This window comes from Nomascus leucogenys, chromosome 2 (genome assembly GCF_006542625.1).
Source record: "Nomascus leucogenys isolate Asia chromosome 2, Asia_NLE_v1, whole genome shotgun sequence".
NCBI lineage: Eukaryota > Metazoa > Chordata > Mammalia > Primates > Hylobatidae > Nomascus > Nomascus leucogenys.
In genome coordinates this window covers 123,610,552-123,682,640 of record NC_044382.1, presented here as the reverse complement: position 1 = coordinate 123,682,640, position 72,089 = coordinate 123,610,552, and the positions used below count along the sequence as shown (strand labels likewise).

At 38.7% G+C, this 72,089-nt stretch overlaps 1 long non-coding RNA gene across 1 annotated transcript; it reads left to right on the top strand.

Moving 5' to 3' along the window:
• Window positions 1-31,462: 31,462 nt before the first annotated feature.
• On the top strand, window positions 31,463-61,611 carry LOC105739420. The gene is made up of 5 exons (XR_001115332.2): window positions 31,463-31,638; window positions 39,194-39,325; window positions 40,126-40,269; window positions 57,500-57,560; window positions 61,445-61,611. It is a non-coding gene; the product is annotated as an uncharacterized LOC105739420 (long non-coding RNA).
• Window positions 61,612-72,089: the final 10,478 nt, after the last annotated feature.

Below are 72,089 nucleotides of genomic sequence, written 5' to 3'. Positions count from 1 at the left end.
GGTGAAATAACTCATAAGTCAATAGTTATTGTTCCTATTTATGAATTCCCATACTGAGGGAACATTTTTACCAATTTGGATAAAATTCTTGTCGAAATAGAAGTGAGAGATTTTGTTCGAATACAGTGTCTATGGCAATGACAAATATCGTGGGATCTTCCTTAGACCTTCTTCCTGACTACTCCATAGAACTAGTGCTTTTTCTGGCATAGTAAAAATTTCTCCAGTGCTCTTCTAAACTCCTACTCTGTCAAGCTTTATAAATGTTTGTGTGCCAAGGGAAGCTAGATAGTTTGATTTCCTCTCCTGGCCTACCATGAGATGCCTTGATTTTCACCAATGGGGTTATTCTTTAAGACTTTAGATCTTGTTACGAAAGACACTTTTGTGTATCAGTTAGTGAACATATGAGTCTAAGTTTGGTCTGCTGCTTAGGAGTGGAGGAAATGTGAAAATGGGGCATCACAAGGGGACGGGGTGTGTAGTGATGAACAAGAGGGGCTTATGGCAGAATCCGAGCTCTGTTATTGACTATCATAAATAGGTTACTTAAACTTGATAAGTCTCCTCTTCCTCTAAAATGACAAGTACTTAATTGAGGTAATATGATAATTTAATGAGATGGTTTGTATGAAAGTAATAAGCATATAGTAAAGTGATCAATAATTAGCTATTCCTATTATATTTTGACTGAGAGCCACACAATGAAAAGAGGAAGAAGGTTTAAGAGCTTGCGTGCTGTCCAGCATGGTATGAAGAGGGAGGGTGCACAGGAAGGAGAATTTTAAAAGTGGTGATAATAGAAGGCTATACACAAACTTTCCTAAACTCATCATCTCTCAAAGGGCTAATTCAAGGGGTTGATATCTTGTGCTAATGCATTCTACAAGAATATCATACATGGTCGGGTTTGGTGGCTCACACCTGTAATCTTAGCGCTTTGGGAGGCTGAGACGGGCAGATCACTTGAGTCCAGGAGTTTGAGACCAGCCTGGGCAACATGGTAAAATCCTGTCTCTACAAAAAAGACAAAAATTAGCTGGGTGTGGTGGCATATGCTTGTAGTCCCAGTCACTTGTGGGGCTGAGGTGGGAGGATTGCTTGAGCCAGAGAAGTTGAGGCTGCAGTGAGTCATGATTACACCACTGAACTCCAGCCTGGGTACTGATATGATTTGGCTGTGTCCCCACCCAAATTCATCTTAAATTGCAGCTCCCCTAATTCCCACGTGTTGTGGGAGGGGAGCCAGTGGGAGACAGTTAAATCATGGAGGCAGTTCCCCCATACTGTTCTCATGGTAGTGAATAAGTATCACAAGATCTGATGGTTTTATAAGGGGTTTCCCCTTTTTGCTTGGCTCTCATTCTTTCTTGTGTGCTGCCATGTAACACATGCCTTTTGAATTCCACCATGATTATGAGGCCTTCCCAGCCACATGGAACTGTGAGTCCATTAAACCTCTTTTTCTTTATAAATTACCCAGTCTCAGGTATGTCTTTATCAGCAGCGTGAAAATGGACTAATACAGTAAATTGCTACTGGTAGAGTGGGGTGCTGCAGAAAAGATACCCAAAAATACTGAAATGACTTTGGAATTTGGTGATAGGCAGAGGTTGGAACAGTTTGGAGGGCTCAGAAGAAGACAGGAAATGTGGGAAAGTTTGGGACTTCCTAGAGATTTGTTGAATGGCTTTGACCAAAATGCTGATAATGATATTGTCAATGAAATCCAGGCTGAGGTGGTCTCAGATGGAGATGAGGAACTTGTTGGGAACTGGAGTAAAGGTGACTCTTGTTATGTTTTAGCAAAGAGACTGGCGGCATTTTGCCCCTGCACTAGAGATTTGTGAAACTTCTAACTTGAGGGAGATAATTTAGAGAATCTGGTGGAAGAAATTTCTAAGCAGCAAAGCATTCAAGAGGTGACTTGGATGTTGTTAAAAGCATTCAGTTTTAAAAGGTAAACAAAGCATAAAAGTTCATAAATTTGCAACCTGATGATGTGATAGAAAATAAAAACCCATTTTCTGAGGAGAAACTCAAGCCGGCTGCAGAAATTTGCATAAGTAACAAGGAGCCAAATGTTAATTGTCAAGATAATGGGGAAAATGTCTCCAGGGCATGTCAGAGACCTTTGCAGTAGCCCCTCCCATCATGCCTGGAGGCTTAGGAGGAAAAAGTGGTTTTGTGGGCTAGACCCAGGGCCTCCCTGCTGTGTACATCCTAGAGACTTGGTGTCCTGTGTCCCAGCTGCTCCAGCCATGGCTAAAAGGGGCCAAGGTACAGCTCCAGTTGTGGCTTCAGAGGGTGCAGGTCCCAACCCTTGGCAGCTTCCACATGGTGTTGAGCCTGCAGTTGCACAGAAGTCAAGAACTGAGGTTTGGAAACCTCCACTTAGATTTCAGAGGATGTATGGAAACATCTGTATGTTCAGAGAGATATTTGCTGTGGGGGTGGTACCCTCATGGAGAACCTCTGCCAGGGCAATGTGGAAGGGAAATGTGGGGTTGAAGCCCCCACACAGAGTCCTCACTGGAGCACTGCCTAGTGGAGCTGTGAGAAGAGGGTCACAGTCTTCCAGACCCTAGATTGGTAGATCCACTGACATCTTGCACTGTGCACTTTGAAAAGCCACAGATACTCAACACCAGACTATGGAAGCATCAGGGAGGGAGGCTGTAGCCTGCAAAGCCAGAGGGTCAGAGCTGCCCAAGACCATGGGAACCTACCCCTTGCATCATCGTGACCTGGATGTGAGACATAGAGTCAAAGGAGATCATTTTGGAGCTTTAAGATTTGGTTGCCCTGCTGGATTTTGGACTTATATGGGGCCTTTAGCCCCTTCATTTTGGCCAATTTCTCCCATTTGGGATGCGTGTATTTATCCAATGCCTGTACCCCCATTGTATCTAGGAAGTAGCTGGCTTGGTTTTGATATTACAGGCTCATAGGCAGGAGGAACTTGCCTTGTCTCAGATGAGACTTTTGACTATGGACTTCTGAGTTAATGCTGAAATGAGTTAAGAAATTGGGGGACTGTTGGGAAGGCATGATCAGTTTCAAAATGTAAGGACATGAGATTTGGGCAGGGCCAGGGGCAGAATGATATGGTTTGGCTGTGTCCCCACCCAATCTCATCTTGAATTATTATAGCTCCCATAATTCCCACATGTTGTGGGAGGGACCTGGTGTGAGATAATTGAATCGTGGGGGCAGTTTCCTCTATACTATTCTCATGGTAGTGAATAAGTCTCATGAGATCTGATAGTTTTATAAGAGGAAACCCCTTTCCCTTGGCTCTCATTCTTTCTTGCCTGCTGCCATGTACAACGAGCCTTTCTCCTTCTGCCATGATTGTGAGGCCTCCCCAGCCATGTGGAACTGTGAGTCTATTAAACCTATTTTTCTTTATAAATTACCCAGTCTTGGGTATGTGTTTATCAGCAGCATGAAAAAGGACTAATACAGTGACATAGTAAAACTCTGTCTGATTAAAAAAAAAAGATACCTATTCTCCATCAAATTTGTTTTAATTTGAATTGAAATTTTTTTCAATCAGGATTCAGATGCTTTTAATATACTTTGTGTAATAGAATGTGGTTGGCAGGATAATGGCCCATCAGATGTAGACATTCTAATTCCCAGAATCCTTGAGTATGTTAACTTACACAGCAAAAGGACTTTGCATACATAATAAAGATTATGAATCTTGATATGAGATTATTCTGTATATATGGGTAAGTTTCATGTAACCATGTAAGCCCTTAAAAGTAGAAGAGGAAGGTAGAGAGTTAGAGCGATGTGGGAGAACAAGAAAGAGGGGAGATTCAATGTTTGAGAGGTACTTAATCCTTGATTGCTGGCTTTGAAGATGGAGGAAGAGCCAGGATCCAAGGAATGCAGTGAACTCTATAACCTGGGAAAGGCCCTCAGCTGACACTCAGCGAGGGTATGGAAACCTCAGCCCTATAGCTATAAAGAGCTGAATGCTACCAACCACTTGTATGGACAAGAAAATGGATTGTCCCTTAGAGTCTCCAGAAAGAAATGCAGACCTGCTGAACCCTTGATCAGCCCAATGAGACCCAGTTGGACTTTGGACATAGAAAACTATGAGATATTAAATGTTTGTTGTTTGAACTACTACATTAGTGGTAATTTATACTGAGAGCAATATAAAACCTATAAACACAGGTAAAGACAAAAACTTCATTGAATTTCATTCATTTATTACTCATTTATTCATTTTCCAAACATTTATTAATCAGCTTTAATGAAGCAGGCTCTGAACGAGTGCTGGTAAGAAAAGCATGAGTAAGACCCAGTCCAAGCTCTCAACATGTTTATAGAAAGTCTGTGGAAAATATGAGAAAAAGTTCTCAGATTCCCTAAACAACATGTTCTACCTTAATTCCCCAAACAACCCAAACTCTTGAGTATAATTTCAAAACAGTTAGTCACAGGGAGGTGTGTAATGTTTTGCAAACCTATTGGTGTGGATTTAGCACGGGCAAATTAAACAGAACTAATGGTTTTTCACCTCAGTCTGTGTGCCATGGAGTCATGGCTTAGCTGCTCTTCATTGTGGGGCTTTGGCCAGTTAATAAACACCCACATAACACTGCTGTTGCTCAGTGACACAGCGACATCCTCCTCCTTCACAAGAGGAACCTGCAGAGGGTTGCCTAGGTTGCCTAAGAATCATCTGGAAGGATTATTAAAACACAGATTCCTGGGCCCCACCCCTGGAGTTTCTGATTTAGCAGCTCTAGGTTAGAGTCTGAGATTCTGCATTTCTCCCAGAAGCTCCCAGATAATGCCTCCTGCCCATGGGCCACACTTATATGTCTTGTAGATTGCTCCTTGTTTATTGATAAATATGGCTCATGGAGCCAAAATGGTCAGAAGTAGAGAAACTTCAAAAAACACGTAGCATATCTGCCAGTTGATGCCGTACTTTGAATACCTAAGCCCTGATAGTTTTCCACCTGGTCCTTCCCATTTTTCTTCTGAGATGAGACTCTCCTCCTGTTCTATTATAACCTGAAATGCACTGCAATTTGCTGCAAACTCAGACTGCTGAGAAGGGAGAAGAGGGAGGAGTTAGGGGTTTCTCCCTAGACCTTATGTCCAAACAAAGGGGCTTGATGTCTTTGCCATCATAAACATCATCCTCACTGATAAATTTTTTTAAAAAATTGAAATCCCTACTTCTGCAACTCAGCGTGAGGCCAGAGTGCATGTCCTGCTGAGGGGAAGCCAAGTGGTTACACAATGTGCCCTGTGGAACTGAGGGCATCACACGGCATTGCAGCCTTTCCCCATCCCAACCTCCCATCACTGAACTCTGCTGTCCTTTATTTCCTTCACCATCATCCGTCCATGAACTTTTTAAGATCAAAGGGCACATTAGAATGTATTGGAACAAACAACTGCAAATTATTTACTGCCCAGTCTTCTGACATGGTCCTTCTGGTGATCTTTGATCTATGATTGGCTATCAACCTCAGTACAATGATTCCAGGCAATAACCTTGAATTCCTAAATTGAGTTCTTACATGTGTCACATTGCTTCAATTGGCTATATGGATTCTGGTTCCTCTTTCTAAGATTCAAAAAGGTAAAATGGATAGCTGGGCATGATAGCTCATGCCTATAATCCCAGTTACTCAGGGTGAGGTAGGAGGATCACTTGAGCCCAGGAGTTCAAAGATGCATTGAGCTATGATAACGCCACTCCATTACTGTCTGGGTGACAGAACAAGACCCCTACCATAAAAACAAATAAATAAAGTAAATAAGATATAAATAAGAAAAGAAAGGTAAAATGGGATTTAGGTCTATTGTTTAGAAAAATCCAATTGAAATTTAAAGATATCTTTATCATTTGAAAGAGCAGAATACCGTAAATTAAAACCTTGTCGAGTACTTCTTGCTTGATTAAAGGAAAAATCATCTACATAGTATAAGTCGGTTTTTTGCTTAGATACTTTTCCTAAACAAAAGATCTTTCTATAGCTATGGGAAAATGGTTTATCTCCAGATGGCTGTGGTAATGGTAATTCCTTTGTGCTAGGTCTCTGCTAAAAGAAAAAACACTTGTTTGGAATATGGAACGTTACACGTCTGTAAATCCCTTTTCTTTTAACAAGAACAAAAAACTGTGATTGCTTTTATTTGCTAAAGATTATTTAGTTTTGTTTTTCTCTGAAGAAGAGATTTTTAACTTTCTTTATGCCATGAACCTCTGTAGAACTTTGGTGATGCCTACAGACCCCTTCTAAGAATAATGTTTTAAATATATTTTTAAAACACCATAGCCTGTGATGGGATTAAAGGAAGAAAATAGCATAGAGAGGACTGCAAAGAAAAACAATAATTTACAAACACAGTTACCTGACTATAAGCCAATTTTAAAATCTATGTACTTTTAATGCACTAATTTAGATCTACCAGCAAGCCTACTATCTACTATAACTTCAAAGCAGTGAGAAGCAGAAACAGTATTTTGAGATATCTGCAACTATAATGAATATGAATATATCTGTGATCTCTATTGGAGATAGAAACACAGTTGTCTATTGCTCTGGATTGCTGTTTACATTGTTAATTGAGGGAAATCCTGAATTTCAGATAGAGGTTAGTGAAAATAACAATACAATTATTCCCACCCAGGTCTGGGGACTCCCTGAATTCTATAGACCTCCTTAGGTATCCTACAGCATCCCTAACTTTAATGTCTTCTTTCCCTCTGAGCTTCTGTTTATGAATGCTAAATGTTAATGAATCCAAGAAAAGGATTCCTATGAATCAGCCAGTCTTTGGCAAATGGAGGCTGTCATCCTTTCGTGGGGACATCATCCTTTTGTGGGGAACACTTCTAGGCTTCCCATGGAATTCCAGAAAAAATAATGATCAAAGCCTCTGAACCTCATGAAGTTTTTGTTTATTTGTTTAGAGACAAGGCCTTGCTCTGTCACCCAGGCTGGAGTGCAGTGGCATGATCATAGCTCACTGTAGTCTCAAACTCCTGGGCTGAAGTGATCCTCCGGCCTCAGCCTCCTGAGTAGTTGGGACTACAGGCATGAACCGCCACACCCAGCTAGCTTATGGAGTTGTAATTATTCAATTAACATACTGATCTATGGTCTTTGAAACATAAACGACTCTGAAATACATATATAGTACTTGTGAAGGAAAAAAAGGTAGGTTTTTTTCCCCTCCCAACTCCCAATCTCGTGCCCATAAGGAAATCACTGTTGACAATGCATTTATGCATGCTGCTTCAATAATAGTCACTGTTTAGCACCACTAGCTCACCCTTGAATTATTTCCTGCGCAAAGCCAAGAACCCTCCTGGTCTAAGACTCCACTTTGGGGCTCTCTTGCCCTCTATTAGCCCCATGAGATCAAGTTAATGGATTTGGTCCTTAAGTGGCTTTAGTGAACTTTCCATAGGGAAGATTTATTTTCTATTGGCACAGACTGTACTCCTAACCTTAGCCAACTGCTATGCAAATTCATTTCTATATCAGTGATGGTTCTCCAATGAAATAAAAACCAATAGAATAGAATAGATAGATAGATAGATAGATAGAAATATGACATAGATATAGATGTAGATATAAAGGAGTTTATCTTAAAAAATTGATTCATGCAATTGTTAGGCCTGGCAAGTCTGAAATTTGTAGGGCTAACAAAGCAAGCAGGCTAGAAACAGTTGATACATGTAGTCTTGACTCCAAAATTTGTAGGGCAGGCCAGCAGACTTGAAACTCAGGCAAGAGTTCAGGAGTTGGTGCTGTGGTCTTGAGGCAGAATTCCTTTTCTTGGGAAACCTCAGTTTTTTTCTCTTAATGCCTTCAACAGATTAAAGAGGCCCAGCCACATGATCCAGGGTAATCTCCTTTACGTAAAGTCAAATAGATCTTAACCACATCTGCCAAATACCTTCACAGCAACACTTAGATTACTGTTTGATTAAATAACTGGGTACTATAGCCAAGCAAAATTGACATATAAAATTAACTATCAGTGTTCCCTTGCTAAAAAAAAAAAGCAGAACAAAACTGAATAGGGTATATTGATAAATGCTAAAACAGAGCACTTTTTCCTTGTTGGAAAAAACAGCATGCACTCCTAATAAAAGTGGTCAATTTTTTTTTTTTTTTTTTTTTTTTGAGACGGAGTCTCGCTCTGTCGCCCAGGCTGGAGTGCAGTGGCGCAATCTCGGCTCACTGCAAGCTCCGCCTCCTGGGTTGACGCCATTCTCCTTCCTCAGCCTCTCGGAGTAGCTGGGACTACAGGCGCCCGCCACCACGCCCGGCTAATTTTTTGTATTTTTAGTAGAGACGGGGTTTCACCGTGGTCTCGATCTCCTGACTTCGTGATCTGCCCGCCTCGGCCTCCCAAATTGCTGGGATTACAAGCGTGAGCCACCGCACCCGGCCATAAGTGGTCAATATTTTAAGATGCAATTTATAAACAAAATGTGCTGCTAATGGTAAAGTCTCATTAATATCAACACTTTAATAATGCAGTTGAGTGTAGATAACCAGAGGCACGAATCACATTTCTGGTGATCTAATTTTATGCAAAATATACGTTTGGAGAGGCACGTAATAAATGTTGCTGATTGAGTTACTGTTCGTATTAGCTCGAAGAATGTTAGCTTTGGACAGGATTGCAGCAATCAACAGTCCAGCGACGTCGGTATGAAATGGTTCCTGAGGATAGAAAACCTAAATCTAATATGCCCATTTTAAAGAAAACAATAATTATACTCAAATCAGTTATTTTAACCCTAGTTAATTCTGGTTTTATTAATGTTAGCTTACGTGTCTCCTTCCATGAGGTTGACCACTTCCGGATGAAAGAACTGTGAAAGGTCAAACTCATCTCATGAAGTCTGAAAGGTCCCGGGTCTCTTTGTAATAAAGATACCAGCTTTGTTAGGCAAGTCTGGATCCACAAATCTACTTTTCCGTGGCGTAGAATAGTCAACAGTTCTTTGCTGAAGAACATTGAAATTTTTGGAGATTTTTTTGAAATTTTTTCCGGAACTTCTGATCTGTGGTTTATAGCAGGTACTTTTAAGCAAGTGTAAAGGAAAGGAGAAACCATCTATTGATGACAAAACTGAATAACTCTAGTTAATTTGTTATATTAGCCAGAATTACTGGAATAAGGAGAAATGGAATCCTCTATTAATATATGTGATTTATAAGCATCCTGAAGATATAAGAATATATTTATAATAATAACATTTCATCTGCATGCAATTAACCTGGAGAGGATTAAGTTTCTCGTTTTGATTTTGAGAGGGGTTTGTCTCTATACTGTGAGACTGATAGCAGGATGGCTCTCATAATTTTGTAGAATATACACATATTCTTATTTGTAGCATTATTCATTTAATAAAGTTTGGAACAAATCTTTTGTGTCTCAGAAGACTCCTGGGAAACCCCAAAGATAGTTTAGACAAAATAATATCTTAGAATTTTTATTATGAAGTATTTGGAACCTATATTTAGGAAAAGCAATATCAAAAATAATTATCAAAGAAACTTTTTATAGCATTAATACATAAACAGGTCATTGATGTCTAAAGATGAAACAATGATCTTAGCTATAAAAATAATCATAAATAACATTTAAATTAAGCACAGCAGTAGCTAATAATTTATAGAATTTTAACTTCTTTTATTTCTTATTAGAAATAAAAGATTTTGGTCAGAAAGGAACTGAAAGTCAGTTGCAGTGGTGCACACCTGTAATGCCAGCTACTCATGAGGCTGAGGTGGGGGGTATCACTTGAGCCCAGGAGTTCGAGTCCCACTTGGGAAACACAGCGAGAAGCCCTCTCTTAAAAAAAAAAAAAATTAATTAAAAAAATCAAGAAATCTACACAAAACCACAAAGATTTAGGAGCTTCTCACGAAGTTCTCTTCGATGAGTTAAGGAAGTCTGCTCTGCAAAACAGCCACCAAATAAGAAAACATGATTGTTTGTCGTTGCTTTTTTTAAAAGAGCTGATTGAATATTCAAAGACCATTTCCCACCTAATTGTTAGTTTTTCTTTGATTATTCCTAAGGTTGTTAGTTTGACAATTCTAATATAACACTATATCTATGTTTAAACATACACCAATAAGTGTGATAAAATTTTTAAAGCTTTAAATTTCAGTTTTCAGATATATTAGCTGTATCATTTAATTTACATGACTATAAATGTACTATATCAATTGTATTATCATGATTGGCACTTTTCAAAGATAAAATACACATTACTTGTTTGTACTACTTTTGTGATTTCTAGCTTTATAAATTTTAATATTTTAGAATGTGTCCAGATAACCAAAGATTTTAGATAACCAAAGTTTATGTATAATTTACTATTAGTCCAAGTTTCAGGGATCTTAGGAATTATATTTAAGTTGTAACAGTACAGATTAAGATGATTTCTGTTGGTAATAAAATTTAGACAGATGGCATTTAACAGTTTTCAGAAAATGTAATAATTAGGTCAACTTTTTTTTGCAGTAGTGTTTGGAGTTTACAAGATACAACCCTTTTAAAGGATAACAATTATTATCATTTAATTTAGTTAAATATATTTGTTTACATTTTTGTGACATCAAATACTTTGTGGAGATAACTTATCTGACCCATTTGACTATCAAGAAATTTATAGAGTTAATTAGATGTTTTTCAGGAGTAACCAAAACCAAAGTCTTACAGAAAAGAGAATATATATTTTAACTTATTTCACATTATAATAAAAACTGGCAAGAAACCGTATAGTTTTAATTGCTTTATTGAGATATAATTCACACACCATACAGTCTGCCCACTTAAAGTGTACAATTCAATGGGTTTAGTGTGTTTACCGATGTGTGTAACCATCACCACAGTCAATTTCAGAATGTTTCCTCACCTCAGAAAGAAACCCCGTGCCTTTTAGCTATCACTCCCCTACTGCTCATCCTCCGCAGACCTAAACAACCAGTAATTTACTTAGAGAACTATGGATTTTCCTATTCTGGACATTTCATGTAAATAGAATCTTGTAATATGTAGTCTTTTGTGACTGGCTTATTTCAGTCCACATGACATTTTCAAGATTCATCCATATTGTACCTTGTATTATTATATCATTCCTTTTTATGCTGAATAATATTCCATTGTATGGATATGTAATGTTTTGTTTATCCATTCATCAACTGATGGGTACTTGTGTTGTTTCCCGTTTTTTGCTATTATGAATAATGCTGCAATGAATATTCATGCATATGTTTTTGTGTGGACACATTTTGACTTCTCTTGTGCATATGCCTAGGAGTGATATTGCTCGGTCATAAGATAACTCTATGTTTAACTATTTGTGGACATGCCAAACTGTTTTCCAAAGTGCCTGCACAATTTTATATTAAATCCAATTGAAGAAATGAAAAATAAGCAAAGTAAGCAAATAATAAGTGTCATGGAGAAAAACATAAAGAAACATACAAAGCTAGGCCATATTTAAGGGTTAAAATGTTAAACGAAGTGAGAAGGCCACTTTATCTATGAGTCAAATTTTATATATATATATATATATATATATATATATATATATATAGTCTCACTTTAAGAACAAACAAAAAACAATGAGATTAGTAGTTTTATTAACATAAGGGTACATAGATTCACAAAAGTTAGACAACTTACCCAAGATTAAATGACAGGTAAATGGCGAAGCTGGAATTTGAATCCAGATTGCTCTGACTTCAAAGTTCACCATACCAAATTTTTTCACGATACTACATTTTTATAAGTGTAAATTTTGCTAGAGTTAGAGTTCATTCTTTACAATGCAAACACAATTATGAATTAAAAAGTTACAGATATGTTATAAATACATGTGGCAGAAAATAAGCATTCTTTTCTACTATCTCTGAGCACCTCTCCTGAAGCAGAACATTGTATATTACAATGAGGGAATTCCTGCATTGTTATGTTTCCAGTTTTGTGTTTTTTTAAAAAAAGAACTTCCTTATTTTAATGACACATCATCCAGCCAGGTTTAATACTTTAGAATCCTGCCCTGCTTTTTCTATTCCCTGGGCAATTATTCCTTTATGAACTAGACATAACCTGATGAAGAAAAACTTATTTTTATGGGTTTCGTATAGAAATTTTCCTTTAAAATTAGCTAAGTGGATTCCTAATCTGTACGTACTACTGAACTCTCTCTTTGAAAGAATCCCTCTTAGCACTGTGAATTCATTTAAGAAAATAAAACCACTGATTCAGTGTAATAAATGGAGTCATAAAAGGATACTGCCTGTGAGGATGTGGTGCCACTATAATTTACTACCGCTCATGAATGTGCAATTTGCAGTTCCATTAGTTGTCTTTATTTTCTCAGCACTCTTCATAATTGCTTTAATGGTGGAAGCAACTAAGCCTTTAACTTAATCTCCATCATCTGACTCTCCCTTAAGTCTAATCTCTGTAATATTTACATTTCGATATCCAGTGAGTACTTTATCCATTAAAATTAATCCTGAAAGCCTATGATAATGGGCAAGAGGTCTCATTTCAGTGAGCAGATTTGTGAGTATCCCTCAAAATTCCACATCCAGTGAGTACTGTGTGGAATATCTGCTGGCCCTCATTCGACCTGGAGCTCTCCAAATTCCTATCTACAAAACATTATGAAGTTACAGTCCCATTGTGTACATACTTACTTGTGAAGTTTATAATGCTCTGTTATACTACTACAGCACAAAATTATAAAACATGCACAAAATAGCAAAGAAAAGAGAATCATTTAAAATGAAATAAACATTGTAAATGACTTTTAAATGTGTATTATTTACAGTATCTTTGCTATAACTAAAAGCTTATCATTAATCACATTTAAAACAGGATGATATAATGGAATAGGCTCCTTTTTTCCTTTGTTTTGTTTTGTTTTTCTTTTGAGATGAAGTTTTGCTCTTGTCGCCCAGGCTGGAGTGCTGTGGCGGAATCTCAGCTCACTGCAATCTCTGCCTCCCAGGTTCAAGCGATTCTCCTGCCTCAGCCTCCTGAGTAACTGAGATTACAGGCACCCACTACCGTGCCTAGCTAATTTTTGTATTTTTAGTAGAGACAGGATTTCACCTTGTTGGCCAAACTGGTCTCAAACTCTGGATCTCAGGTCATCCAACCCGCCTTGGCCTCCCAAAGTGCTGGGATTATAGGCATGAGCCACCATGCTCAGCCAGCTCCTTTTCTTTTTTAACCTTGGTTCAGTATATTGTGATGTAGCAGCACTAGATTCGGTTTGACATTTGATCTTAATGGCTGTCATAGCAGAAAAAAAAGTTATATTAAAAAGTGCTATCTTAGTCTGTTCAACATAGGAATTTTGGTGAGTACTCACACATCTAGTTTATAGGATTCTACCCCTGGTCCCCCCAAATTTATGTCCTTCTCACATGCAAAATACATTCATTCCATCTCAGTAGCCTCAAAAGTGTTAACTCATTACAGCATCAACCTTAAAGTCTAAACTCCAAAGTCTCATCTAAATATCATCTAAATCTGATATGGGTGGCACTTGAGGTATAATTTATCCTGAGGCAAAATTTCTCTTCAGTTGTGAGCCTATGAAATCAAATATGTTATATGCTTTCATAATATACTGACTGGACAGGTATAGGATGGACATATCTATTCTAAAATGGAGAAATAGGAAAGAAGCAAGGGAGAATAGGTTTCAAAGAAATCCAAAACTTAAGAAGGTACACTTCATTAAACCTCAAAGTTTCAGAATAATCCTCTTTGGTTTGATGCCCTGCCTTCCTATCCTACTAAAATATCATCCCCACAGTTTGGAGAAATTGCCCTGAAGTAGCTCTCTGCTGGAACGTCACGGTTCCACTGACCTGGGGTCCTGTGCTCATGGCTCAGCACCCCACAGCTCTTGGTGGCCCCATTCTTTGAAACCTAGGTGGAAACAGCCGTGTTGCCTGGGCCCATGTACTTTGGCCTGTGATGGAAATGGCCACCCCTGATGATCTCTGAAATATCCTTGGGGTTATATTTCCACTGTCTTGACGAATAGCACATGACTTCTGTTAAGATGGTTGATCCACATTAATCTTATCAGGTGGTCATTTGGCCACATCCTTCGTGTTGTCTTCCAAACACACTTTCTCATTTTTGCAATATAAATAGGCTGGGAATTTTCTAGATCTTTAAGTCTTGCTTCCTTTTTGCTTAACAATTCCATCTTTAAGTCATTCCTCTCTTCTCATGTTTTACTAAGCAATTTGGAGGAGCCAAGCCATACCTTCAACACGTTACTTAGAAATCCCCTCAGCTAAATAGCCAATGTCATTGCTCACAAATTTTACCTTCTACAAAACACTAGAACACAAACACAAGTTAACCAAGTTATTTGCCAATTTAAAACAAAGATTGACTTTTCTCCATTGTGCAATAATAGGTTTCTCATTTCCAGCTAAGACCCATCAGAATGGCCTTTATTGTTTTTCTACCACCATTCAGTTTATGATTAATTATTTTCTAAGAAGACAGAAGCTTTCTCTATAGCTCTTTTTATTCTTAATCCTCACCAGAATCACTTTTAAAATATTGTTCATGACTGTCTAAGCTTTTTTTCTAGCATACACCCCAAAACTCTTCCAATCTCTGCTCATTACCCAGTTTCAAACCTGCTTTCACATTTTAAAGTATTTTTTATAGCAGGCCAGGCACAGTGGCTCACACCTGTAAACCCAGCTCTTCGGGAGGTCAAGGCAGGTGGATTAGTTGAAGCCAGGAGTTTGAGACCAGTCTGGCCAACATGGTGAAACACTGTCTCTACTAAAAATACAAAAATTAGCTAGGCGTGGTGGCACGTGCCTGTATTCCCACCTACTTGGGAGGCTGAGCCATGAGAATTGCTTGAACCTGGGACGTGGAGGTTGTAGTGAGCCAAGCTCATACCACTGCACCCCAGGCTGAGCAACAGAGCAAGACTGTCTAAAAAATATATATGTATTTGTTATAGCAGCACCCTCACTTATTGGTACCAATTTTCTGTCTTAGTCTATGCAGGCGGGTGTAACAGAATACCATAGACAGAATAGCTTTAAAAAGCAAATATTTATTTCTCTCAGTTCTGGAGGCTGGGAAGTCCAAGGTCAAGGCACTGAGTCTTTTTCAATGCCTGGTGAGGGCCTGCTTCCTGTTTCAAAAACAACCTTCTTCTCACTGTGTTCTCACAAGGCAGGAAGAAGTGGAGAGAGTTCTTTGGGGTCACTTTTATAGGGGCACTAATAAAAGTATCCTTTTATGAGGGCTCCACCCTCATGACCTAATCAACTCCCAAAGCCCCCACCTCCTAATACCATCACATTGAGGATAAGAATTTCAACATAGGAGTTCTGGAAAGATACAAACATTCACTCTATAGTGCAGTAGTGAGATCTCAGCTTACTGCAACCTCCACCTCTCTTGTTCAAGCAATTCTCGTGCCTCAGTCTCCTGAGTAGCTGGGATTACTGCCATGTGCCACTATGCCCAGCTAATTTTTGTATTTTTCGTAGAGGCAGGGTTTCACTATGTTGGCCAGGCTGGTCTTGAACTTCTGACCTCAAGAGACCCAACTGCCTCTGTCTCCCAAAGTGCTGGGATTAGAGGTGTGAGCCACTGTGCCCTGCAGGAAATAATGAAACTCATTTTAAATCATAAAACTATTTTTTAAATTTCGTGCTTGTTTTTCTTGCCTTGAAATTGAGCTATTAAATAGCCAGTTGTTCTTGCAAACTAATTAAAAGATGCTATATTGTAAACAGTCTATTTCCAACTTTTTAAGTGTATAAATATGCAGTTTTTATAAGTAATGTTTTACTTCCAGTAACAAAAATAATTTTTAAACATTTACTTTTAGATGCTTCTGTAGCATGATTGAGCTGTTATTTTCTCCCTCACTATGAAATTACTACCTTTACCTTGAAGCAAGAGGCTGTGTGTCTCTCTTTTATAAAATATTTGCCAGATGGCATACTACTGCCAACTAATTTGTCCTCACTGAAGAGGTGAGAAGATTTGTAAACTTTGCTTTTTGATCTTATTTTTATGTATGATTCCTATTTCAATAAATGTGCTTTTGCCATAAGGTGAAAGTTTGTGTGACAAAAAAGGTTTTTATGGTCACTCCCCATCATTTCCACATAATCCACTCAACTGAGTTTGCAGAAAATGCTCTAGGTTGCAATACATGGAAAACAAGTGAACGAATAAAAGCATCACTGCCAATCTCCCACTCTGCCTTCTTTCCTATATTAGTCTTGTTTCTCCAGAGGAACAAAAATAATGGGATGTGTGTGTATGTAAATATATATATGTAGAGGCAGAGAGAGAGATTTCTTTTAAGGAATTGGCTTATAAGATTGTGAGGGTTGGTAAGTCCAAGTTTTGCAGTATAGACAGCAGGCTGAAGACTCAGAGAAGAGTGGATATAGAGGTATTGACTTCAAAGGCAGTCTAGAGGTAAAATTCCTTCTTCCCTCTCAGTGTTTTTCCCTAAAGGCCTTCAGTCTATTGGATGAGGCTCACCCACATATGGAGGGTAATCTGCTTTACTCAGAGCCTACTGGTTAAAATGTTAATCACATCTACAAAATAACCTCCCAGCAACATTTAGACTGATGTTTGAGCAAACATCTGGGCACCATAGACTAGTCAAGTTGACACATGAAAATAACCTTCACATTCTCTTACTGCAGTAGGCCATCCTGAGAACCCCTGGAATACATCCACTGAAGTTTGTAGATTTGTGTGGGTTGGCTTACCAGATCCTTAATGATTCAGCAGTCTGTGGGGCAACTCTCAACAAGGTGTACCTGAATTAGTTTGATGGAACAGCTCAGTGAGTGGAAAAACAATTATTTTCTAGGCACCTGTTGTAGGCCCTGAGACCACAGTAATGAACAAAACAGATGAGGTTTCACAGAACTTACTTTCTATCAAGTAGAATTAAAAACAAACAAACAAAAACAACAACAACCACCACAAAAAATGATATTCACAAAACAAAATCAACTATGTACCATGGAAAAGGAAGAAACTAATTAGGAAAGAAGGTTGCTGTTGATCCAGGTCTTGAAAAACAAACTATTAACAAATGAATGTGGGGAAAGTGTTGTTTGAAGTAAAAACCAGAGACTTAATAAGTGCTGCTGAAGTAAGTTTTAAGAAACAAAGCATCTAAAAATATTTCTTCTTGCAGTTAATTTTTAGGAATTCATTATGACTTTCCCTTTTATTCTGAGCACTTTATATTCTCAATGTCTTTGTATTCTACAAGTATTTTATTTTTAAAAAGATATCAACAGAATTTCTAATGTAAAACTTCTTGTCAGAAGCTCTGGATTTAGAGCCAGCAAATAGCATAGGATAATTTGAAATTGTTAAGGCCTGGAAAACAATGAGGAAAAATATTCAAGCATTTTCTGACATTAAATTAAAACTGCAAAATTATTTTACACTCTGGAAATGATGGTAGTGTTAATGTGAATACTTTTTCTATATCAAGAATTTCCCAAATGAGCTAGTATCTCCATTTTAAAAACGTATTAACAGATGCCTTAACGATCTTTTTTCTGTTCTCCCTATTAAAGAACTTGTGTCTACCAACTCATATCTACAACCACCTTGAACGAATAAATTCTCTGACCTAATGGCTTCTGTAAAAAAGTCCTACTGCTTCCCTGAGTAACACTTTTTCCCTATCAGCTTCTCAGAATAGCTAGATAATGAATAATTGGAATGAGAATTATCTTAGAAAAAAATCCAACACAGACAAATTAAGGAGTATAGCCAGAAGGAAGACAGGAAATAAAAGTAAATATTACGGGCTTCAGTATTACAGGCTCTTTTATATTGAGTGTTGAGAACATAGTCAGTATGCAGTTCAGCATTTGGTTTTAGTTCTGCCACAGTTTGCATTCAGTTAAAAATAGATGTGGTGGCTGTCGATAACTTTCCCTGAGAGATTAATGTGACAAGATTCACATCCAAAGTACCAACCCATCTCAACACAATGTATTTTAATATTGTCAGACTCTTCAAACATTGTATCTAGTACTTCAGAACTTGTTAGTAACCCAACGACATACAAAATGAGACCTTTTTGCATTTTCATAGGACTTTAGCAACTCTTGCCTCACTCTGTGTTTAAAATTATTTGTGTAAGTGACAGACATTTTTGGTTTGTTCTAATTATATCACTGAAACCAAATGTTCTCACTCAAGGTCAGATCAGCCCATAAAGGAAGCTGCAGTTATCAAATCACCAAAAGACAAAATGTTAGATAGAAAAGGGACAGGGCTGAGGCGAAATCCCAGAGTGCCCAGCTCTTAGTCCTGGGCTACTTGACATTTTTGTCTTGATTATACCAGTTTATCCCACTTTCCCCATGCTCTTCTACAAGTAAATACTGTGTAAGCTTAGGATGGCAGGAACTTTGGAACTTTGGGCCCTTTTGCTAGTGCCCTCTTTTGTAAGTGGTCTGCCTTTTTCTTTTGAGTCTACCTTGTCAGACCTTATGCACTTGAGAAAAATTGTATGCTTGGAGAATTCCCAAATTTGTGAAATAAACAACACCCTCTTAACCCATGGATCAAAGAAGAAATGACAAAGAAAATTAGAAAATATTGTTAGATACACTAAAACAAAAACAAAACACACCAAAACTTATGGAATTCAGTGAAAGCAGTTCAAAGGGGGAAATTTATACCTATAAATGCTTACGTCAAGAAACAGGAAAGAGCTCAAATCCAAAACTAAATTTTATAATTTGATGAACTACAAAATAAAGAAGAAGAACGAAGTAAACCCAAAGCTAGCAGAAAGAAGGAAATAATAAAGATTTGATTAGAGGTAAGTAAAATTGAGAATATAAAAGCAATAGAGGAAATCAATAAAACCAAAAGTTTCATGAAAATATCAACAAAAATGACAAACCTTTAGCTAGATGGGCTAAGGAAAAAAGAGAGATGACTCATATTAGTAAAATTAAAGACAAAAGTGGGGACATTACTACTGAGTCTACAGAAATAAAAAAGATTATAGGAGAGTACTGTGAATAATTGGATGTCACAAGTTGGATAACCAAGATAAAATGGACAAATTCCTAGAAACACAAAAGCTACGAAGACTAAGTGATGGAGAAATAGAAAATCTCAATAGATCTATAACTTGTAAAAAGATTGAATCAGTAACAAAAATCTTGTAATAAAGTCCTGGAGCTGATGGTTTCACTGGTGAATTTTACCAAACATTTACGAAGAACTATTACCAATTCCAAAACTTTTCCAAAAGATTGGAGAAGAGGAAACACTTTCTTTTTTTTTTTAATTGAAGTTGCTGAAATCTGATTTTTTTAGAGGGAGCATTTTCTACATTCTAAAGAGGCCAGCATTATCCTAGATACCAAAGCCAGATAAGGACATTACAAGAAAACTACAGACCAGTGTCTCTGATACACACAGATGCATAGGTCCTCAAGAAAATACCAGCAAACTGAATTCAGTAGCATATTAAAAGGATTACACATAATGACTGTTCCCTTCAAAACCCAGGTTGAAGTTTAATTTCCAATGTGGCAGTATTGAGAAGTAAGGCCTTTAAGAGGTGATTAGATCATGAGGGTTCTGCTCTAATGAATGGATGAATACATTCTTGGAATAATAGATGTATGGGATATCATTAGAGGGAAACTGATGGCTTTACAAGAAAAAGAAGAGAGGCCTGAGCTAGCACATTAACATATTAGCAAGCTTAGCTCTCTCACTGTGTAATACTCTGCACTGCCTCCAGACTCTGTAGGGTTCCCACCAGCCAGAAGACTCTCACCAGATGTGCCCGCTTGACTTTGGACTTCTCCACCTCGATAACTGTAAAACATAAATTCCTTTTTTTATAAATTACCAAATTTCAGCTATTTTGTTATAAGCAAAAAGAAAAAACAGACTAAGATAATGCCAAGCAGGACTGATTCCTGGAATGCAAGAATGATTCAACATATAAAAATCTATCAACATAATATACTGTTAACAGAATAAAGGATGAAAAATATATGATCATCTCAATTGATGCAGAAAAGGCATTTGACAAAATTCACCATAGTTTCATGATTTAAAAAACACTCAAAATACTAGAAATGGAAGGAAACTACTTCAACATAATAAATACCTTATGTGAAAAGCCCACAGCAATCATCATTCTCAATGGTGAAAGACTGAAAATTTCTTCTTTAACATTAGGATGCCTGCTTTCACCACTTCTATTCAACATAATACTGGAAGTTCTAGGCAGAACAATTAGGCAGGAAAAAAAAGGCACCCAAGTTGTAAAGGAAGAAGTAACAATATCTCTGTTCACAGATGATACAATCTTATATATGTATACAATTATAAAGATTTCACACAAAAATTAAAACTAATAAATGAATTTTATAAAGTCACAGGATACAGAATCAACACACAAAAATCAGTTGGATTTCTATATACTAACAGTGAACAATCTGGAAGGGAAATTACAAAACCAATTCTGTTTACAATAGAATCAATAAGAATAAAATACTTAGGAGTTAACCAAGGAAGTGAAAGACTTGTACAACAAAAACTACAAGGCATTGCTGAAACTAATGAAGACAGATAAATGAAAACACACCTCATGTTCATAAATCGGAAGACTTAATATTAAGGTATCAATACTACCCAAAGTGATTCAATGCAATTTCTATCCAAATCCCAATGACACTTTTTGCAGAATATTAAAACCTATCCTAAAATTTATATCGAATCCCCAGAGACCCTGAATAGTCAAAACAATCTTGAAAAAAAAGAACAAAACTGGAGGACTCATACTTCCTGATTTTAAAATTTACTACAAAGCTACAATAATCAAAAGTGTGATATGGGCATAAAGACAGACAAATGGAATAGAATATAGGAAGCCCAGAAATAAACCCTTGCATATATGGTCAAATGATTTTTGTTAATAGTGTGAGACCATTCGCTGGGGAAAGACAGTCTTTTCAACAAATGGTGCTGAAAAAAGTAGATATCCACATGTGAAAGAATAAAGGTAGATCTTTACCTACGACCATGGACAAAAATTAACTTAAAATAGATTAAAGACCTAAATTTAGGAGCTAAGACTATAAAATTCTTAGAAGAAAACATGAGGCAAAAGCTACAGAACATTGGATTTGGCAATACTTTCTTGGATATGACAACAAAGGCACAGGAAACAAAAAAGTAGGCAAACTGGACTTAAAAAATTTTTAATATTGTGCATTAAAAGACAATGTCAATAGAGTAAAAGAGCAAGCTACAGAATAAGAGAAAATATTTGTAAATTATATATCTGATAGGGATTAATATCCAGAATATATAGAGAACTCTTAAAACTTAACAGAAAAACAAACAACCTGATTCAAAAATGAGCAAAGAACTTAGATGGATGTTTCTCCAAAGAAGATACAAATGGCCAAAAAGGACATGAAGAGATGTTCAATATTACTTATCACTAGGGAAATGAAAATCAAAACTATAATGAGATACCACCTCATACCAGTCAGAAAAGCTATGATCATAAAACAGAAAATTAGGCCCGGCGAGATGGCTCATGCCTGTAATCCCAGCACTTTGGGAGGCCGAGGCGGGAGGATCACCTGAGGTCAGGAGTTTGAGACCAGCCTGGCCAACATGAGGAAACCCCGTCTCTACTGAAAATACAAAAATTAGCTGGGCATGGTAGTGCACACCTGCAATCCCAGCTACTCAGGAGGCTGAGGCAGGAGAATCGCTTGAACTCTAGAGGCGGAAGTTGCAGTGAGCTGGGATCGTGCCACTGCACTCCAGCCTGGGTGACAGAGCAACACTCTGTCTCAAAAATAAAAACAAAAACAAGTGCTGGTGAAAATGTGGATGAATTGGAATACTGTGCACTCTTGATGGCAATATAAAATGGTACAGCCACTGTGGAAAATAGTATAGCAGTTCCTAAAAAATTAAAAATAGAATTACCGTGTGCTCCACAAATTCTACTTCTGAGTCTGCCCACCAAATATGCACTAGTGAAAACATGGAAGTGTTCCAAGTGTCCATGGACAGAAGAATGGATAAACAAAATGTGGTATCTGCATTGAATAGAATACTGTTTAACCTTAAAAAGGAAGAAAATTTTGACATATGCTATAAGATGGTTGAACTTTGAGGACATTGTGCAAGTGAAGCAAGCCAGTCACAGTCTCTTACATTAGAGAACTTAGAGTGATCAAAATCATAAGAGAGACAGTAAAATGGTGGTTGCTAGGGGATAAAAGGAGAGGGCAAAAGTGTGTTGTTATTTAATAGAGTTCTAGTTTTACAAGATGGTAGAGTTCCGGAGATGAATGGTGGTGATAGTTATACAACATTACGAAGGTATTTAATACCACTGAACTACACTTAAAAATGAGTAAGATGGTAAATCTTATGTTGTGTATTTTTAACACTATTTTTAAAAATTGGGAAAAAAAGGTGACCCTTAGTGGCATGAGTGAAATTAGATAGCAGGGTGTGAGGGGGACTTTCAAATTTTGATGCTAAATATTGTATTATTTTCACAGTGAAAATGTAATCATGTATTTCCTGAGCAACATATCAAAAGTTATATGAATTCAACAAAGGACCAGTTATCTAGAACATATAGAGAAATCTCAAAATTCAGCACTAATAACAACCAATCCAACTAGAAAGTGGTCAAAAGGCATACATGATGTTCAATATCATTCACCATAAGAAAAATAAAAATTAAAATCACAGTTAAATGTCATGGCACACACATCATAATGGCTAAAATAAAGCGCAGTGGAAATACTGACCAGGTCATGGAAAAACTGGATCCAACTGCTGCTGGTAGGAATGTAAAATGGTACAACCACACTGGAAAATAACTTGCCAGTTTCCTATAAAACTAAAGCTTACAACCCAGCAATTGCACTCTTGGGCATTCGGTCCAAAAGAATGGAAACTTATGTTCACATAGCAGCTTTATTCATCACAACCCGAACTGGATAGATGAGTCACTAAACAAGCTGTGGTGCATACACACCGTGGAATACTGTTGAAATGGGACACAACTTGGATAACTCTCCAGGGATTTATGCTGAGTGAAAAAAGTCTATCTAAAAGCTTAGGTATTATATGATTCCATTTATATAACATTTTTGAAGGGACAGGGTGTTACGAATGGAAAACAGATTAGTGGTTGACAGGGGTTAGGGATGGAGAACGTAGAGAAGTAGGTAAGAGAGGCAGAAGTCTTTGGGCTGCCAAAGCTTTCCCGGACCTGGTCAACCTCCAACCCAGAGTCGTTGGAACCTCCAACCCTGAAGACTTTGGAACCTCGCCAAGGTTCTGGGTGATGTCAGGAATAAGTGGAGCCTGAAGACCCCTGGCCTCTTTTCAACTCAGTACCTCCAGAGTAGAAAGGAGATTGGGGATTTGTTGCTTTCTACAGCATACTTCTTGATAGATTCCTCACCCTTTTATAAACACCCCCAGAGGAAATGTGAAGGGAAACTCATTTAACAACTGCTGTAGACAATTGGCATCCAGCAATCATTAGCATTTGGCAGGCAAGCAGAAATATATTTTAAAAAAAAGAAAACCTCTGCCTAATTATAAGTATCACAAGAATTTCCCAAACAACCCAAGCAAATTCCTCAGCCTCTACTAAAAGCCAAGCAGAGGAATAGCAGCTTTCTGGCAGTTCATGCTTTCCCTCCACTGTTATTTATAAATTCCAGACATTTTCTTGATTGTTCTAGAGATTAGCAAAGTTGGTTTTTCCCTCAATTCCTAAATTGTGTCCCATTATCCAAAGCTATGACCATTCAGATCCTGTTTGTAGGCTGCTGATAAGGATCCATTAAATGGTTTCCAAAAGCCATATACTACTTGACCCCCTATTCATTATATTTACAGAATCCCAAGTGTAGTTATTAGAATAGATGCTGATCATTTACATGCTGGAATTGGTTTATTTTGTTCTCTCATATGCTTAACCTCGTGCCTTATTCGGAGAATGGAAGAAAATAATTATTTTCTCTCATCAATTTTCTTAATTTGCAATTGCAATCACTTCTGCAGGGGGAACTCTCTAAGAAGTCATTGCCAAGGGAAACAAAGAGTTGAGAAGGCAAAGCAACTAGCACCTGGCTGCTGGCCACTGTAGGGGCTGAGTGCATGCTGTGGGATTGTAGGGTGCTGTTGGCTCAGGCTTACCTTGACTGGATTCTTAACTTCTTATCTTTCCTCTCTCTTCTGGTTTGACTAAAAGTGATGACACAGATTATTACCTTAAAGCAGTTCCAAACCTATGTGGAAAATTAGCTGAGGCTGTAGCAGATTCTCACTTTTTACTTCCTGGTTCAAAAGTAATGAAATCCTAAAATAGAATTTGAAAGGAAATCTAAAATTCCAGGCAAGACTTAAAATTGTGAAATCATTTTCTTACTGTCTTTTGTTTTTGTGCAATCATTAGACTCTTTGGTTCATGGCTTTCTTTGAAAACAAGAATTACCAGCCTGTGCTCTAGGAAAATGCAAGTGTTTACAGACATATAAAATTTTGCTTTATAATTTCAGAGAGCCACAGACCATCTTAGCACCTAAGCCAGTGCCTAAAGGATGTTACCAGTAGATTAGAATAACAATATCAGGTGATCGAGGGAAGGAAATAGTCAAGCAAATGTATAAAGGAAAGGAGTCTCCGTCTTGTATTTCAAATTTTTAGACACGGCAAGAGAAAATAATTTTTTAAAACTCTATACCTGTGTTGGAACAAAAGAGTTGGAGTTGCCATAGCGAATCAGAGGCTGAAAAAGTCCTAGAAGATAGAAGGCAGAAAGAGCCATACCCCAAACCTTTGCAATGACGTTGTGGCAAAAGGTGCCAGGGCTCCTGAAATGCCCCAGTCTCAGAGGTGGCAGGCAGTGGAGCAGCTGGACCCTGAGGCAACCAAAAGGGTGATTGATTGCTCAGGGATGGTGGGAGGAGGAGCCATGCTGATCAGCCCTTTTTTTCCATTCCATTCCATTCCCATGGACCAGAAGCAAACAAGAGAGGTATCTGTTCCTAGGTGAGAGAAGAGAGTGAGGACTCTTCGGCTGCAGATAATACCAGAAAGCTGGTGACATCCAGGAAGACAGGGAAGCACCCTCATCTGGAAGACAGCCAAGGTCAACACCTCCCCAGTCAGTGCATGAAGCCTGGTAATACATCTATGGAACTAGACAGACATAAAAGAGTTCTCACATAGAGACGCAAAAGAGAGTCATCAAACATCTGAAACCAGCCAAGGGCAAATTCAAAAGTCAGAATTGCTCTGGAGAGTAAATATAGTTACCCTATTTACTTATACTCTATATAGTTATGAAGCAAATTAAACGAGACTGAGAATTAATATTGACAGTATCCTCAGGAAAATTCAAATGCAAGAAAAGGTTAAAAGTTAAGGGACAGGAAAAATATTTATATTTTATAGATCAGAAAAAGAAATATTCTGAATACATTCATAAATAGTGATCAAACAAATGCAACAGGGACAAACTCAATAGAGAAAAAATGGGCAAGAATCAAACAATATAAACAGATAATTCATAGGAGAGGAAAGAAGGCCAATAAATATATCAAAATCCACTCCACCTCATTTGTAGTCATGGAAATACAAATTAACATGACAAGATCCCAATTTTTACTTACCAAATTGGGCTGGTTTAGTTATGGCACCAGAAGACTAGAAGAAGACATCTTCATTTTGAACATTACTATGGTTCTTTCTGAGTGATTTCCACAACAGCATCTCACATTTGGCAATCTTCTCATCTTAGTACTCTCTCCATTAGCATTTAATACTAAACATACAGAGAAATGATCTCAAAAATAGCCGTAATCTAGTCAGTTCTTGTGCATCCGTTCCCCACCCCCCCATACTAACGGACAAATTATAAATCAGCTTGCTTGCAGGGGAAGCAAAGGAACAAAATCCCTCTATGGTTAGAGAACACAGTGACCCTGAGCCACATTCAGGGCTGAGGAAAGCCAAGCTGCCTGAGGTGGGGGCTGTCAGTGATCACAGGTGGGCTCTTAGCTTGGGCATTTCTGGCTGTGAGCAAAAGACCACTAAACAACTGAAAACTGATCTCGTCATGAATTTTGTTTCTTTCGGAAACTTTAATTCTGTTTCATTTTGTTTTTAATGTTAAAAAATGGGTACCAAATGGGAAGGAAAAAAAATGGTCAAAACCCCAAACATGCATTGCATAAACATAAAATAATGGGCTGGATTGTGCTGAAGCTTCAGTTAACTTCTCCAACAGATAAGATAAAAGGGAACAGCTCTGAACACGAACAATATGTCAGACAAGTAATAAGAATGACAGCATTACAATATCACAGATAGATGAGGAAAATGAGGCACAGAGAAGCTATGTAACATGCTGGATGTCACTACACTAGTAGATAGCAGAGACACTGTAAATCCAGGTCTGCTGGACTGTAGGTGGCACTTTTAGCCACTATGCATTATTGCTTCAGCTTTATCAAGTGTGGTAACTCAGTGGCTATAGCAGGAAACACTATGGACATGGTCTCTGTCTTCCTGAGGTTTACAGTTGAGTGCACATTGTCACACATCAATGCCAGGACAAGTCAGCATTGTTCATAGATCCACTGGGAGAGGAAAGCTGAGACAGATAGATAGATGATAGGTAGATAAATAGATAGACAGATAGATAACACTTGGAATAGATATATATTACATTTATACATTATATAATATGTATGTAATATATAAAACAATCATAACACAAAAAGGGAGAAGAAGATAAAATTAAGTTGGCATAAACCTAGAAGTAGATTCTGAAGTGTTAAAATGCATATGGTAAGTCTGCTACTATGAAAATAATGCAAAAAAATTAAAAAATTATTTTAAAGAACTAAAATGTTATACTAAAAATATTCACTTAAATCAAAAGAAAACAGTTGAGTAGATCAGTAGAGGGAAAAGAGATGAAGCATATAGAAAACAAAAAGTAGAATGTCAGATGTAAATCCAATTATATCAGTAGTAACATTAAATGTGAATGAATTAAACCATCCAATCAAAAACAAGATTCAACTATATCCTGTCTATAATAAACATACTTTAGATTCAAACATACAAATAGGTTGCAAATAAAAAGATGGAAAAAGATGTATCATGCAAATAGCAACCAAAGACAGCTGGAGTGGCTATGTGATATCAAACAAAATTGACAGTAAAAAAAATGTTACTAAAGATAAAGATAGATATTTTATGGTCAACCCAGCAGGAAGATAACAATTAAAACTTATTAAGTACCTAACAACAAAGACCAAAATACATGAAGAAAAACTGACAGAATTAAAGGGGAAATAGACAACAATAATTCATAGAGACTTCAATAATCTATTTTCAACAATGAGTATAACCCAAAATAACTGAAAACATTCACACAAATGTCATAGCAGCATTATCTGATAGCCAAAAAATAGATTCAACCCAAGTGTCCACCAACTGATGAGTGGGTAAACAAAACATAGCATATCCATACAATGCAATATTATTCAACTTTAGAAAGAAATGTCTACCCGTACATGCTACAACACAGATGAACCTAGAAAGTATAATGCTAAGTGGAAAAAGCTAGTCACAAAAGACCATACACATATACTGTATAATTTAATTTATATGGAATATCTGAAATAGGAAAATTCATAGGAACAGAGAGTAGATGAGGATTTTCTAAGGATGATGGGAGGAGAAAATTAAGACTGACTGCTAACAGGTATGAGGTTTCTTTTGGGGATGATGGGAATGTGCTGAAATTACATGTAATGGTTATACAATAAAATGAATATATTAAAAACTATTAAATTATACACTTTAAAATGATTAATTTCATGTTATATGAATTATATTTCAATAAAAGGAAGAGGAAAAGAAGAAGCAGGAGGAAGGAAGATACAAGCATTTCATTTTAGAAAAAACTAGGGAAATAGAGAGTCTCAAGAAGGAGGAAGTTGTTATGAGTGTGAAAATTTGTGACAGTAACAAGTTAAATAAGAATGCAAAGGATCTCTTGGATTCAGGAGTCTCAGTGAAATCCAAAATGCTGGCTTGCAAAGGGATCAGGTGATTTTAAAAAATAGAGACACTTTGAGATATTTTATTGTGTAAAAAAGAAGGATAGTGATGTGCTATGAAGTTAATGTTCGTGTCTTCCCAAAATTTACATGTTGAAGCCCTCATCCCCAAAATGATGGTGTTTGGAGGTGGACATGTAGGAGGTAATTGGATCATGAGGTTGAAACCCTCATGAATGGGAGTAATGCCATTGTAAGAAGAGACATGAGAGACAGGATCCCTGTCTCTGCCATGTGAGATTACAGCAATAAATCCTCCATATGCAAACCAGGAAGAGAGCTCTCACCAAGAACTGAATTGGCCAGCACCTTGATCCTGGACTTTTCAGCCTCAAAAATTGTGAGAAATAGATTTCTGTTGTTTAAGACGCTCAGTCTGTGTTATTTTTGTTATAGCAGCCCAAACTGATTAAGACAAAGGAGTAACTGGAGGGGAAAGAGAGCCAGGGAGTGTTTTCTTTTTTAATGATGAGAAAGATTTAGGTAATGGTTGAGAGACAGTTCTTCACGAGTCTCTCACACTTGTACCTGTCTTGCATAGGCTCTAATTATCTTTGTTCAGAACCATATACTTTTTAACGTTTGTATAGAAAATAATCTTGGGAAATAGAAATTATGGTTTTCTGGGATCAAAAGACAAATTTATTTACTCTCTAACAAGCAATATAGCGTTTCCTTCCGGAGCAAAGTTCAGGTAGGCTTACTGCCTGTTATAAAAGATCCAGCTTCCCTAAGCTTGGGGTTTCTCTCCTATAACACACCCTATTATTCCTGCAAGTATGGCCTGACCTGCTTCACATTGTTCTGTGGGAATTGAGACTCAGAAAACCAAAGTAAACGTACTGATGCTTATGCTGATGCTTGTTGCACTGTGAATAATAAAGTCATTTATCTCTGAAAAAAAATGGATAGAACAACTCAGCAGACTAGTTCAAGAAGACTTGCACAACACTGTAAACCCACTAGGCCTAACAGATACTCTATTGAACACCTCAAAGCAGCAGAGTATCTATTCTTCTCAAGTGCCTATGAACCATTCTCTAGTACAAACTACGTGTTATGCCATAAAACATAAATGTAAAAGGATTGAAATAATACAAAATATGTTCTCTAATCACAATAAAATAAAATTAGAAATCAATAACAGAAAAAAATTGGAAAACTTACAAATATGTGGAAATTAAATGACAGTTCCAAATACCAATGGATTAAAGAAGAAATTAAGAGAGAAATTAAAAATATTCTAAGATGAATAAAAATGAAGGCATAACATATCAAAACATATGGGATGCCACAAAACTAATGCATAAAGGCAAATTTATAAATGCCTATATTAAAAAAGAAATAAGAGCTCATATCAACAGCCTTACCATTAGGAGCACCTTAAAACACTCAAGAGCAGCTAAATCTAAAACCAGCAGGAGAAAGGTAATAATAAAACCAAAAGTTGTGTATTTGAAAAGATTAACAAAAATTGGCAAATCTTCAGCTGGTCAAGAAAAAGAATAAAGAAGACTAAACTTACTAAAATCAGGAATAAAAGAGGAGACATCACTACTGAACCTAGAGAAACAAATGAAAGGCTGCATCAGACTGTGGTTACTTTTCCAAAGTGAAACTGAACACAACTTTCCTATTCGCCAGTATCAGTCTGTCTGAAGCACAGAATGAAAAACTGCTTACAAAGCCATTACTGAAAGCTACTAAGTTTGGTAGCTTTTAAATTGCTTGAACTTCTGCCAATGTAGGACAAAAGGTGCCACAGTCTATCTACTCAAGCTGTTCCCATCTCCCCACTGGAAAGAACTTGATTATAACAAAGACTTGGAGAGGGCCAAAATTAAAATCAGAATGGTAACATTGCAGCAATTACACAAAAACAAAATGACCCACAAAACTAAAACTTATGAATTTGTATTTATTAGTTCAGGAATAGCAGCAATTGAAACTGTGACCTACTCATGCTAACATTGATGGTACAGATAATATAGTCCAGTCTGAGAATTATGGAAATTCTAATGTTTCTGGGGAACAGGCACAATGGGAATTTTATAGCATTCAGTGGCAGCCAGATGCTTTGTAATAGAGTCTTCAGTAAACTCTGGCAACTGGTGAATTTTATGTTATGACCACCCAATTTAGGAACCCTTAGTATTTACTCAGTGATATAAGTTTATATAATTAAGCATTAGCCACCCATAAGAATCAAAGACTTAAAGAAGAGGAGCCTCAAGTCCCATTCATGTTTGACAAATTTTGAGAATCACTGCTTTAGAACTATCTGTGAGTTACCATCTAGGTACTTGGACATATGACAGCATCATCAGAGCCTTCTTTCTGTCTTTTTAGAGAAAATAGTAAGATTGACTTGATTACATGCCTTCCATGAGTTCAAAGCTCTTCCCATAATTTCTATAAATTTCTGGGGGTGGAATGCAGGTGGGCCATACTTTACAACCTCCTGACCTCTTTCTTTTGATTCTCTCTTTTGTGTGAGAGATCTCTGTGCTGTGCCACAGCAATGCAGATGTGAGTGAGCCTCTGCCCTCTTTTAAAATCATCAACAACAGTAAACTATCGCAAGGACAAAAAACCAAACACCGCATGTTCTCACTCATAGGTGGGAATTGAACAATGAGAACACATGGACACGGGAAGGGGAACATCACACTCTGGGGACTGTTGTGGGGTGGGGGGGAGGGGGGAGGGATAGCATTAGGAGATATACCTCATGCTAAATGATGAGTTAATGGGTGCAGCACACCAACATGGCACATGTATACATATGTAACAAACCTGCACATTGTGCACATGTACCCTAAAACTTTAAGTATAATAATAAAATTTAAAAATAAATAAATAAATAAATAAGACGCTCTTGGAGAATCTAGAAAAAAAAAATCATCAACAACAAAATCCCCTCAGAAAAATGTTTCATGAAGATCTCTGGGAAGACAGAGGAGTGATATGACAGTAAACAAACACTTTCAAATAAAGGAATATGTTTCTGTGCTTAAAATAGTCTTCACCCATCTCTCTCCTTGCTTTCTCCTCTTCTCCTCCTCCCCTCCTCCACAACCTTGGAGTTTGGCTCACGCTCTTCACCTCGTGCTAGCTGGTCTTCATCTTGTTTCTCCTCTTGATTCTCTTCTCTGTTTTGGGTTTTCTTCTCTCCTCTGTTTAGAACAACAAACCAGCTCATCTGATTATCTGAGGGGAAGAGCTTTGATATTTTTCTGAAGATATGTCACTTGTGAATGAATACTCAGGACCTTGGGGGTCTCACCTTCACTTTATTCCCTGGAAAATTAACTGTGACTAGCATACAGGATTATATAAGACCATGGCAGAGGACACTGCCACTTGGTCATTACAGGTGGCATTTTCTAAGAAATGCAGAGATTTTCCCAGAAAAAAAGGTGGAGAAAATGTGGTGTGGAACAAAAATTGATTGTTTACTAAATATTTACTGTGGAAGAATGAGTTAGTGGAACAGGCAAGTCATGAGGAAAAGAGAATGATCAATAAAGCTACCTCAGGTGGGGTAGGGGGACAGGATCAAAACTAAAGTGGAGAAATTACTCTTTTTCTGCAGGAATGCAGCTCTTTTACTGAGAAAGCATAAAAGAAGATAAGGAGGGTGAGCTGCTAATGGGATGTATTTATATGTGGCTAGGAGAGTCAGTTAAGGGTTTGCTCCTGCAATGACTTGGATTTTCTCAGTGAAGTCAGGCCCAAACTCATCTGCTGACTGAGGACAGAGTTAGGAGAGGGTTTAGCATTGTGGCTTGAGATCACTAGTTGCCAGTCTTTCTTTCTTTGGCATTGTTTTCTGATGTAAAAAATTTTTCTGGGTACATAGTATGTGTATATATTTACGGATTACATAAGATATTTTGATGTAGGCATGCAATGCATAAAAATCACATCAGGGCAGATGGGGTATCCATCACCTCAAGCACTTATGCTTTGTGTTACAAACAATCCAATTATACAATTTTAGTTATTTTAAAATGTACAATTAAATTATTTTTGACTATAGTCATCCTGTTGTACTAGCAAATACTAGGTCTTATTCATTCTTTCTAACTTTTCATACCCATTAACTGTTTCAGTGCCCACCCCCCACCACTTTTCACTACCCTTCACACCCTCTGGTAACCATCCTTCTACTCTGTCTTCATGAGTTCAATTATTTTAGTTTTTAGCTCCCACAAATAAGGAGAACCTATGAAGTCTGTTTTTCTGTGTTTGGCTTATTTCACTTGACATAATAACCTCAGTCAAGTTCCATCAATGTTGTTTTAAATGACAGGATCTCATTCTTTTTATGGCTTTGTAGTACTCCATTGTGTATATGGACCACATTGTCTTTATCCATTTGTCTGTTGATGGACGCTTAAGTTGCTTCCAAATCTTGGCTATTGTGAATAGTGCTGTGATAAACATGGGAGTGCAGATATCTCTTTGATATCCTGATTTCTTTTCTTCTGGGTGTATACCTAGGAGTGGGATTGCCGGATCGTAAGGTAGCTCTACTTTTAGTTTCCTGAGGAACCTCTAAACTGTTCTCCATAGTAGTTGCACTAATTTACATTTCCACCAACAATGTACAAGGGTTCCCGTTTCTCCACATCCTCACCAGCATCCATTATTGCCTGTCTTTTGGATAAAAGCCATTTAAACCAGGGTAAGATTATATCTCATTGTAGTTTTTTAAAAAATAATTTTCATACTTGTTTTTATTCATCTCTCTTTAGTGTATGTATAGCTCACATTTATTTTAATCCTTAATATTAGAAATGTTTGGAGTCTTTATTTGGAAGTTTTGTGATGTTTTTGTTTTTAATTTTTAACTTTATTTGTATTTATTTTATTTTTATTTTGGGGTACATAATAGGTGTATATATTTATGGGGTACATGAGATGCTTTGATATAGGCATGCAATGCATAATAATCACATCACATAAAACAGGGGTATCCATCATGTCAAACATTTATCCTTGTGTTACAAACAATCCAATTATACTCTTTTAGTTACTTTAAAATGTACAATTAAATTATTGTTGACTCTTCTCACGCGGCTGTGCTAGCAAATACTAGGTTTTATTCATCCTTTCTAACTGTTTTTTGTACCTATTAGCTAGCCTCACATCCTCTCCACTACCCTTCCCAGCCTCTCGTAACCATCCTTCTGTTCCCTGTCTCCATGAGTTGTTGTTTTGATTTTTAGCTTGCACAAATGAGAACACGTGATGTATGTCTTTCTGTGTCTGGTTTATTTCACTTAGCATAATGACTTCCTGTTTCATCCATGTTGTTGCAAATAACAGGATCACATTCTTTTTTGTGGCTGTAATAGTACTTCACTGTGTGTAAGTATCACATTTTTCTTTATCCATTCATCTGTTGATGAACACTTTAGCTGCTTCCAAATCTTAACCATTGTAAATAATGCTGCAACAAACACAGGAGTGAGATATCTCTTCAATATGCTGATTTCCTTTCTTTTGGGTAGATACCTAGCAGTGGGATGGCTGGAGCATATGGTAGCTCTATTTTTAGTTTTTTGAGGAAACTCCATAGTCGTTGTACTAATTTACATTCCCATCAACAGTGTTCAAGGGTTTGCTTTTCTCCACATCCTTCCCAGGATTTGTTATTGCCTGTCTTTTGGATATCAGCCAATCAGTGATTGTCTCTTCCCTTGGTTGATTGTGCCCTTTGATGTGCTAACTTAATGTGATCCCATTTGTCCATTTTTGCTTTGGGTACCTGTGCTTGTGGGATATTACTTAAGAAATGTTTGGCCAGATCAATGTTCTGGAGAGTTTTCCCAATGTTTTGTTGTAGTAGTTACATAGCTTAATGTCTTATATTTAAGTCTTTAATCCATTTTGATTTGATTTTTATATATGGCAAGAGGTAGGAATCTAGTTTAATTCTTCTGCATATGGATGCTTATTTTTTTAGCACCATTTATTGAAGAAACTGTCCTTTCCTCAACGTATGTTCTTTTCATCTTTGTCAAAAATGAGTTCACTGTAGATGTATGGATTTATCTCTGAGTTCTTTATTCTGTTCCACTAATCTATATGCCTGTTTTAATGCCAGTACCATTCTGTTTTGGTTATTACAGCTCTGTAGTATAATTTAAAGTCAGGTAATGTGATTCCTCCAATTTTGTTCTTTTGGCTTAAGATGCTTTTGGATATTCTGGGTCTTTTTAGTTTCATATAAATTTTGGGATTTTTTTCTATTTCTGTGAAGAATGTCATTGGTATTTTCATAAGGATTGCATTAAATCTGTAGATTGCTTTGAGAATTATGGACATTTTAACAATATTGATTCTTCTAATCCATGAACATAAAAATGTCTTTCATTTTTTTGCATCTTTTTCTATTTCTTACATCAATGTCTTATAGTTTTCATTGTAAAGATCTTTTGCTTTTTCGATTAAGTTAATTCCTAGGCATTCTATTTTATTTGTTGCTGTTGTAAATGGAATTACTTTCTTGATTTCTTTTCAGATTGTTCACTGTTGGCATATAGAAATGCAACTGATTTTTGTATTTTCATTGTGTATCCTGCAACTTTACTGAATTTATATGGTGTGAGTTGTAATACTTCCTTTTTCATCTCTGATTTTATTTATTTGGAGCTTCTCTCTTTTTTCATAGTCTGGCTAAAGGTTTGCCAATTTTGCTTATCTTTAAAAGACCAGCTTTTTCTTTCATTGTCATTTTGTATTGTTTTCTTCATTTCGAATTCATTTATTTCTGCTCTGATCTTTATTACTTCCTTCTTCTACTAATTTTGGGTTTGGTTTGCTCTCACTTTTCTAGTTCTTTAAGATGCATTATTAGGTTATTTGAATTTTTTTGCTTTTTGATGAAGACACTTATAGCTATAAAGTTCTTTTTAGTATTGCTTTCACTGTATCCCTCAGGTTTTGGTATGTGTGTTTCCATTATTATTTGTTTCAAGAAATTTTTCAAATTCTTTCTTGATTTCTTTATTGACCAACTGGTCATTCAGGAACATTCTGCAAGTGGGGTATTAATTGTACTTGGGTCTATCTCTTTTTTAACTCTAATAGTATTTGCTTTATGTATCTGGGTGCTCCAGTGTTTGGTGCATATATATTTACAATGGTCATATCCTTTTGGTGAATTAATTCCTTTATCATTATATGGAGACCTTCTTTGTCTATTCCTATAGTTTTTGTCTTCAAATCTATTTTGTCTGATATAAATACAGATACTCTTCCTCTGCTTTGGTTTCGTTGGTATAGAATATCTTTTCCATCTCTTTATTTTCTGTTAACGTGTGCCTTTATAGGTGAAATGTGTTTTTTTTTTTTTTTTTTTTTTTTTTTGAGACAGAGTCTCACTCTGTCGCCCAGGCTGGAGTGCAGTGGCATAATCTCAGCTCACTGCAACCTCTGCCTCCCGGGTTCAAGTGATTCTCCTGCCTCAGCCTCTCGAGTAGCTGGGGCTACAGGTATGTGTCACCACACTCGGCTAATTTTTGTTATTTTAGTAGAAATGGAGTTTCACTATGTTGGCCAGGCTGGTCTTGAACTCCTGACCTTGTGATCTGCCCACCTCAGCCTCCCAAAGTGCTTGGATTAGAGGTGTGAGCCACTGCACCCAGCCTGGCAAAATGTGTTTCTTGTAGGTAACATATCACTGGGTCTTTTTTTTTTATCCCTTCAGCCAGTCTATGTCTTTTAATTGGAGAGTTTAGTCCATTTATATTCAATGTTATTATTGATAAGTAAGGACTTTACTCCTGCCATTTTGTTATTTGTTTTCTGCTTTTGTGTATATGTGTGTGATCTTCTCTTCTTTCTTTCCTTCCTGTCTTGCTTTTGGTGAAGCTAATTTTTTTCTGGTGGTATGATTTAATTTCTTGCTTGTTATTTTTTGGTTTATCTGTGGTATGTTTTTTAATTTGAGGTTACTATGAGGCTTGCAAAGAGTACCTTATAATCCATTGTTTTAAAATGATAAAAATCCTGTTTGCATAAACAAATAAAAAAATAAGCAAAAGGAAAACTAATAAATACTATACACCTTAGCTTCATCCATTTTAACTTTTTATTGTCTCTATTTATATCTTATTGTACTGTGTATTCATGAAAAGTTACTATAGTTATTATTTTTGATTGGTTCATCAAAAAGATTGGTTCTCTTTCTGCTTAAGATCATTGTAGTTTACATACCACAGTTACAGTGTTATAATACTCTGTGATTTTTTTGTGTACTTACTATTACCAGTGAGTTTTGTGCCTTCAGATGATTTTTTATTGTTCATTAACGTCTTTTTCTTTCAGATTGAATATTCTCTTTGGCATTTCTTGTAGGACAGGTCTGATATTGAAGAAATCCTCAGCTTTGTTTGTCTGGGAAAGTCTTTATTTCTCCTTCATATTAGAATGATATTTTCACCCAATATACTATTGTAGGGTAAAAGTTATTTGCCTTCAGCATTTCAAGTATGTGTTGCTACTCTCTCTGGGCCTGTAAGTCGGCTGCCAGATGTATTGGAGCTCCATTGTATGTTATTTGTTTCTTTTCTCTTGCTGATTTTAGGGTCTTTTTTACTCTTGATCTTTGGGAGTTTGGTTATTAAATGCCTTGAGGTAGTCTTCTTTGGGTTAAATGTGCTTGGCATTCTATAACCTTTTTGTACTTGGATATTGATACCTTTCTCTAGGTTTGGGAAGTTCTCCGTTATTATCCCTTTGAATAAACTTTCTATCCCACCTCCTCTTTAAGACCAATAACTCTTAGATTTGCTCTCTTGAGACTATTTTCTAGGTCCTGTAGGCACGCTTCATTGTCTTTGTTCTTTTTTTGTTTTGTCTCCTCTGACTGTGTATTTTCAAATAGCCTGTCTTCAAGTTCACCAATTCTTTATTCTGCTTGATCAGTTTGGCTGTCGGAAGACTCTGATGTGTTCTTCAGTATGCCAATTGCGTTTTTCACCTCCAGAATTTCTGCTTGTTTCTTTATTCTTTGTGTTTCCCCAAAACAGCTATTTTGAATTCCCTGCCAGAAAGGTCACATATTTCTCTTTCTCTAGGCCTGGTCTCTGGTGCCTTATTTAGTTAATTTGGTGAGGTCATGTTTTCCTGTATGGTCTTGATGCTTATGGATGTCCTTCAGTGTCTAGGCATTGAAGAGTTAGATATTTACTGTTGTCTTTGCAGTCTGGACTTGTTTGTACTTGTCCGTCTTGGGAAGGCTTTTCCAAGTATTCAAATAGTCTTGAGTGCTGTGAGCTAAGCCTGCTTTAGGGGGGCACCCCAATCCCAGTAACGCTGTGGTTCTTGCAGACTCAAAGGTACCACTTTCATAGTGTGGGATAAGATCCAGAAAAATTATCTGGATTATGGGACAGATAATTTTATTCTCTTCTCTTACTTTCTCCCAAACAAATGAAGTCTCTCTCACTCTCTGTTCTGAGCCTCCTGGAGCTGGGGTTGGAGAGCCCCTGTGGCCACCACCCCTGAATCTGTACTGGGTCAGACTGAAGCCAGGACAGCACTGGATATCTCCCAGGGCCCACTATAACCACTACCTGGCTACCACATATGTTTGCTCAAGGTCCTGTGTCTCTACAATCAGCAGGTGGTGAAGCCAGCCTGGCTTATGTCCTTCCCTTCAGTGGGGCAAGTTCCCTCATGCTCCACATGGTCCAGAGGTGCTGTCTGGGAGCTAGGGACTACAGTCAAAAACCTTATAAGTCTCTTTGGTATTCTATTGTACTGCAGCTGAGCTGGTACTCAAACCAAGATATGCAGTCCTTCCCACTCTTCCCTTCCCTTTCCACAGGTAGAGGTGCCTCACCCCATGACCACTACCACCACAAGCCCTCAGGGAGTACTACCAGATTACCATTGATGTTCCCTTAAGTTCCAAGGGCTCTTCAGTCAGTTTATGGTGAATGTTGTCTAGCCTAAGACTCAACCTTCAGGGCAGTGGGCTCTTCTCTGGCCCAGGGAAGGTTCAGAAATGCTTTCCAAGTGCCAAAGCCTGGAACTGAGGACCCTAAGATCCCACTTGGTGCTCTTCCTCACTGTGCCGAATTGGTACCTAAGGTGAAAGACAAAGTCTCCTTTACTTTTTCCTCCACTTTTCTCAAGCACAAGGAGTCTCTCCCTGTAGCCACCATAGCTGGGAATGTATTGAGTCTCACCTGAAACCAGCAAGTCTCAGAGTCTCACCCAAGGCCTACAATATACTACCTGGTTATTGCTGCTGTTTTCTCAGGGCCCAAGGGCTCTTTAGTTAGCAAGTGATGAGTCCTGACAAGACAAAATCCTTCCCTTCAAGGCAACAGGTTCCCTTCTAGCCCAGTGTGTCTAGAAATGTTGTCCAGGAGCTAGGGCCTGGAAAGGGGGCCTCACGACTCTGACTGGTGCCCTATCCTACTGTGGCTGAGCTAGTATCCAAGATGCAAAACAAAGTCCTCTGTACTATTCTCTCTCCTCTATTCAAGCAGAAGGATGGGATGTCTTCTGGAGCTGCAAGCTGTGCAACCTGGGGTTAAAAGAGAGTTGGGGCAAGCATGTTCTTAGCCACCCTGGCTGGTGTCTCAGTAAGTCAGATTCCCCCCAAGCCCACTGTCTCTGAGCCCAGTTCAGCACTGGGACTCATGTAGGAGTTGCAGTATTTGTGGCTTAGACTTCCTTTCAAGTTTGTTTAGAGCCCAAGAGCACTTTAGCTCATGGTGGTGAGGCTTGCTAGAACTGAAGTTCTGATCTCTGGGATGGGTGATTCTCCTCTAGCTAGGCTGGTTTAAATACTGCCTCCATGGATGGGCATAAGCTGAGTTAGCCCAATTTTGCCTTCTGCTGTGACAGGGCAGCCCTGAATTCAATGCAATGTCTCACAATTGCCACTCTCTCCCTCTCCCAAGCCCACAGATCCTCTCTCCATGTCACATGGCCACTGCCAACAGATGTGGGAGGAGTAAAATTGGCAATTAAAGACTGTCTTTCCTACCCTCTTCAATTTCTCTTTCAGCAATATAAAGCTAAAACCAGATACTGTGAGTGCTCAGCTGATTTTTGATTCTTATGAAGGTTTTTTTTGGTGTAGATAGTTGTTAAATTTGTGTCCTTGTGGGGGTGAGGGTGGGGATCAGTGAGGCCTTCTATTCAGCCATCTTGCTCTGCCCCTCTCACCAGCATTTCTAATCTCTTATATTGTACAATCATTTCCACCACTTATACTTAACATGGGTATGATCAGATGAGAAATATGATGGATGGAATCTGGGCTGTGGTTTTGTGAGTCCAGTAAGATAGAAGGGCATGAAGGCAAGTAAGCAAATACAGTGATGGAACAAAAGCATCATCTTAGGTGGTAAACTGGAAAAAAAATTGAGGGGTTCAAATAAATGGACCTGGGTAAGATTAGATATATTGCGAGTGAAAGGCTGAGCTAGAAGAATAAGAGGTTGCTGACAGGAGGTGCGCTATTAATGGTAAAGATATCTGTTGGAAAAAAAGCTTTAGATGACATGATCCAGAGTATGACCCATGTGAACTACTTTTGTGGAATTGTGGATGGAAATCACTGGCACTGAGGAGGTCAACGAACTCTGAAGCTAGGCTCTTTAGTTGGTGATCCACAAGTCAGTGAGTATTTCAGGATGGTGGCCATCGAGAGATGAGGTGGAAGACCTCATGAGAGAGTGAACAGGAGGTTGGAATAAGGCAGTAACGAAGTTGTGGAAGAGAAGGAGAAAACAGTTCAATAGTTCATCAAAATAACTTTATTTCAAAAAATGAAGTCATCATTTACATGGAATAGATACTAAAACTCATGCATTTTTTTTTGGTATAGGAATCAGTTTGTCCTTGAGTGAGAATGGATGAGAGAAAATGTGGAGCTCCTGACATAGTAGCAGAGGAAAAATGATCACTACCACAGTGTGCTACTCTGATGCTTCCAAAAGATCAAGACATAATGCTAAAGCCTGATCAAAAGGTGGGTCCAGATTTTTTTAATTTTTTTATTTTATGGAGATGGAGTCTTGCTCTGTCACCCCGGCTGGAGTGCACTGGTGCAGTTTTGGCTCACTGCAACCTCCACCTCCCGGGTTCAAGCGATTCTTCTGCTTCAGCCTCCTGAGTAGCTGGGACTACAGGTGCCTGCCATCACACCCAGCTAATTTTTGTATTTTTAGTAGACACAAGGTTTCACCATGTTGGTCAGCCTGGTTTCGAACTCCTGACCTTGTGATCTGCCCACCTTGGCCTCCCAAAGTGCTGGGATTGCAGACCTGAGCCACTGCACCCGGCCCAGATTTTGTTTTTTAAATGAAGGCTACAAAGACAGTGGGTTGGGTACCTGCTAGCAAAAGTTGAGGGATAGAAAATCTTATAGAGATGGATTTGGGGTGTTTCTGAAACAGTTAAAGCAAGGAATGCTGCTCTTACACAACATAAACAAATGCCCCCCACACCGCCCTCACACACACTAGTTGCTACAGGCTAAATTCTCACTCTAAAAGGCAATCATTACCATGAAAAGAGACAGATTATTAATTGAACAAATCACTTAAAAGTTCTAGAAGACAGTTTTCTTTCTAGATTAAAAATCCATGGTCCAGGGCCAGGCACAGTGGCTCATGCCTGTAATCCCAGCACTTTTGGAAGCCAAGGCAGGAAGATCATTTGAGCTCAGGAGTTCAAGACCAGCCTGGGCAACATAGTGAGACCCTTTCTCTATAAAAAGAAAAAAAACGTTTTAAAAATCCGTTTTGGTACTAATGGAATAAATTATAGAGGAAAGTATACTCGGACCTGATGTGTAGAACAATGTAAATCTCTGGAAACCTGTTCTGTTTCTGCAGAATACATTGTCCCTCTAGGGAAATGGGATTTGCCTTTACTTTGACACCCTGTGACCAATTCGATTTTGCAGATCAGCGTCGTGAAAAGATCTGTTTACGCATTCACAAGACTACCACCGATTAATGAATGGGAGCTTTTCTCAGGCTACACCGTTACCGGCTAATTCCAAGAAAGATGATGAATATTGTATTTTCCTTTTCTACCACTCTTTAGGATTCTTGGACAAAAATCTAAGAAGGGAACAATTCCTTTAAAAGAGACACCTTGAGGCTCTAATAAAACAAAGGTTTCTACTTAACCTCAAACAGCAAAGATTAAACTGCAAACTATTTGACACCAAAGTTATTAGAATGGTACAAATAAATAATAAATTTATCTTAAATGCCAGAGTATAATTTTTTAAAAGTCAACCCCATGATGAACCAAAGTTTATCCATTCATTAATCCACTTACTCAAGAAAGACTTATGCTAGATGCCAGATATACAATGATGAGACTTGGTCAAAAGAAAAAAAAATGTTTTTTTTTGTTTTTTTTGCAAAAGTTACTTACAAGTATTAAGTCATAGATACTTCTGATAGGAGGCAAACATGCTTCTTGTTTTTTCACTTCTTGGGAGGACTTTATGTAGTCTTATCTGAATTTACTCCAATAATTTAATATTTGTAAAACGGATTCAGCATAGAGCCTTATATCGATACTGTGCTATCAGTTTTTAGAAATAAAAGGAACAAGGCAGCAAGCTGAAAGAAATACTTCTATTGGTTGTTTACTGAAAAGTAGTAGTTAGTTTTCAGCATCTCTTAGAAAAGAATGCAACTTGCTTAGTCCAGTCAGAGAGGAAAATTCTATACACAAAATCCATCAAAGCCATTGTGAGAGGACTTGTTTGCTTGGAGACTGCAGGGTTGTTCTTTGAATAGCCTCCTTCAGGAAGTTGTACATTTCATTAGTTAAGATTCTGCTTTTGAGGGAAGAGTAATCCAGTCATTTACAGTCTCTAAAATTATGTCCAATTAACCACTGGTAAGCATTAACTAAGAAGAAAGATTTGCTGTCAAAATTCACTCTATTAAAATTGGAATTTACTGTAACAGTAAAAACTCCAAGCTTTCTTAGAGCCATGTTGTATTCTTTGAAAGCACCAGAAAATCTGTTCAGAATCTCTAGTGTAGGAATGCTGAGCTTTTTCTCTGGAGGAGAGCACATTCATGAGTGTTGGCTGAGGGCTCGCTCAGTCTGGGGGTAGGTCACAGGGTGAAATGGAGATTAGCTCAGCACTCATTCTGCTGGCTCTGTTCGCATTGAGATTTTATTTTCTTTACTCATAGATTCTGTGGGGGAAATTGAGGGTGATATTCAGATGAGTTGAATGCCAAGTATTTGGAAAACCGTGAGAGTTCAACAGTTTCTAAGAGCCCCAATCATTCTGAGCATTTTGATTGTGCCAGTAATTGTAAGTCTCATTTTAGCAGCCTGCACCCAGAGGCTCCACAGAAGACAATGATTCCTCAGAAAAGCTCTATTTGTATTACCTCTACTGAATGAACATGGGCTTTGCTAGATTATTTTATTCTTCTCTCAAATTTAAACTTAAACCCACTGAGTGAATCTTCTAAAACTTGTAATCTACCGAAAACTTTGAATCTGCAATTTAGCAAAGACTTTGAATATGTTGATGCATAATATAGAACCATCTTACAGGCACTAATTTGAACAGAAAATATAAGTGTAACACTAAGGGAAACCTATATGAAGATCCTGTGAGCAGGTGAGATTTAAAAAAAAAATGTTGAGACAGATTTTTTTTTTTTTAATACTGGCTAACTATTGCTATTAGGGCAATTTGGGTTGCAAGTGCAGACATCTAAAATAACTTAGTTAAGGCAAAAAAGAAATTGATTATGGGTCCAGCCATGGCTGGATCCAGGGCCTCAACAATATTGTTAGCAATCAGTCTCTCTTACACCTTGCTGCCTCGTTCCCCATCTCTGCTCTGCTTTCCTCTATGTCAACTTCATTCTCAGGCAAGGCATTATTTTCATTGTTTTGGAAAGATAGTCTTCAGTAACTCTGTGCCTAATTTGACCCAGCTAGTAACCTTAAGGAAAAAGATTGCCTTCTTCCCAGTGGTTTTAGGAAAAGCCATCCATAGGAATGACACTGATTGGCTTGGCTGGGAAGGGGATTGGGTCTGCATCTCAGGAAACAAGACTCATATGTAATCAAAACATGTTGGGGGTGCATCCCAGAATGCTAAATTGTATGCGGTTAGCAAAAGAAGAGGGAAAGGATGTCAATTGGGTAAATGTAACAGGTTGCAAGAATTAAAGTTCAAGTTATGTCTAGGATCAAGATTTTATTGCAATAATTTGTGTGGAAATAAGGTAGATCAGAAATAGTCTCAACCATTTTCATGGAGAAATGCAGCATAATTCCTATACAACTGTAGCTCCAGTAATCTGACCACAACTCTGGAGCAAAATAGCCACTCTAAAACTTTACCACATCTTGGAGTCTTAGAGTCTGGCATGCTTCCTCCTGTAGTACCCAACCACTATGATGCTTCTGTTTCTTCTGTTTTTGTAGCTACTAACTCATTTCTGCTCTTCATTTGTTCATAGTTTCTATTTATCATTCTCTCTTTATGTGTTTGTCATCTTCTGTACTACTATTTTTGTTTTATATTGTATTAATTTCTGCTTTCAACATATATTCTTTCTTCTTTTTTCTTTGGAGTTTCTCTACAGTCCTTCTAGCAATTTTTTAGTTGAATAGCTCATTAATTGTTCATCTTTCTTGTTTTGTAATATATGCAATTAAGGCTATAAATTGCCTTCTAAGTACTACATTAGCTGTATCCCACAAGTTTTGACATGCATTGCTTTCTATGTCATCCAGTTCTAAATATTTTATAATTCTCATTAAAATTTTATTCTGTGACTTAAGAAACATTGTTATGAAGCCTTATTATATATAAAGTGCATGATTAAGTGAATAACTAAATGAATTTTACATATGTATACACTTGTGTAGCTACTGCCCAGATCAAGATATAAAACATTTCCAGCATCCCAAAGAGCTTTTCTATGCCCCTTTCCCCAAAATACCCCCCAAAGGTAACCACCATTGACTAATATCATCTTCTTAATATCATCTAGAAGGAACCATGTGTCCCATTTTGTGACTGATTTCTTTCACTCCTCATTATGTCTGTGAGATTTATTCACATTGTAGCAACAGGTTTTTCCCCCTTTCCATTACTGGGAATGAATATACTTATTTGTCCATTCTACTCTCAAGTCATATTTGTATTGCTTCCAGTGTGGTTCTATTATGAGTAAAACTAGTATGAAAGTTCTTATAAGTGTCTTTTGCTGGACATTTTTACTCATTTCTGTTGGGAATATAGCTAGCAGTAGAATTTTTGAATTATACAATAGACATATATTTAGCTTTATTAGATACTTCCGAATTGTTTTTCATAGTGGTTTTTACCAACTTACACTCCCACCAGTATATGTGTGACAGTTGGTCGTTCCATGTTCCATCATACTTGGTATTGTCAGTTTGTTTTTTTCTAAATTTTACTTATTTTGGTGTAAAGCGTAGTACCTTAATGTCATTCATGTTTCATTTACCTGCTGACTATAATTCTGAACTCCTTTTTATATGCTAATTGATCATTTGCATATCTTCTTTTATGAAATGTTAATTCAAACCTTTTTCTGATTTCTAAATTGCATTGTTGTCTCTTTATAATTGAGTTGTAAGAGTTCTTTGTATATTCTGCATGTGTCTTTTAACAGATATATGTATTGTGAATTTCTTCTCTCAGTTGGTAGCTTGTCTTTTCACTCTCTAAATAATCTCTTTTTATTAACAAAAGTTTATACTTCAATGAAATCTTTTTTTTTCTCTCATTGGCAGTGCTTTTAGTGTCCTGTTTAAGAAATGTTTACCCCCTCAAGGCCATGAAGATTCTCTTAGGTATTTTTTAAAAGCTTCACTGTTTTACCTTTACATTTGTTTGTGATCCATTTTATACTGATTTTTTATATTGCATGACGAAAGTATCAAGGTTCATTTTCTTTTGCAATTCATGTCATCTGCAAATAATGACAATTTTATTACTTCCATTCCAAATGCTATACCTTTTATTTTCTCTCTTGCCATATTGTACCCATGAATGTTTTTGTAGGGTTTTTTAAAATTTCAAAACATATGAGGGTTTCTAATCTCTTTTTAATGTTGGTTTCTAATTTTGCTCCACTCTTTTTGGAGAACAAGCTGTATAGCATCCATTCTCAGGAATTTATTAAGCCTTGTTTTGTAGCCTTGTACACTACACATTTTTGCAAATGTCACGTGTTTGCTTGGTCTCCAGACCCATTCGTTCTACCTGTAGAGAAAGATATAGAGGGAGATGTTGCTCATTTAAGGCATTTGCCATATCTTGCAGAATATCCCCTTAACCTTGAAAGTGCTCTCTTTTAGTTAGTGCCAAAATTGTGTGGTCAGCAGGCTATTCTGCTCTTCTGGTGATCCAGCTCCTTCTCAGAGATGGGCAAGACTAGTGAATTCCAGTGGTGTGAACGCATTGTCATACTTTCTTTGCAGTAGTATGACTCATTCCATGACTCAGGGGACAGTGTTGCACTGATTCCCCGTAAGTGCCTATATTTTAATATAATAAGCCTCATGAACTTAAGCATTTAATTAACGCTGCAACCCTTATAATCAGATCCTAAGCTTACTTCTCAGCTACCTCCTCCTGCAGTTATTGGAAATAAGATGTGCTTTTAAAGTTGCATTCAGGGCTCTCTGATTTTCCACATAAATTCTTATCTGGCAATTCCATTTCTCTTTGTCCCTATTTATTCTCCCTAGGGCCATTAGAACAACCCAGATGACACTATAGTTCCTAAGATCTTTAGAACTCGTAGCAATCAAGTTTTATCACTACTTGATTTCCCAAAACCTTGACCTCCTGTGTCATCACCAGTGACAGTTTGAGTAACTGTGATACTACTATATGTCAAGGATTGTCCATACCCCATTCCCCATGTACTCTTCAAGTACTGCACAATCCAATCCAGGATTTTAAGGATTTTACTTTGTTTTCTGGGACCAGTCACAGTATCAATTACTGTGCCAACTAAGCTCCCAGTGGGAAAAAGATGGTGCAGTCAAATTGGGTAATTCGAAGGGACTATTTATAAAAGTACAATCAGAGTAGGGCAAACCATGAGAAATAGTGCAATACTCTGAGACTGTAAATAGCAGAATTTCCAAAAGGCAAAGAGAAGGAGCAATTATGGGAGCCTAGTTTAGGAAGTCACATGATAGGAGATAAGATATTTGGGCAAGAGGTTCTGCCCCCAGGCCTAGGCAACCCCGGATGGAGGCGGCTAAGGGAACAAATACCTCTATCTTACTTTTTGCCCTCCCTCAGATTTTCTACCAGGAATCTTCAAACCCAAATCCAAATGCAAAGGAAATTTATACAACAAGAGAGTCTGTTGAGGTAGACTATGCCCACAAGATACCCTCTTAGGACACACATAAGGATGGAAAGGAATGAAGAGTGGATCTAGAAGGTCAATCATAAAATATCAAGCAAAATATGAATTGGATCTTGATGATGTTAAAAGTTGAAGTTCCTTAAAGATGTCCAAATGTAGATGCTGAGTAGTCATCAATGGCAGATAGACCATATTTAAAGCTGTGGGTGTAGAGGGCATATAAACTGAGCCTCATTGTGCATTAATATTGGGTTGAGGAAGATGGTCTTGCAAAGGAGACTGAGAAAAAGTAGCTGAGGAGTTGGGAAGAAAGTCAGAAAAGGTGGTATAACAAAAGACAAGGAAAAGGTGTTTCAAGACGATGAAAGTCTACAGTGCTCAACCCTCTGATAGTCAAGTAGGATGAACAGTGAAAATGTTCATTCCCTCTCCTCTGCCATACGTCATCCCTTCCAGGACCATCCTTACACCTGAGCTAGAGGGGCCACTGCCCTGGGATCCTCATAGTAGAGGGCTCTGCATATCATAAACTCACACACAGTTCATTTATCAGTCACCCTTCAGGATCATTCTGGCCATAGGGAAATTCTTCTCCACCTCTCTTCCCCTATGTCCTTAAAACAAAAAGTCACTGTGTCCATAAACTTGAAGGTTTGTGGTTTGTACTGCTGCTGACATCAGAGAAACATACTGCTTCAGAATGCAGGAAGATTTAAACAGTAGAAACAGTTTAAAAACAAAAGACAAATTAATTAACTTTTCACACTGTCCTCTTAGCATGAATAAAATAGATTCTTTTATGTAGAAGTATTATTTCCCAGTAAGGTCAAACAGCATCTATATTCTTCCTTTTCATTATCTTTCAATTCCCAATTCCAGAGGTACCAGTGAAACAGGAAACTCACAAAGTTGCACTGCACAAAGATCAACTGAGAAATATTTTCAATATTAAACAATTCATATTCTCTTAGAGTCACATGTATTTAGGCTTAAAGTGTAACATCCCTTAATGATGGTTTATACTGGCAATTAGATAGACAGTAAATGCTAAAATACAAATAGTTCTGATTTTATAATAATATTTGATGATAGTTAATTACATTTTCAAAAAACTCAATTAAAAATTTTACTTTAAATACTTTTGATTTACATTTTTGATATTTATTAACTACACTGTACATTCTGTTTTGCTTGAAATTCTAATACATAATTTTAAATATTTCAGAAGGAAACTTCTTAAAACATGACAATAATTAAATGTTTTGATTTTTACATTTATTTTACTTTACATTTCTCATTAAAATATATTCACATTTTATACACTGTAATACAACTAAATTTTATCCTTCAGAATCATTACTTTCAACATCAGATAAATTATGTACATAATTTAACAGCAAAACTAATGATTTTGCTGAAATGATAGCAAGAAAAAATAAATTTTATGAAATAAATATATTTTCCAAATTATGTCTTTTATGCATCATTTTTAAATTTTGTTTTTAATATTTAACAATCACATAAAACCACACATAACACAAATTTTTCTTTTTTCTTTATGTAGTTATTTCTGTCAAATAAGAGGATGGAACATATTTTACTTAACAGTTGCTTATTTGATTTATTATTGACAACTCTGACAATACATCTCATTGTCAGATGTATGATTTGTGTCACGTGCGTCCTAGTGAAGAGACCACCAAACAGGCTTTCTGTCAGCAACAAGGCTGTTTATTTCACCTGGGTGCAGGCAGGCTGAGTCCAAAATAGGAGTCAGCAAAGGGTGGTGGGATTATCATTAGTGTTTTTTTTTTTTTTTTTTTTTGAGACAGAGTCTCGCTCTGTTGCCCAGGCTAGAGTGCAGTGGCTCAGTCTTGGCTTACTGTAAGCTCCTCCTCCCAGGTTCATGTCATTCTCCTGCCTCAGCCTCCTGAGTAGCTGGGACTGTAGGTGCCTGCCACCACGCCTGGCTAATTTTTTTTTTCTTTTTTTGTATTTTTAATAGAGATGGGGTTTCACTGTGGTCTCGATCTCCTGACCTCGTGATCTGCCCACCTCGGCCTTCCAAAGTGCTGGGATTACAGGCATGACCCATCACACCTGCCCGATTATCATTAGTTCTTATAGGTTTGGGATAGGCATACAAAGTACATTCTTAAGGACAGGGAGAATATTACAAAGTACCTTCTTAAGGGCAGGGGAGAATATTACAGAGTACCTTCTTAAGGGCGGGGGATACTATATCGTATCAGTTAGGGTGGGGCAGGAACAAATCACAAGGGTGGAATGTCATCAGTTAAGGCTATTTTCACTTCTTTTGTGGATCTTCAGTTGCTTCAGGCCATCTAGAAGTATACCTGCCGGTCACAGGGGATATGATAGCTTTGCTTGGGCTCAGAGGCCTGACGTCCCTGTCTTCTTATATTAATAAGAAAAACAAAACAAAATAGTGGTGAGGTGTTGGGGTGGCAAAAATTTTGGGGGGTGGTATGGAGAGATAATGGGTGATGTTTCTCAGGGCTGCTTTGAAAGGGATTAGGGGCAGCATGGGAACCTAGAGTGGAAGAGATTAATGAGTTCGGTTTGCTGAGGGATAGTGGAGGGGGGCGGAGTGGTAGCCTCAATGATAAATGTGGAAAATACTATAGTATAGCCTGCCTTTGCTGGTGAGTGGTGATTAGGCCTCGTGGAACTGCCATCAATAAACCAAGTGTGATCAGGATGAGAAATAGGAAAGAAGGAAATATGGGGAAATGGAGTGACTGTCAGGTGGATCAGAGATATAGTCATGGGTATCAGGTGTGGTGTCCGGAATAATGTGGGAGGCCAGATTGAAGTCTAGGCCAGCAACAATGGTAATTGTGGGAGACTCAACAAAGATTGAGTATAGCGGAAGGAGTTGGGGAACAGAAAGTATATGCATCTGGTGTGAGGAGGAAAACAGATTCTGAAAGTTAAGAGAACTGTAGAGAGTAAGTGGAGCATAGCTTGTGATTTTGAGGGCCTCTAAAAGTTTTAAAGCAGTGGCAACTGCCACACACAGACATGGCTAGGCTAAAATAGTAAGGTCAAGTTTTTTGGACAGAAAGGCTACAGAGCGTGGTCCCGGTTCTTGTGTAAGAATTCTGACCACACAGCCCTGTACTTTGGCTGTGTGTAATGAAAAGGGATGGGATGAGTTAGGGAGAGCTAGTGTGGGAACAGCTTTTAGAGCTGTTTTTTAAGGAATGGCAAGGGGAGTAGGGAAGGGAATTAGGATTTATGGGGTCAGCTAGGTTTATCTAGAGCAGAATAATGGGTTGTGGGGGGAGGTGTTGAGGATAGGAGAGTATATGGGTTTGCCACCACGGGGTGGATAGGCAAGACAATTTGGTTGATAAGGTGCAGATCCTGAACTAACCTGTAAGACTTGTCCGGTTTTTGGACAGGTAAAATGTGGGAATTGTAAGGAGAGTTTATAGGCTTTAAAAGGCCATACTCTAGCAGGCGAGTGATAACAGGCTTTAATCCTCTTAAGGCCTGTTGTGGGATGGGATATTGGCATTGAGTGGGGTAACGGTGATTAGGTTTTAATGGGATGGTAAGGGGTGCATGATTGGTTGCCAAAGAGGGAGTAGAGGTGTCCCATACTTGTGGATTAAGGTGGGGAGATACAAGGGGAGGATGCGAAGGAGACTCTGAACTGGGGAAAAGGGTGGCAACGAGGTGTGGCTGTAGCCCAGGACTAGTCAGGGAAGCAGATAACTTAGTTAAAATGTCTCGACCTAATAAGGGAGCTGGGCAAGTGGGGATAACTAAAAACGACTGCATTAAGGAATGTTGTTCAAGTTGGCACCAGAGTTGGGGAGTTTTAAGAGGTTTAGAAGCCTGGCTGTCAATACCCACAACAGTTATGGAGGCAAGGGAAACAGGCCCTTCAAAAGAAGGTAATGTGGAGTTGGTAGCCTCCGTATTGATTAAGAAGGGGACGGCCTTATCCTCCACTGTAGGAGTTACCCAAAGCTCGGCATCAGTGATGGTCCAGGGGGCCTCCAAGGCGATCGGGCAGCGTCAGTCTTCAGCCACTAAGCCGAGAAGATCTGGGAAGGAGTCAGAGAGCCTTGGGCCAGAGTTCCAGGGGCTCTGGGAGTGGCTGCTGGGTGAGTTGGACAGTCCAATTTCCAGTGGGGTCCCACACAGTTGGGACATGGCTTAGGAGGAATCCCAGGCTGCAGGCATTCCTTGGCCCAGTGGCCAGATTTCTGGCACTTGAAACAAGCTCCTGGGGGAGGCAGTCCTGGAGGAACACCTGGCCACTGTGGTTCAGACGTTTTGAAGTTCTTGTGTGCTGGAGATGTGGCTGGGGTTTCTCTCAAAGTGGAGGCAAATAATTGCAACTCAGAAATACGTTGCTACTTGGCTGCCTCTACTCTATTATTGTACACCATCTTGAAGGCGAGGTTAATTAGGTCCTCTTGTGGGGTTTGAGGGCTGGAATCTAATTTTTGGAGCTTTTTCTAATGTCAGGAGTGGATTGGATAATAAAATGCATATTGAGAATAAGACAGCCTTCCTCTGGAGTCTAGGACAGTAAAGTGTCTAAGGGTTGTTGTCAAATGTGCCATGAACTGGCCTGGGTTTTTATATTTCATGAAAAAGAGCCTAAATGCTAACTGATTTGGGAGAGATTGGATAAAGAAAAAAGGAGCATTAACCTTGACTATGCCTTTAGCTCTAGACACCTCTTTAAGAGGAAATTGTTGGGTAGGTGATGGAGGGCTAGTCGTGGAACGAAACTGTAAGTCAGACCAGGTGTGAGGAGGAGAGGTGATAGGAGGATTATACAGTGGGGGAGCAGAGGCTGAGGAAGAATTGGGACCTGGCTCGGCTGGCAAGGAGCAGCCTGGGGAGAAGGGGAGAGGTCAGATGAGTCCGTAGAAAAGAAGGATTCAAAGGACTCAGAACTTGGGGTGGAGACCGAAGGAACATATAGGAGAGAAAGAAGAAAGATTTGGGATGAGTCACATTGGGAACATAGACTAGGGAGGGACCGATGTGTAAAAGAATGCCTGGACGTCAGGCACCTCAGAACATTTGCCCATTTTTTGACAAAAATCATCCAGGTCTTGTAAAATGGAGAAATCAAAAGTGCCGTTTTCTGGCTACTTGGAACTATTGTCGAGTTTGCACTGGGGCCAAGCAGTATTGCAGAAGAAAATAAGGTGTTTAGGTTTTAGGTCAGGTGTGAGTCGAAGGGGTTTTAGGTTTTTAAGAATACAGGCTAAGGGAGAAGATGGGGGAATGGAAGGTAGAAGGTTGCCCATAGTGAAGGAGGTAAGTTTAAAGAGATAGGTAGAGACATGGAGAAAGGGTGGTGGGGGGCAGTGAGCAGCCCTGGGCTGAAATGCGGATGAGCAGCCAAAGCAGGTGTCCCCACAATTGACCTGCCACCGAGGGAATGTGGGTGAATAACCAAGGCAGGCGTCCCCATGGTGATCAGACATCAACGGAGTGTGGGTGAATAATCAGGCAGGCATCACCACAATGATTAAACACCAAGGGAAGACTGTATTCCTGACTCTGTGACCAGCGCTGGAGTTTTGGGTTCATGGATAAAATGTATCTCCTTTGTCTCTACTAGAGAGGAAAAAGAGCTGGCATTGGAAGGACAGGGAGATTGAAGGGTAGTGAGAGAGGCTGGAGAAGAGTGAAAAGACCGCTTAACTGATTTGAAATTGGTGAGATATTCCTTGGGCTGGTTGGTCTGAGGACCCGAGGTCGTAGGTGGGTCTCCTCACGGAGTGAGGGCAAAGAAAGGGGACTGGTCTCCCAAAGGAGTCCGCCTGTCCTGGGTCTTCACCACCAAATGTCACGGACATCTGTGTGAAGAGAGCACCAAGCAGGCTTTGTGTGAGCAACAAGGCTGTTTATTTCACCTGGGTGCAGACGGGCTGAGTCCAAAAAAGGAGTCAGCAAAGGGTGGTAGGATTATCATTAGTTCTTATAGGTTTGGGATAGGCGTACAAAGTACATTCTTAAGGGCAGCGGAGAATATTACAAAGTACCTTCTTAAGGGCAGGGGAGACTATATCGTATCAGTTAGGATGGGGCAGGAACAAATCACAAGGGTGGAATGTCATCAGTTAAGGCTATTTTCACTTCTTTTGTGGATCTTCAGTTGCTTCAGGCCATCTGGATGTCACGTCACAGGGGATATGTTGGCTTCACTTGGGCTCAGAGGCCTGATAATTTGCAAATGTTTTCTCACATTCAGTGGGTTGACCTTGTATTTTTGTTGGAGTGTCTTTGAAGCACAAGAACTTCTAATTTTGAAGTTTAATTTATTTATATTTTCTTTGGTTGCTTTGTGCTTTTGGTTCATATTTAAGAAACCATTTTTGAGGCTGGGCATGGTGGCTCACACCTGTAATCCCAGCACTTTGGGAGGTGGAGGTGGGTGGATCACGAGGTCAGGAGTTTGAGACCAGCCTGGCCAACATGGTGAAAGCCCATCTCTGCTAAAAATACATAAATTAGCCAGGCATGGTGGTGGGCATCTGTAGTCTCAGCTACTCCAGAGGCTGAGGCAGGAGAATCACTTGAAACTGGAAGGCAGAGGTTGCAGTGAGCCGAGATCGCGTCACTGCACTCTAGTCCTGGGCAACAAGAGCGAAACTCCTTCTCCAAAAAAGAAAAAAAAAAGATTTCTTAATCAAAAGTCATGAAAATGTACACCTGTGCTTTCTCATGACGGTTTTATAGTGTAAGCTCTTACATTTAGATCTGTAGTTCATTTTTAGTTCATTTATGTTTGTGTGAGGAAGGGGTCTCAGCTTCACCTAGTTGTACCAGCACCATTTATTGAAAAGCCTAATCTTTCCCCTACTGAATTATCTTAGCACAATTTGCTGTAAACATAATGTTTTATTTTTGGCCTCTCAATTCCATTCTATTGACTTATATGTCTATTTTTAATGTCTTGATTTTTATGTCTTGATTACTGTAGTTGTGTAGCGAGTTTTGTGATAAGTGTGAATCCTCCAACTGTTTTTCTTTCTCAAGATTATTTTGGCTATTTGAAGTTCTTTACATATCCATATACATTTTAGGATCCACTTGTCAATTTCTGCAAGAAGGCAACTGAAATTTTGATAGAAATTGCATTTGATCTATAACTAACTCGATTTGAACTTTTAAATATTTATAATTATGATATGTAGATCTCCAGGCCCCACAAATAGATTGGACTTTATATTATTTTTGTGACTCATTGTGATTCTATGAAGAAGATATTATTAAGAAACTTCCTCAAGATCACACAGAAAGTGGCTAAAATGAGATACCAATTCTTGTATGTCTGATTCCCAATACTACAATCCTCTCATAGTATCATGCCATCCCTAATAATAACATCTTATAGTTTTTTGAGCCGTATATTATCTTATGTATTCTCATTACTCACAAAGTTACATAAATTAGAAAAGATAAAAATTATCATTTCCTGATTTGCTGCCATAGCACCCCATGTACACTCCTATTATCATAGCTCCTCCTCACACTGTATTCTACTTGCCTGTTCTTTACCAGACAGTGAGTGCCTTAGGAGCAGAAATATTTCTGGTTCTTATATCTCTGGTGCCTGGAGAAATGCCTGGTACTAGAAGGGGCTCTGTGATGGCTGACTGAATAAATGATTGTGTTATACATTCGTCCCTTAGGATTCAGAGGCTGGCATTGTATGTTCCCCTGTTCTTAAGTGTGGTTCATTTTCCCAACTACTCTGGAGAAGCTCAAGGACACAGACCAGAGCCTTGCTCATAATAGATACTCAGCCCATAAGACCAGGTCCAGGCTGTATTCTTCATGGGTCCAAGGAGAAGATCCAAGCCAACTAGTTCTGAGAAAACCAGCGCATGCCATTCACAACAGAAAAAATATAAATGACTAATGAGTGTAAAAAGGTGTCCAATCTCACTATTGATCACAGAGACATAAGTGAAACAAGAATTTGTCTTTCACCTATAAAATTGCAAAGATTAAAAGGTGGATAATGCTCAGTGTAGTAAGAACATAAGAAAATGGGTTCTTGCTGGGAATATGAGAATATAAGAAAATGGGTTCTTGCTGGGAATGTAACTTACAAAAAACTTGCAAAAATTTTTTGAAGGGCAATTTGGCAATGGATGTCGAGTTGTAAAATGGGAATATGCTTGGATACAGCAATTCTGCACTTCATACAAGTGCACAGTGCAGGAACAGCCAGTCCTCCTTGGGCCCCTGGCACTCTTCTTCCAGGTGTGGCAAGACTGCAAGCCTGATTGCTCTGTTAGGGGGCAATTTCTCAAGGTTATTTTATGTGCTGGTAAATTTGAGAGATAAGGTACAATCTTCCTTCACACCAAGAGTAGGCTTATTTAGTGCTTGCTATAAAGCAATGGATTCCCAAAGCTCAGCGTTCCTTAGCTACAATACAAACCCACTGTGTGCCTAGCATCCATATGGCCCATACTGTGTCACCCTATGGGACTTGGTGGCAAGGGAAATCAACACAAACAAGTTGATGCTCGTGTTGCCTGCTGTGCAATGAGTAACAAGGTCCTTTGTCCCTTAAAAAAGTTATCATCCCATTTTCTACAGATAGGTAAACTGGGGTTCGTTAAAATTAAATAGCTAGCCGAGAGCACATGGTCATTTACATGGCCATCCATTGCAGATGGAACCAGAGCCCAGGGTGACTGAGCCTCAGCAGCTAAACACGGATCACCTGGATAAGCAATAGGAGAGAATGACAAAGCAGAATCACAGGGCAAACCCTCATAACAAACTTTATGTAATCAGCCTGCTGGATTGCCTGGCACTCTCCAGTCACTCTGAAAAGCATTCAAACTGTTGCCATGACCTGCTGAATGCTCATAGCTACTGGGTCACTCATTAGAACAGTGGTTCTCAGAGTATGGCCCCCAGACCAGAAGCATTGGCAGCCCCAATAAGTTAATACAAATTCAAATTCTCAGGCCTCCTGGATTTGCTTAACCCAGACCTCCTGGAATTGCTAAAACACTGCAACGTGTGTTTTCACAAGACCTCCAGGTGATTCTGAGGCACACTCAAGTTTGAGAAGACACTGCTCCTGTGCACGCTTCAAAACTCCCCTCCGCTCAGCTGAGCTGCATCCTTACTGAGAGACTGCGGGGCTAGTTCTCACACCTGTTCATGACAATTGTACTTGTCACTCTATTTACATATTTTAATTAATGATTATGTTTCCCAGTGAAATATGAGGGCAAAAGAAAAGGAATGATTGTTTCTATGACAACCACATTGAATATTTTAGAAAGTCAATGAAGATAAGTCACTAAAAAATGTTCTTGAAAGAGAAAAATTCGTGAACATCTACTGTTTTGTACTCTTTTATGAGTCTTTAAATCTTCATTCCACTTTAAATAAACCATATCTGGAGATCAGAAAAAATAAATGTGGTTTAGAGAAGGAATGTGGAACAAAATACCAAACAATGATTCTGTATTCAAAGAAAAGGCCTCAGGGCTGCATCGAAAGATTTGCTAATGAATATGCATTTACATGTTTTAAGTTAAAATAAAATGTTTAGGCCAGGTGCAGTGGTTCATACCTGTAATCCCAGCACTTTGGGAGGCTGAGGCAGGTGGATCATGAGGTCAGGAGATCGAGACCATCCTGGCTAACATGGTGAAACTCCGTCTCTACTAAAAATACAAAAAGAAATTAGCCAGGCGTGGTGGTGGGTGCCTGTAGTCCCAGCAACTCAGGAGGCTGAGGCAGGAGAATGGCGTGAACCTGGGAGGCAGAGCTTTCAGTGAGCCGAGATCGTGCCACTGCACTCCAGCCTCGGTGACAGAGCAAGACTGTGTCTCAAAAAACAAAACAAAACAAAATAAAACAAACATTAAATAAAATGTTTAAGGTATATATGTATTTTCTATAATTTCACATTTAACTGACTCTAAAAACATTATTTGACTGACTTCTGGCCTCCACTATGTCAGGGGGAGAGCTTCCCTTGGATGGAATTTAAATCCTGGTAAGAGACAACAACCGAGAATGGGGGAATAAGATACAACTAACTTCTTTTAATTGCTGTTCCTTTCATTCTTGGCTCATGAACAAAGAGGTTTGGTTCTCCCCTCTTGCTTCTATGTCTCTGAACCAAGAGGATACCATCGTTAAACAGCTATACCCTTGAAAAGGTATTATCAGGAGCATGTTTAATGGTAATACATGGGACATGTCCTAACATCCATTATTAAGCCCAGTGGTTGATCAGTTTGCCTCTTGGGCTCTGGTTTAAAAAAATTATTTGTCCTGCCCAAGAGTATACAAGTATGCAGAACAGAGCGATCAAAAAGAAGTGAAGCCATTTATCCCATTGTTCTCCTCATCCTACCGTTCTCCTTTGAGAACCCTTCCTCACCTCCTTCTCTCGTGGGCTCCCATGTTGGCCCCCTCCCTTGGTGTGTTGGACCGGATGGAAACCTAATTTCTGCTGGTCAATCTGTTCATTTTCCTGCAAATGTGGATTAGGCACACATAAACTCTAAGTCTTTATTGAATGTACGAATTGGAAGGGAAGAACAACTAGGGCTGGTGCAGTGGCTATATCCTCCCATGCGCTGGAATAAGCAGAGAGAGCCAGCCTGGAAGAGAGAGAATGAAGCGTTTGCCCAGAGAAAATTGGAAACAAGAGATCCTGTGACTGTGGACAGAGTAACTTGGGGAGGCTAGTTGAATTTCTTGCCTTTAGGAATTATAAGCTACCCATAACCCCTCCATCCTTCTAAGAAATTGCTTTTTTTTTTCTCCTTAACCTCATTTTACTAGGCCCCTATTACTTGCCTGATGCTATTCTTGGAGCAACAAGTACTTAGTGCCAGGCATCTTGGTGAGTATATTGAAAAGACACATTGGCAATTCTATGACAATGACTTTTGTTGTTTAAAATCTGAACTTTAAGTAGTTGCAGATAGGGATCATTTACTGACTAGCAATAGGGGCCCTCACACAGAGAGGTGACATCTCAGTATGGAACAGGAACAGCCTGTGAATCATTAAAAATCAAAGATAAGCAGAATTCAGATAATGTGTTATAGAAGAAACATTTACTTAAGCAGAACAGAGACTACTAGACTACTCTCTTAGCTATTCTTAGCCAACAATGTTGTAAAGCTATTCTTAAGTTATGAAAGAATTGGACATTTACATCAGGAACATTATATAGCATTTGTTTGTTTTTTATAAATAAGCATAGCTAAATTATTTCTTATTTTATAGTGTTGATGTAATCATTACTTAAAAATGCTATTGGTGTTTGATATATGGTTTGGCTCTGTGTCCCCACCCAAATCTCATCTCAAACTGTAATCCCCATAATCCCCACGTGTTGAGGGCGGGATCTGGTGGGAGATGACTGGATCGTGGAGGTAGTTTCCTTATGCTGTTCTTGTGATAGTGAGTACTCACAGGATCTGATGGTTTTGTAAGAGTTTGACCGTTCCTCCTACACACACGCCCTCTTGCGCCTTGTGAAGAAGGTGCCTGCTTCCCGTTCGCCTTCTGCCGTGATTGTAAGTTTCACCCGAGGCCTCCTAGCCATGCTTCTTGTTAAGCCTGTGGAACTGTGAATCAATTAAACCTCCTTTGTTTATAAATTACCCAGTCTTGGGTAGTATCTTTATAGCAGTGTGAAAACAGACTAATACAGCGTTTTAATGAAACGTGAAGTTGAAGAACCCTCCTCCTGCCCCGACTCCTAGGGCACTGTGGAATATAGACAAGTCGTGGATCTCACCTGCCTGATGCAGTCATGACTCTGATACCCAGAGGAGGCACTGTTAGGTGAACAGCCCCACTTACTGAGTACTCTTTTAACAAGCCTCATTTCTTTCTGGCAGTTTGACACACTCTAGAAACCATCTAAATGTAGGAAAGTTTTCCCCCTGCACCTCATTTCTCGTGTTCCAACCTCATTAGGAAAGAAAAACAGATAGTGGAGCTATGTCTTGGAGGACATAAACCAGGATAAACTACAATGTAGAGGAAAACTAAACTGAGATTACTCTAGGTATCTTTGCCTGTGAGCTGGAGGAGGGCTTGGGGATTGTGGCAAGCAGGCTGTCGGGGAAACGAGAAGATGCCTCAGACACAGCTGAATGGCCTATGCGTGGGGAGGACGAGGCAGCTAGGGGTTGCAGGTTCTCTTCTTTTTACCCCCAGCATCAAAGTCTTTGCCTTTGTGAAAGGAGAAAAGTAAAGGTGGGATTCAGGTGAAAGCGCTGGGAATAGTGGAGTTAAGGCAAAGTCAGATGGGAAGGATGACAGTCAAGAAGGGAGGTAAAGGAAGACAACAGATAAAAGACAATAAAGAACTACTCATTCAGCTGAGTAAGTTGGTGTATGTGTACAAGTCAGTAAGGGCTATGCTGTGTGTGTGTGTGTGTGTGTGTTTGTGTGTGTGTGTGTGTATGTGTGTGTGTTTCGGTCAAGTAACAGACTTGGTGTAATAGTTTCAATGTAAGCACAGTACATTCATTTCAATTCCTTTTTTACTTTTGCAGAAAACATACAAAAGAGAGTTAAGGAATTAAGAGTGCAGAATCTGGTGTTGGACAGACATGGTTTCAAAATCTGGCTTTGCTACTGTTAGCTGTGTGACCTTAATTGACTTATCTAACTTCTCTAAACCTCTCTATATTAAAAGTGGAAAATAGTAATTTCCCTGTAATAGGACCATCCTGAGAAAGAAGCAAGATATATGTGTAAAGCTATTTGGCAGGTCTGGTACACAGTAAATGCTCATAATGGTAGCTTTTGTGGCAGCTCTATCCTCTGACAGATTGCACATATTGAGCGTTGAGTTGTGCCAGCTCCTTACATCTATACTATATTCATTTTTTGATGCAATTAAAGCTTTCATTTGTTATGCATATTGACACCAAGATTTATGCTTTGTCCATGTATTTCGTTTTCCTATTTTTATCCATCCCCAGACTTGACATGGGCACTATGAACATATTCCATATGAACCAATCACACAAGACCTGTAGTCCAGATAGAAATTAGCTACCTTTCTTGTTTTAAGAACAACTTGGTAATGTTATGTAAATTATAAATTTTTGAGTAGACATGCTTTATACTTAGGAGCATACATATATGAGGTATATAATATTTTAAAATAAATTTACCGAAGATATGCAAGAAAATCCCTCATTATTTTATAATAATCTCCTTTCTCTTTCCCCTTCTTTCTCTAAAAAGAAAAAATATAGCAATACGATAAAAAAAAAAAAGATAAATTACTCCCCATCCAATGGCATTTGGCAGTTCCTTAAAATCCTCTGTCCCCCTAAATCTAAAAAATTTTCCACCCCAGTATATTCAAAAGAATATGCTGAGTAATAACAAAGGAGGAGGTCAAGAGAATCTTTTGTGCCCCGGCACATTGGTTTCTTAGGCTACAACCCTGAGGGTAGAGAGGATCACACTTACTTTTGGCACATGAGTTAAATCTTGCATATCACTTCATGGTTGCCCCTCACACACATTTTGCCCCTCACACCCATACCCAAGCTTAACTCTGCATACCACCTTCCCCAAAGATTCTCAGTTGTCTCAACTGTTTGCGGCTCTGGTCATATACTGTGGCAGGACCTCACCTTGTGACCACAGTTCCTCAAAAAGAGCTTCATTGTTTGACTTCTGCCCCCTGAGCTTGTCTACCTACTGCAGTGTGTATTCTTGCATTAGTCCATGGGAACGTGCTTTCTTTTTATAAATTAGTGTAAAGTATCATGCACGGGTTTAGGGAAAACACAGTATTATGTAGTGCCACACACAGACAACATACCATTAGCTAGACCGGAGTTATATAAGAACAACATGTTGTTATGTTTTATTCCCAAGTATTAAGAAAGCTCATGTGAGATTATTCTCTGCACCTTAGCATTTTATCATTTTCACCTTTAATACATTATCTTGTCCTATTTCTTTTTTTCCTCACATCAAATTTCTGAAGCGAATTTTCAAACCAAATATATATATACATATATATGTATGTACATATACATATATATGTATAGTAGATCATAATTCAGAAACTGTCTTTGCCATAAACTTATTATGGTTTAGCCTGAAAAAAGCTCAATGCGGCCGGGCGTGGTGGCTCACGCCTGTAATCCCAGCACTTTGGGAGGCCGAGGCAGGTGAATCGTGAGGTTAGGAGATCGAGACCATCCTGGCTAACACGGTGAAACCCCATCTCTAATAAAAATACAAAAAATTAGCCTGGCGTGGTGGTGGGCGCCTGTAGTCCCAGCTACTCGGGAGGCTGAGGCAGGAGAATGGCGTGAACACGGGAAGTGGAGCTTGCAGTGAGCTGACATCGCACCACTGCACTCCAGCCCGGGTGACTGAGTGAGACTCCGTCTCAAAAAAAAAAAAAGAAGAAAACTTAGTTCACTCACTTTGAAGATTAGCTACTTCATCACATGTAACCAGTGAGTGAGGAATAAGGGACAGGTTCATTTTCATCACAAATATTATAACCTCAAAAATAAAAGTTTACCCTATTCTCCACTGGAATTATGCAAATACATAAAATACAAAGTATCCACACTCAATATTGAATATAACATATGTTAAATTACTGGTGGATATTTTTCTTTCTCTTGCTTAATCAGCTGTATGTTGACAAATTTATATATTGGGCAGATAACAAATGATTGCCATCTGGGGATTGCCAACATACCAAATTTTATTTTATCTCTTCAGAAACGTCAGTGTGCAGTTATCTAGTCATATTGATATTCTGATGGTGATTAACATATAAACTTTCTGTGCCTTTCTTGATGGGGTCAGATTCTATACCACACAAGTCGCAGAATTCCAAAAAGCTATTTTGAGAGTAAAGGTAAAGGCAAGAAAAGAATGAGTCATTAGTCATCGGGTTTTGTTTTTTTTCCACTTATGTGTATCATATTCTAAAATGAATTAAAGATGGGTAACTATCAGATGAAATTCTGAGCTCATGTTCTCACACTGTCTGATGGGCTGAATTTTCACAAGAGATGGGCTGTCATCATTTTGTCAGGACCTTTGGAGACAAGTTAAAAAGTAATACTTAGTCAGCATAAATATAAAAATGCCCAACAATAAAACATTTTATCCATCTGTTTTTAATCATAAGCCTCTTTAATCTAAATGATTATTATATTATATTTCACACATATTCTGTAAAGATCAAACTGAGTCAATGCCTCTAAAGAGGAAAATAAAATTTTAGCACTATAAAAAATTTTTTAAGGTCAGCTTTATATTCCTATTATGAATTTAAAAATATTTCTTTGCTTTAAGCCATATTGCCTCCTTGAAATCATTGTTTTCAAAAAAAATAATTTTCTACTTTCTAGTTTGCAGAAAAGTTAACATTATCAGAGAATCATTTAACAAAATGATACCAAGCTCTACTAATTTAACAAATCATTCTCCATCAGACTGGAACTATACAGGAGATTGCAATTAGAAAATGTCTTCATTGCCATTTGTCCTCATTAGCCCTAGCTCAGCCTATGGTCGGATTATATCCTTCTCATATGTTAAATTGACAATCAACCATCATTGAAGGTAAAATGAATAGTAACGGGCCACCTTCTGACCACAAGACACCTAGGCATGCTGTTTCTTCCACAGGGAAAACACTTCCCTATTCTTTTAGCACAATCTATAGTCCTTAGCTTGCTTTTCACTTCCTCCCTTCTCTGACTGCCCTGACTAGGTCAATAACTCACTTCCACATTAGATGCTCTCATAGCATTTATTTTGCATCTTATAGCAAAATAAAGTTTAAACTGTAATATTAGTGAAAGCCTGAAGGGAGCCATCTATTTACAAAATATATAATATTTTAGTCTTTCCCAATTTAAAATTCCTCATCTGTAATTTGGGCACTTTTTTCTCTACAGTGTGCTGTCTGCCATTTTATTTCAGCTATGAGGCTGCAGTCAAGTTGGAGGAAAATATGACATAAGAGTCGACAGCCCAAAGCTCTAGGCCTGGGGAATTATGAGAAGAGAATGAAAAAGGCAGGGAGCCCCAGTTCTCCTCTACAGGCTTTACCTGGAAGCGTGGTAGATGAATTAAGGGGCAGATGCTCATCCAACTGATGTTTGGAACTCGAAAGACGCAATTATCTCTGCATTTGCCCCACACCAACAGGGAGGTTTACTAATCTATTGTGTAGCCTCATTAGACACAGGGAGGGCTGGGATTAACTTTACCAATTCTCTATTAGTTCCCAGGTGTCAGGACCCAGAGATTCCTATACAACACAGGGGACCCTGTGAAGAAGGCTGTGTTCAGAGCAGGCAGCCTCAGTGGATGTTGGCATGGTAGGAAAGAAGCCATCCTGCTTCAGAGGCTGTGCAGTAGATTGCTTAGCTCGAGGTTTGGATGAGGCATGTGGCAGAGATGCAGAGGGTCCATAGCACTGGCAAGAGCCCAGGTGAGGCTGCAGCAGAGGCTCTGCCAGGCCCTGACCCAATCAGAAGAACTGGGCCAGTGGATCACAAACTGAGCTCCACCAGCCCCAGGCATCAGCCACTCATGCCTGCAGGGCAGGATGTGGCCAGAACTCAAGAGACACCACTGAGACACCAGAGGACACTCCGGAGGACACTTCCTGGATTCAATGGTTTCATCCTTCTGCCAAAGCACCTGGTCCTACACCCAGATATAATTTTAGAGAAGGTCGCAGGAAAGGGACAAAGTGCTCAGGAAGACTAAGCATTTACCTAAAGAGGATGGCATACATGAACACACACACACACACACACACACACACACACACACACACGCACACACACTATGTAAACCAGCTCTGTCTACTTACATTATTTAAACTAAAAGAAACTGAAACATCTTTTTTTTTTTTAGGCCAACTCTCACTGTGTGGGCCTGGCTATAGTGTAGTAGTGGCGTGATCTTGGCTCACTGCAGCCTCTGCCTCCCAGGTTCAGGCGATTCTCGTGCCTAAGCCTCCTGAGTAGCTGAGACTACAGGCACGTGCCACCACGCCTGGCTAATTTTTGTATTTTTAGTAGAGATAGGGTTTGACAATGTTGGCCAGGCTGGTCTTAAACTCTCAGCCTCAAGTGATCCACCCTCTTCGGCCTCATAAAGTGCTGAAATTACAGGCTTGAGCCACCGTGCCCAGCAACATCTTTCAATGGTCACATCTAAGGTATCTTTGTACCCTAGATAAGGTATTACCCAAGAGGATGGGGGGGTTCGTGAGGAAGGCCAGAGCAGAACAGTTTGAGAAAATGCAGCAATTCTGCACCTTTAAATCCAGTGTGAGTTCAATGTATAACCCTGCTACATAAGCAATCAAGAAATATTCACGCAGGCCGAGGCAGGCGGATCATGAGGTCAGGAGATCGAGACCACGGTGAAACCCCATCTCTACTAAAAATACAAAAAAATTAGCCAGGCGTGGTGGCGGGCACCTGTAGTCCCAGCTACTCGGAGAGGCTGAGGCAGGAGAATGGCATGAACCTGGGAGGCGGAGCTTGCAGTGAGCCGAGATCGCGCCAGTGCACTCCAGCCTGGGTGACAGAGCGAGACTCCATCTCAAAAAAAAAAAAAAAAAAGTATTCACTGAGTGCCCTCTGTGTGCCAGGCAGTAGGTGGGTGCTGGGGATCCAATGGCGAGTAAATGTAGAAAAATCCCAACTCCCATGGGCTTTCCAGCTAGAACATATTAGACTGGCCTAAGACCAATAAGCTGAGAAATAATTACTGAGTTGTGATTGTGCTCAAGGCCCCTGAGGGAAAGTATCAGGATTAGCAGAGAGTGAAACAGGAGGACTCCATTCATTCGTTTATGTTATCTAGAGCAGTCTCTACTCAGAAGTTTTCTTGCCTAACTCCCGCTGGTTAAAATTAGGTCCCAATCTTAGCATGACTTGCTCTCACCCATTCAGATACTGGGAATTCACTTTTCCTCTCTAAAGATTTGCAACGAGATCTGAAAAAAAAAAATTAAAATTAAAGATTTGCTAAAAGCAAAACAATCCTGATCCTCCACTACTTAAATTATTACAGATTTATGTCCACTAAGAAGCCCCTTGTACCTACAGAAATACCAGCAACATCAAGTACAGGTGGGGCCCAGTTTTAGAGGCCTTTTCAGACTGTCAGGGTAGTCTCAAGGGCTAGACAGGGGATGTGGTAGAATCAGCAGCCCCTTCTTTTTCTAAATCTACTGAACAGTCACTGCAGGTCTAGCCTTACAAACACAGGAGCTGAACAAAGCAAGGAAACTCAGGAACCCCTGTATCTGGGCTGAGCAGATCATAGCCTCACAGAATCCCTTAGCCAGGCTTGTCTTGCCATCGGTTCCTTTGTTTAAGTCAGGGCTACCTTTTGCAGAACTGGAAGGATGATGCTCAATATGCCACTGTGCTAAGCTCATTGGTCAGTCTCGGCATGTAACATTCCAGCAGGCAAGGTGGGTGGAGATATAGTGGTTATTGGCTAAACTTCTAGCAGCTGGACAAGTCAGAGATTGGCTGTCCTCTTTGTACCATTGCCCAAGGGGTGGTAGGAGGTAATAGTAAATTAGATTACCAAAAAACTGAAGTATAAGGTAAAAATACATTTCAATCCTTTGTCTTTGTAAAATATTTTCCCAAAATTACTTCAGATCGACCACATAACAGAAAGTACATGATGAGTATTCTAATCTTTGCATTTAAAATGGAAAGTTAAAAGGCCACTATTTTGTTTGCATGCATGTGGATGTGTGTATATGTTCACATGTATGTGCCACCTGGTCACTGCAGGGACCTAACTCAGAGGACATCTTTGGCTTCTGATTCTGAAATGTACCAGTCATGAGACATTCCCCTCCTTTACCCTGCCACAAGAGTGGATGTCCAAGCTAGGCTTATCATATCCTCTGGAGAATTTGAATCTTGGGTGGGGACATAGGAATTGAAGACCGTTGGACTTGAGTCATCCAATGGGAACACTTAGACATCTGCAGAGTTAAGTGGGGCTTCCCCAATTCTGGTCCTTCCCGAGGTTGAGTAGCGCTTTAACTCAGTATTCTTTCAGCAAATAGCCTGTTCAACTTAGATGAACCAAAGCTGGTTTCTATTGCTTACAGCCAAGGAACTCTGACTAATTCAGATACTAGTATCAAAGAGTTAGTGGGAGGCAATAGTGCCTCTGGGAAACATGGTGGTTTTAAAAGGACTGACTGTATTAAATGATATTTTTTAAACTTCAATTATTCATTTTCATCAGGTTAAGAAACAAATTCCCAGATTTTCAGAGGACAGTCATGTTGGATTTGATCTATAATAAGCATCCCTGCCACTCACCCTCTCACTACTATCACAACAGAGTTCAGAAGACTCTCCTTTTTCTTGTGCCATGATAATTAGATTCATGTGACAGCAGCACTGGAATCACTAAAATGTGCTCCACTGGCTGTCCTTAATAACTGGAAAAGATTGTGGAAGAAGCTGCAATGAGACAAAACTTCTGTGCCGATTCCAGGATGTGAAGGTGACAATCCATGGCAGGTAGTGATGAGACGGCTCATTTCTGAGGGTTTGTATTCCCTTGCAAATCTCTGGTGTATGGGGGCTGGACAATTGTTCTTGAAGGCAGTAACTAATAAAATGAAAGAAAGGCACGTTCAAATCTTAAAATTCTTCCCCAAAAGCACAGCACAATACTCAGAACCTTTCCAATGATTGCTAGAGCCTGAGGTTCCTGAAAAACAAACACGGAGATTATTGGGCTGCCTTATTACAATGTTGGTTGAATTTAAAACTTCACCATATCTCATGGGTAAATTAGGACAATCATCAAGAAAAATTCGGATCCTGACAATTGGAAGAGCAACACTGGGGCACCCTCAGAGCCCTGAAAATCTTCCGAAATACTCACCCCTGCTTGCCTTTGCCATAGTAGCTCACCTCCCTTGCAGAAGAAAGCTAAGAATCATGCCCTAAGTCTTATATGTAGCTTGGCTAGTAACCAGAATTCAAAACAAAGTACAGAACCAGAGTAGAAAAAAAAAAATAAGAGTTCCATTCACAAGGAATTTCAGGCATTTACTAATTCATGTCACGCCATAAAAAAATCTGGAGAATATTAATGAAAATAGATTTTGAAGGTTCTTTGTTTAGGAGGGAATTTTTCAGATAGCTTATGTTTTGATGCAGGTGTTGCCATTCATTGAGCTGGCTCAGGCAATCAACTGTGATTGTAAAAGTGTGCTGGCTGAACCAGCAAATACAAGCCTGCAATGAATGTCTCATTAAGTGATATTACAAGGCAGGAAATTCCTTTGCATGAGGTTGAGGAAGAAATTCAAAGACTTCAGAGGACATCCATGTTGAATTGAATATGATAAGCATCCCTCCCATCCACCTTCACCACCCTGCAGCCCAGAAGGCTCTCCATTCACTCTTGCCATGATAATCAGATTGGTGAGGAGCACACTTGAATCATTAAAACATGGTTTATTGTCTGTCCTTAGTAAGCTGGAAGGGCTTGAGGGAAAAGCTGAATAAAAATGGGCTCCCTGAACTCAGGGGAATAAAGAGGATCCCCCAGAACAGTGCCCTAAAGAATGTGATTCTGCTAATTTGCAAAGGCAGCAGAGTGGGTTTGTTAGTTAGACCTAAAGAAAGGGGTAATATGCAGAGATTTATCGTTGTGACTATTTTGTGGAGTTTACAGGAATAAAACTGATAAGCAACCTACTAAAGTCCTTGATTTATACAATCACAGAACTCCAAGCAAGGTGAAGGCTAACAGAAATCTGCTCTGAACCTCCACATTAGAAAATCCCAGTCTTCCATCCAGTTCCAGACCTGAGTCGGTTTCCACACCTAGAATGTTTTGAATAAAAAGATGTTGGATATTCTTGAGAAAGGCCATTTCCATGATCATACTGCTAGCCTTCCCCCAAGGGATTTTTGACCCTTTACCTCAGAAATCAGGCACTGGAGAAATAACTTCAATTTTGAAGATTATTATGTACTGACTAACACTGATTCTTGGAACCCCAAATATCACTATGATTCATCAATCAGAGCACAGGTGCACAGTGGCTGTGGTGCCACAGAAAAATATTTGGTCTTTGTCCCTGGTTCCTGGCACAGAGTTCCTAAAACCCTTGGAATTTCCTGAGTAATAAGGGAGATGGTGGTATCTTTTGTTCTAGTGAAGTAACTCTTGGTGGGCCCCTATATAGCTTTAAGATTGGCGATGGTAACCAGAAAGATTAAGTCTTAATTAGAAACCTGGAACTTTCAGCCCAACCCCCAAATCTCCTGGGAAGGCAGAGAGGCTAGAGTTTAAGTTAATCCCCAATGGCCAAAGATGTAATCAACCACTCCTACCTACATAATGAAACTGCCAAATGACAAGGTTCACGGAGCTTTCATGTAGGTGAACATCTCGAGGTAATGGCAGGGTGGTATGCTAGGAGGTTTACGTGCCTGGAGAGGGAATGACAGCTCTGCATCCCGTTCCCTTCTTTGCCCTATGCGTCTCTTACATTTGGTTGTTTCTGAGTTTCATCCTTTATAATAAACTAGTAATGGTAAGTAAAGTGCCTTCCTGAGTAATGCGAGCTATTTTAGTGAACTGTCAAACCTGAGTAGGGAGTTGTGGGAATGTCTGATTTACAGATGGTCAGTCAGAAGTACAGGTCGCCCGGAACTTGTGTTGGTGTCTGACGTGGGGGTAGTCTTCTGGGACTAAGCTTTTTAACCTGTAGGAACTGACTACAACTCCAGGTAGATAGCATCAGAATTGAATAGAATTATTGGACACCCAGCTGATGTCAGATAGTTGGAGAAGTAGTACACCTCTCTAATTTAGTCTTTATATGCCAGCCAGAATGCTCTTTTGACAATAGAAGTTAGGTTATTCCATGGTTAAAACTCTTCCATGGTTCTGCACTGCCCTAGGAAAATGCCCAAATGTCCTACAACATGACCTTTCGGAAGTAGTTGTCAATGTAATTTTGTGATCCATTCACTAATAACTTTTCATTCTCATCTCTATTTTTTATCCTGGTGCTTTTCGCAAAATTTTGCTCAAATATTTCAAAAAAAATTTCATTTTCAAAATAGTTTATAAAATATTTTAAATATTATATATGTATAACATTTATAAATATATCACTAAATATATTTATAGTGTTACAAATATATTAAATATATCTAATACATAAATAAATTAAAATATTTTAAATAATTTATAAAATATTTAAAATATTTTAAGTATTTTAAACATATTTTATACTTTCAAAAAATATAGTAGCTGTGCTACTGTAAATCTCAGATGAAAGAGGAACAATCCATTATTGGTGCTTGGGCAGAAATATTAGAATGGGAGCAGCACCCCCTAGTGGCCAGCTTGGTGTTGGTGGGGTAGGAGGGAGAGTTGAAAGGGAGCCGATGAGTATGAAAGCCACAGTGTGGTTTCCGGTTCACTGGCAATTTACAAGAGAAACTTCTCTGTTGCTCCCTACATTTTGGAGAATGCAAAACTGGTTTTCTTAAGGAAGGCGGTGTGTTTGTTACTGTCTTCAACTTCCATTTTAAATGAGGATTTAAAATATTGCCCTGTAATATTATGCTTATAATCTGAAATCTTCATAATGTTGAAGAATTTCTGCAGGAAGGTGAGCAACATGGTCCAACTACAGAGGTTTCTGAGGAGCTGACAATCTAGTAGCCTGGATTCCTGGTTTCCAAAGATTTCGTGTTTTCAGTTTCAGCTGAAACTGAAACTGGTAAGTGGTAAGTGGTAAGTGCCTTTTGAGGACTAGCGGCTTCTGACAATTTGTTCTTTTCTTGAGACACAAATATGATTTGTGTTACTGGCCAACATCCGGGTTTCCTTGTGGTTTTGCTTTCTGTTCAATACACTATCAAGTTGGCAATCACTCTTAGTAAGGCTCTGAAAATTTCACATTAATTTTTAAACTTCAAATGCATTGCCTGCTGTAGAAAAATCATATGCTGTAGAAGTACTCATAGACTTGGGAATTCACAAAGGTCTGAAAATGTGTCCTTTGTGTATATCTTTGTGTCCATCTCTTCAAACAGATTAAGGAACTGTGAAATATAATGCATTGATGTGTCTATTTGGCTTTCTCTTAAATATCAGGGATATCAGACAAGTCTTTATTACAGAGCAATCTGTGGAGCTGGGCAAAAATATAGGTATCTTTCACTTTCTGAATTCTCATCATCTAAAGATTGCAAACAATTTCTCTGCAAATTCACTCTGAATCAAAGCCTGCTATAATGAATCTGCCATGCATCTGTCGCCAAAGCATGTACATTATCTTTGATATCTAGAGGAGAGGATGCGGAGTACACTGCAGACCTAGTTCCAACCTTTTCCCAAGTGGATGAGTCCCCGCTTTCATCATTTAAATGGGTTGCACATTATAGATCTCATCTTCTCCATATTATTAAATAAAAATATCTTCTAGAAAATCGATTCTGCAATTAGTTGCTGACTAACAATGTTTTGGGGCAGTCGTAATTTCAAAACAAAAAAATCACAGAAGTTGCCAAGGTTTATAGTGTGTGTGTGTGTGTGTGTGTGTGTGTGTGTGTGTGTGTGTGCGTGTGTGTGTCTATAGTTAAGGAATATGTTGAAATTTGTCCAACTTAATAATCACTGTTGGTTAGCAGAAGAGGAAGAAAAAGAAGAGCAATCCTGAATACTCAGTGGCCAATGTTTAAAATATACTTTAGAGCATGCACGGGAAAGGACTGATATCATAAATGGCAGTGATTATGACATAAACAGAAGTATCACACTCCAAAATACATTTACAGGTACAATCCTATTATTAGGAACTTTATAGCTGCAAGCTAAGGGAATGCTATCCATCCTGAAGGATTGCCTATTCAACAAAAGGCAATTGGGGTTTGTCTTATTGCTGCAGGCCTTGCTTCTTAGTCACTGACTGACTGTTGAGTGCCAAGGTGAGAAGACTGTTCATCTGCTCCTCAAATTTAGACCTGGACAAACTTCTGGCATGTACCACATGACTTAACTCCTTCATTTGCTCATTCTCCCTCCAACTTCACCCATCACCAACCTGCTACCAAGATCACAGCCCCCTTTCTCTCTTCCCACTACCAAATATCACCTGGGCAATTGGAAAGTAACTCTTCTCTTTGATTTTTTCCCCTCCCCTCCCCTCCCCTCCCCTCCCCTCCCCTCTTCTCCCTTCCCTTCCCTCCCTTCCTTTCTTCCCTTCCCTTCCTTTCTTCCCTTCCCTTCCTTTCTTTCCTTCCCTTCCTTTCTTTCCTTTCCTTCCTTTCTTTTCTTTTCTTTCTCCTTCCTTCCTTCTTTTTTTTTTTTTTTTTTGAGACAGGGTCTCACTCTGTCACTCAGGCTCAAGTGCAGTGGTGCAATCTCGGCTCACTGCTGCAACCTCCACCTCCTAAGTTCAAGCGATTCTCCCACCTCAGCCTCCAGAGTAGCTGGGACCACAGGCACGTGCCACCATGCCTGGCTAATTTTTGTATTTTTTTTTTTTTTTGTAGAGAGGGGGCTTCACCAGGTTGCCCAGGCTGGTCCTGAACAAGTATTTCTTAATTGCCTTGTTTTATCAAGTTATTTTGCTAAGTGTTATGATGTATCTTTAACATAGTGTGTCCTTGTTTATCTACATTACAGTGGATGTTATTTGCAGTGTAGAAGGAAAACATAATTTATATCTGATACTGTAGAGTATCCTTGAGTGCTGCATATGAATATACCATTGATGAGCTCATTATGTGTTGAGGAAATTAGATAATTAGTGCTTTAAATGCTTATACTGTCATGCATTACTTAATGACAGACACATTTTTAAAAATGTGTCCTTAGGTGATTTCATAGTTGTGTAAACATCACCGAGTATACTTACACAAACCCAGATGGTATAGCCTACTATGCTCCTAGGCTGCATGGTGTAGCCTATTGCTTCTAGGCTACCAACTTGTACAGCATGTGACTGCATTGAATACTGTAGGCAGCTGTAACACAATGGCAAGTATTTGTGTATTTAAGCATAGAAAAGGTACAGTAAAACTATAGTATTATAATCTTAGAAAACTGCTTGTGATTGTAGGTGACTTTGTTCTTTGCTTCTCATGTTTTCAGTTTCCTATAATGCACACATTATCTTTTAAAAAATAATCTTAAGGAATCACTGTCATATATTCGGTCTGTTGTTGACTGAAGTATAGTTATGCAGCACATTACTATATTATGAAGACATACTTGAGTTGTTATATAAGTCGAAGAGTATTGCTGGTGATATTTAGGACAACTGATTAGATATTTTGTATGAATATGGAATAGATTATTATTTTTC